Source organism: Parasteatoda tepidariorum, chromosome 12, assembly GCF_982258835.1.
Source record: "Parasteatoda tepidariorum strain Cologne lab strain chromosome 12, Ptep-v5.0, whole genome shotgun sequence".
NCBI lineage: Eukaryota > Metazoa > Arthropoda > Arachnida > Araneae > Theridiidae > Parasteatoda > Parasteatoda tepidariorum.
The window spans coordinates 47991027-48053523 of record NC_141766.1 but is presented as its reverse complement, the minus strand read 5'-3'; the positions used below and the strand labels follow the sequence as shown (position 1 = coordinate 48053523).

Below are 62497 nucleotides of genomic sequence, written 5' to 3'. Positions count from 1 at the left end.
TTCCTGACGAAACTATTGGGATAATATTTCCAGATTGCGGCAACCCCTATATACTGGGGATCAAAAATCCGAATACGCAGGAAATTTTTTTTTCAAAGTAGGCTCGTTTTAGTGTCTGATTTCCGAACTTAAAATATATTGTCTGCTATAATTAAGCGGCATTTTTGAATTCACCCTCTCGATCCATTAAGATTGAGTCCTAGAACGTAAACATACATCTGATCATTAGATCAAAAGTTAGTTTTAGATTTTTGTTTACTGCTCACTGTACACTAAAACGTGATTTTTTTTCTTTTGAAATTTCGATTTTAATGCCATTACTTCAATCTCCTTCGGGTTGTGCTTATTTTATAAATTTAATCTCAACTATATTTTTCTCTTCACTTTTAAACTGTAAAGACTTTTTCTCCATTTGTAAATTATGAAAAAAATTATTAATCTGATTGCGTAAACAGTTAATTCATTAAAATTGGACATTCTCAATGAATTCCTATCAATAGTCACTTATATTATTAATAATAATTATTTACACAAAATTATAATGAAGGAAAGTTTGATTAGAAATTTAAAAGTTTTTGCTGCTATAATTAGGGAATTTCTATCGACAAAATTCAAGTAATTTTTTTACTGACAATACTGGCTTAATATTTATACGATAAAAGACTCTCTAATCGCTAAAACCGATGACAGGAGAAATTTTAAATTTTTCCTTTTCCACAAAAAGTTTAAAACTTAAATTGTTGTTCTTTCATTATAAAGCAATCGTATAATATTCTCGTATCATGTAAAACTTTATAACGAAGTTAGTTATCTACCCTTTTGCAGTTATAAAGTGAAATAATTATTAAATTATGCTTGCATTTTAAAATGTAATACTCAATTGTTCAATGAATTTTACGATTATTATTATAAAATTGCGTATAATAAACATTTCAATTAAAATAATTAGTAGAAAATAGCTGCTAAAAATTCTCTTAAACATTTATAAATATTATACATTTATAAATTTCAGCTTTTCGCATTATTGCAAAATAATCTCTACGTCGAAAAATATTTAAAGAATTTCATAATAACAGAAAATTAAATAAAATTTTAAAAAAATTGTAAATGGTTATCGAGGAGAACCATTAAGTTTAATTAATGAATATAGAATTGGAAACTAAGTCTCTGCTAAACAATAAAAAATAAAATTTTTAATCGTTTAAGTAAGCAAACTTTATTATAATAATCATTTCATTATTAAGGATTAAAGGTTATTGTGAAATTATTAATTCTAATTAGTGGATGAGTAGGAAAAGAATTTCACTACTCGAAATACATTTAATGAAAGTTTATGAAACTATAGAATATGTAATAATGTGTAATCTTTCTATCTTAGTTCTATTACGACATTTTAAAAAACGCTAATAAACACAATTTAGTCAACGGATACAAACCAATTTGTCGGCGCTATAACAAAAAAATACGTTTTATATTTTATTTGATGCAGAAGAATCAAATGAAGACCCGCTTAATTGAAATGTCGCACCCATATTTAACTTGTTGAATGTTATGCGATACCGAAAACAAAACTAAAACATAAGCACACAACTGTTTGGCGATTTGCGAGAACTCTCCTTTTCACGCCAATAGAAATTTTCGCCAACCCTTTGCAATCTACGGTATGTTTTGTCAATTCGCATGCGGTTAAACAAATTATGATGTCACGAGCATTTGCTACGTCATATGATTATGTTTCTTTTAAAAACACAACATAAGCTACAAGCTGAATTTATCTCTAGCTTATAATGATCAATATAACCCCTTCACCTTCGGTTGTCGTCTGTTGGTCTAATTGTCGATAAGAAACCTTGCCAAAGTTAATTATAGTTTGTTTTCCGACTGAAAGGGTTGATAGAGTGCGAATTATAGAAACTGGTCTGATGCAGATAGAGTTTACACTTCGTTTTCTATCAGTTTGTTCGAGGCGAAGGATTCAAACAGCCTGCGGTTCGTAATAAAATTTGTTTACTATAAACATGTGTTATCTTTCTACTCTTTTTCTACAATTTTGTTTTTCTCCAATAGATTATGGCAATGTGATGAACATGTGTTCAGTTATTATCTTTAATATTTATTCTTGAACTTATAAAGCCGCATTTATTACTCGGGTTGTTATACTCTGTTTGTTTTCGCTTATAACTTATTTTTCGTTTTGTATTTTTTGCCATTCAACTCTCATATTTTTGGTAAGAACATATAGACAATATGTATTTAAAATTTGATATTAAAAGTGGTTTTTGAAACTGTGATTACTTTTTAGTTTGGAGGGAATAGTAAAAAATATTTACCCTGTGTTATATGAATGCCTATATAAGTTGTTTATTTATTTATTTTTTCTTTTAATATATTTGTCAGAAAAAAGTTAAATATTTTGTAATAGTTCGCATGAAACACAGTGTTTAAGAGTGATGTCCACATTTTTCCTTTTTGAAACTGGTATTCACAATACTTCCCATAAAAGAGATTAAATTTTTATTTTAATATCTATAAATATTCATTGCATAATAATAATTATATTATCGAATAATTTTATTAGAAATCCATAAAGAATTATATATAAAGAATCATTATATTATCAAATTTATTCTTTATCTGTATTACCTCTAAATTCTTCATTCATCAATTTCATAAAAACTTAATATATTAAAGCATAATAAAATAGTTATCTTAATTGTAAGTGGATCAATTTTAAAAAAACTTATTTTTAAGTATATGGACGCTGATTAATGCGTGTATTCAAGAAATTACATAGTGGAATTAAAAAGTGTTTTTATTATTTCCATCAGCACTTTTATAAAGAAGCAAATATTTTTCCTAAATACACCATTCCCCTTATATTAAGTGTATACATTATCTCTATCAGAAATGGTTAAATCTGAAGATAGTTTTCAATAGATATGATTTTTACAGAAAAAAATCATACTTTTGTTGAAAGATTGTAATTAATCTTGAAAATATAGAAGAATTGTATTTATAGTTTTTAACAAATTTTCCATGTGTACCAAAAACTCAACAATTTACGGGGACAACAACTCAACAATTCTCTAAGTTTAAAAAATTCTCATTTCTAAATTTTTTAATTAAAAATATACAATTTTTTTTAGGTAATTATAAGCACAATGGGAATCACAAATCTCCCAATCATTTTATCTTCAGTAATATAAAAGAATAAAATCTGTTACTTGAAAAGAATTTAAATTTTGAAAGCAGGGAGAAAGGGTTACTTATCTTAGACAAGATTAATGGTAAATCAATTGTGGAAACCACATATCAGGTTTCATGGGGTTGCGTTTACAGAGGTTTTTTTTTTCTTTTTGAACTTTTTAACGAAACAGGTGGTTACGAAAACAACTTTTTCTTGAGAAAATCTAATAAAAAGGCAGTGTTTTTAAGGGATGGTGGCTTATTTTTAGAACAAAATGAGAGAACACATTTATAGGATCAAAAGGTAGACAGGGCGTTTGCTTTCCTATAAATGCTTAAGAAGAACACTATATGCATGTAATATTACCTTTAGGAAGGAGGAATTTTGAGTTTTATAACCTCATTGAAATATTCATCTAAAATATAATACATCTTATTCTCTAATCCTGCAATTTTTATCGTAAAAAATATTTTGTTTGCTTCAAAAATTATGAAGGCAACTTTTTTAATTTAATTTTAATGATAGAATAGAAAGCAAGGTTTTTGAATTTTAAATGCTGAAAGTAATTTTTTAAAAAAATATGAAATTTTTTTAAAAACATTATTGGTACTAAGATACGTGAAGTTCTAGGAATGCAAGGCTACTAGCGAATGCCCTAACTTTTAGATTGCTTTGATCACCAGTACAAAAATAAAATTTTATGAGTGAGGCTGGAAGGGCTCACAGTTGTGTTTTACAAACAATTGTGATGTTAGAAACTTGGCATTTTAAATTTTAATTACAAATTTATACTCCTGATAATAACTTCTGAGAACCAAGGTTCAAATAATAGCAGGTAATGCAATTTTCAGTTCAAAATATGTGCTTAAAAGAAAACTTGCACATACTCGTGATAAAGAATTATATACTTTTTTAAAAAAATTCAAGTTATAAAGTTTTATAGTTATATATATAGTATAGTACTATTATAGTTATTTCATGAAAAATAATGATAAATTTTAATTTTAAGCATTTTTTACATGTGTAGGATATTTTTATAATGCATTTCTTCACATCTTAATCATGAAACAAAATCGACTAGACGAAAAAATGAGATTAAAGGTTACTTGAATTCCCTGCGGCAGAATCACGGCGACATTATCAAAGTACGCTACAGAGTTCTTGCAGATAGAATGTTCTTTTGAAGAGTTTTATTTTTATTTTCTATAGAAATTTACTTGTAATATTTGAATCATGCATTTAGATAATAACTTTTTGAGGCGTTTAATTTTTGCCGATAATATCGTATCGATGTAATTTTTGGCAATTACTGATATTAGTTTTCACATGGTTTTTAAATATCTCGATATATTTCAAACACTATGGAAAATTTGAATCGTGCATTTGAGTATTTACTTTTTAAGGCAATGATTCTATTGAATTTTTGGTAGTTATGGCTTTTGATTTCTCCATAGTTTTTAAATCAAATATTTTTATACAATATTATTTATTACAACAACCTAATCTCAAAGCGAAACAAGCACTAGAGTAATCCCTTTTTGAGGAGTCCAATTCGCGTGATTTCGTTGTTGATTTTTTTTCCGGCAACGGAGTTCACGACTTGTATTTTTTATAGTGATGATTGTTTACGAAATGCAAAGAAGGAAATAAATCAGAGCTCATTCTAGGCAGGGTAAACAGGGGGCAGCACCCTGCTGCCCTTTTAGTCAAAAGTCCACTCTGTTGCCCCTGAAGTAAATTAGTGCCCTGGTGAAATAGACTCCATACCCTTTTTGCCCTTTCTTTCCTCAACCCTTTATTTTCAACTCTTTTTATTTAGTTTGTCATTGCTGTCAATACATAGATTTATATGGGAAAGGAAGAATAGCCATCACATCCCCTTGTTGCACTTGTCTTTGAAAGTTTGCAGTTACTTCACTATCATTAAATCATAATTATTATTAATCATTTTAATTATTAAATCATAACTATCTATACACACTTAAAAACATACATTTATTATTTTATTAATATATGCATGCATTTTAAATAAATTACTAAGCTAATTAGCTCATTTACTCAATATATATATGTTAATTTATTAATAAAAATTAGTAATTAATATGATTGCTTTGGTACTTTTAGTAAAGTAGAGAAAAATATTGACAATGTTTTTTAATAGAATGTGTAAAGCCCATAGAAAGAAATTATTGCCTTTTTAGAATAATAATGCCCTTTTTTTTAAACTTTTGCACCCTTCCCTTTTTTCTGCCTAGAATGAGCTCTGAATAAATAGTGAGTTTTCCCCCCCAACAAAATGCGTGAATATCACCCATAATATAAGAATAAAAAATTATTACATGTTCAATGAAAAAAAAAATATTATAGTTTTTTTTTGTTATAAAAACAGTGTTTTGTTATTTTAAATTAGTAACATTTATGTTTGTTATTATTAAAAGTATCTTGCAGAAAAATATTAGTGCTAGAAAGTTTTGCCGCAGATAGCTTGAAAAAATTCTCCCACATTTCTTAAATTTAATATTTTGCCTTTCTTTTAATTTTTTATTGTGAAAACTAAAGTCAACAGACGTAAATAAAATATATTTTTATAATTTATATTTCAAAAAAAAGAATCCTAAAATATGAGTTTTGCCTAATGAATCGCATGTTTCCTTACATATGTGTTTTTTAATATTATTTGGATATTGCCATTTTTATTTTTATATTTTCCACTGTAATTTGCTGGTTGTGGAGTGCAAATTATAGTTTGTCTACAGTAGGAATTCCCCCCTCTACAAAGTTTGAGGCCATCTACTGCTAACAAAACCAGAATAGCACCTTTCAGGGAGGGTATCTTCTCTTCCCTCTAGGGCTAAAATAATAAGACTGAAGAAAAAGATTCCCTTTGTTTCGCCAACTCCACACCCCTACTTGAAATAGTTATACCTCGTTACCATAGTCACCTCCACGGGTCCAGGTGCTAGGGGAGTTCTTACTGTAGACAAGCTATACTCTCGAAGTACGGAATTTTGAAAAAGGTTTTTTTCTAAGTTATTCCAACCAAATATTACAAAACGACATTTGTATAAAAGTTATGAAAAAAGGTTCTTTAGGCAATAAGTGCTAGAAATATTATTTAAAATATTAATTCGGTTTCAATAATTTTATCCAATGTAATCTATTACATTATGTATTTGAATTTTTAAAAGTAATGGAGATAATTCTTCTGTTACAAATGCAATGAAGACATATTATCTGTTGATACACTATGAAAAATAAATAGCTCAATCTGATTTTGAAGCTATGTATCTCCTATAACCTGTTCTATGAATTAACTCATAATTCATATTTATTTTGCTAAATTATTGTTGAATGTGATCAAAGTCTAGAATAATTTCAAAATTGAATATTGCGCTATATTTAAAGTGTTAAATACAGTAGGGAACCGATTATCCGGAACGATCGGGACCATCGCTATTCCGGATAACTGATTTTTCCGGTTTTCTGAATCACTACAAAAAGCAGTTTTTTTTATTGTTAAACCCAACTAAAAAAAAAAAAATTATGGAAATAATCTTAAAAAGAGAAAAAAACGATGAAGTAATACACTAATGATTATTTCCAAAGTGATGGTAAGGTAAACATCCTTCAAAAAAGAAAGAAAAATCCTAAAATCTTATGAGGAAAAAAAATATCTTTTAAAAAAAATGGCGGGAAAATTTCTCGAATTTCGTTCCGGTTTTTTGGTTTTCCGGTTTTCTGATTTCCGGATAACGGGTTCTGTACTGTATATATTTTTCTCAGAAGTCATGAATAAAGTAAAGTCTTCTACCTATAAGATATCAGTGTTATGCCAGTGATTAATAAAAAGTTAATATTAAACTTTGATTTAAAACATCAATGAAATACTATTATAGTTTATTTAATTAAAATAATGCATTTCAAATCATTTTCACATGATTATTTTACAGAAGTTTTACTGAAGATCTGTTGTTTCATTTCATTTCCTATCTGCTCTTATAAACTAAATATGAAATGAAATTGTTTTAATTTGAATAAATTGCTGATGCTAATTTTTTTTTATCTTGTATTTTTATTAAATATATTGATAGTTTTATGAATTATGAGTTGCCTTTTAAAATGTTTGTAATATTTCAGGAATACATAGACATTTAGTGTTGTTAAGATGCCAGTCACAACATCCAAAGGAGACTTTGGCCCAAGAGAGGTAGAACTATCTAATGGTGTTAAAATACCTACGCTTGGATTAGGTTAGTTTTATTTATAAAGGATAATCAGAAATCCTTTAACTTAGTATTTAAAATTTCAGAGTTTTTTCAAATTTAAACAAATTGACCAGGAATGAAATATTTTTTCTTTTGGCTAGTGGGCCAAAAAGGTCAGAAAATAGGATGTTCCAAACCAACATTAACATAAAACTTTAATTGTTAAAAGACTGGATATTTGAAATTAATGTCATGCATTATTACAGTTTTTATTTGTTCAGATAATAAAATTAAAAATATCTGAACAAGTGAAAACTGTCCAGACCAGCTAAAATGGTCACTAGATAGAGGTGATAGTTTTAAGTCCTTTGAGAATGGCTTGTCAAATACATATTATGTACAACAATGCATATAAACATGGAAAATACAATATACACTATGACTATACTTAAAACTTACTTTATTTCTTCTTAATTTAGTTAAACTTCTGTAGTGATTGATTTTCGTAACATATAACGGCAAGGTACACAGTAATTAATTTGTATATTTATTTTAATTCTAATACTATAATGCGATTACTATACTGCTGCAAAACAGTGACATTTTTGTACATGGCATCAATAAACTATTCATTAAAAAATTATGCATAAATATGATCTTACAAATTAATAAATTTAATTAATAATTAAGATAAATCAGGGACCAAGTTAAACGACTTCCAGAACCTGTTTTGGTCGGAGGCTATAGGTTGTGCATCTCTGAAAGAGATGTTTTAAAAAACTGGTGTATTTTATTTTTTTAGGTATTTAACCATTTGCTATAACAGAGTCGTCACCTGAAAGTACAAATATATCATCACAATTTAAAAATGACTCTGTAACAAAGCCAATATATTTCTGATTTACTTTAGGCTACATACTATCATGACCAAGCATTAGGTGGTCTTTTTATAGCTTTTTCTTCTAATGGTCATCAAATGAATGTCCTATATTTTTAACCTTTTCTGACATCAGCAGGGTCGCAAGGTAGTACTAAAATTGCACATCACTGGTGGGATAACTTCAGCCATGACAAATTTTAAGGTGCTCTTTACCAGTTTATGATGCCACATATTTAGCCTAATTCTAGAATCGATTCTAGTCCTCAACCATTCCTCAGATTTGAGGAATTTAATTTTCTACGGAGCGAAATTATTGAAGTCCTCATTCCTCCCTCTGAAGTTTCTCTAAAAATCATTTCCTTGGGATAAAACTGGTTGGCCTTTATACAGGGATGAGATTTTTTTTGTCTCTCGAATTTCAGCCTTTTCATCAAAAACTCCGATTCTCTAAAAGTTTATTTATTTATTTATTTTTTTAATAAATATCCAGCTTTTTTTTTTAAAAAAAATTCAGTCCTTGAAGTAAAATAATTATATTTATTTACGATTTTCAAAGATAAACAGAAAATTTCAACTACGTCCTAGCTGCTAACCCTTCCGCATTTTTACTTAAATTAGCTATTTTCTCCGATTTCACGCACAGAAAATAAAATGTCCTCATTTTTTAATCCGTCGGCGGGATAGCTCGTATTTTCGTAATTCAGATGTCGCTGCTTCTTGTATTCTGGCGTGAAAACAGACAAAAAAATAGAGGTGGATTTGCGGTGAAAATATTTATTTGCGGTGAAAATTTTTATTTATTATGTCTAAACAAAAACAATACAAACAAGCCTTTTAGAAATCCCAAGTCCAAACTCAGCAAATATCTCGATTTTTATTCACGCAATTTTAATATCAATCATCGATTTTCGCATTTACCTGATTTAAAAGTTGCGCATTGCGATTCTTATTTACGCCATTTAAATACCGTACATTATGATTCTTATTTACGAGATTTAAAAACCCAATATCGTGTTTTGTATTTATGCATTTTTAAAATTGCGATTTTATTATCAAACATCGATTTTCGTATTTGCCTGATTTAACAGGTGAGTGTTGCGATTCTTATACAGGCGATTTAAATATTGTACATTGCGATTCTTATTTACGAGATTTAAAAAACCAACATCGCGATTTTTATTTACGAGCTTTTGAAACGGCATGTAGCAATTCGTATTTACGCGAGCTTAAAATCCAATGTCGTGATTCGTTTTTGCGGTTGTAATATCACGCGATTTAAAAATTATGTATCGTGATCTAAAAGTTACGCATCATGATTTGTATTTTCGCATTTTTTAAATTCGATGTAGAGTTTCATATTTTCATATTTTAAAAGCCTCATATCATGATTTATAATCACATGGCTTACAAGTTTAAAAATCGCACTTTTTTTGTCAAAATTTTGTTTATATATATATATATATATATATATGTATCTTCTTGGATTTCCTCTTTTTTACTTTCTGACTACTCTCATCCCTGAACAAATTATGTAATTTGGATATCTATATAAAGGTTGAGACCCTTGTATGAATTTCTCAGAAATTGCATAAAATTACAAATAAATTTTAAACCTTATCACCATCTGTTGCCAAATCTTTTATTAATTTTGAATTTTTTGTGACTAACAAATTTGTGGTTTTCTAAACCACAAGATGAAAAATTGGTCTTTCTTTAAAGTCATCTTCTTTGAATTGTCTGATTGGATTTACTCTACTTAATTGTATATAATAGTGTATAATTTAAGAATTTCATTGATTGTGTATTAGATTTGTTTAGCTTGATATCATTCAGGTTGATTTGATTAATTACCTAATTTAGTTATAATGATTTCATTTTACATAGCTTGTTTTTTACCTTCATTTGGTAGGTACTTCTCATAGTGGAGGTTATTCACAAGAAGCAGTTGTATATGCACTGAAAGTCTGCAATTATAGATTGATAGACACTGCAAAACGCTATGGTTGTGAAGAGTTTTTGCAAGCTGCAATTCACGTAAGTTCACTTGAATAACTTGAATAAGTTCACTTGTTTTCTGCTTGTTAACACGGAGGAAAAAATAAAATCGATAAGAGAAAAATCAAATCTCTCCATTTTTTTTAAACTTTATTTCCCCGTAAAACGAGATCATGCAATATTTTTTAAACTAAATTCTACAATAATGTTTACGTAGCTGTCATATTTAAATAGTTTTATTATTTTATCTTTATGACCATATATGGAAGTCTTAAAAACATGGTTATGCAAGTTTATTTCTTTGAGAATAAACATATTCCATTACTTTTTAATTCCTTCAATATTTGATTTAATGCCTGCATTCATTCATTTTTATAATATTAAAATTATTTCAATTGATAATGTAACTATCTCATTAACTCAGATTATCTAAAATTCAGGAATATGAGTTATAGCGGCAAAGTTAGAGAGTATTATTATTTTTTTCTATCTATTTAGTAAGCAACATGAACTTAAAGAAATGGAATTGAGATATAGAATTCAGTATTTTCTGCATTCTTAGAAATCTAATTCTTTTATTAAAGTGATTGGCAAAGTTTTTAAAATTTTTTTTTTGCAACTTGTTTATATCTAGGCGTGACTTTCTTTTCTACATTTATCTACAGACACTTCTTTTGGTGGATATTTTTCCAGAGGGAGGAGAATTTAAAACAGAACCGTTAATTACCTTCCATTATCTTTATTGTTCTCAAATAGCATCAGATGTTAACTGCAAAGATTATTTATAAATCAGAAACTCTTGGGTAAGAATAATGCAGAGACTCTACTTCGTTCTTATTCACAAAAAAATTACACCGTCCAGTAGTTTTCTCCTATAAAAATAATGAGTGAAAACCACTTTTGGTTTATGTTAATAATTGAATGGGCATGATTAAAAGGATTAGTAATCTCTTTCAATGAAGGTAAAAGAAAATAGACCATTAAAATTTTTTTTAATGAGATAAAGATTTTAAATCATATATTTGATTGAAATTTTTTTTAATTAATTTACAAAGAAATTAAGCTTATGCTTAAAATATAAAGCATATTTTCTGTTAAAAAATATCTTTGGTATGATGCTAGATAAAATTATTACAATAAGAGGAGTCCAATCAAAGTATGAAAATAGAATTAAACAAAAATTAAGAACAAAATTTAATTTAAAAACAATAAGCTAAAATGGAAGAATGCTAAAAAAGCAGCTAAAGCCAAAATTGTCTTAATTAAGCAATATAAATAAAAATGGGAGAATTTAAATACAAGCAAAACGAAATCTAAAGATACACATGTTAGCAAAAATGGCACTTCATCAGGGGACACACCACCTAGCCAACATGCTGGAGTCTTTCTGTTGTCAGTGGTGAAATCAAAAACTGATAATAAAAAGAAGACAATAATGTCTTATTTTATGACTTTATTGTCTTATTTTTTTCCTTTGTGGAGCCTCAGGGCACTGACTGTTTTTGGTTTTACTTGATATTCACTTACGTTGGAAAAACTCTGTTAATAATCTTATATCTTAACACATAGATGTAAAGTTCCATTATGTTCGTGAATGTTTAAAGAATAATGTATTTGGTGTGAGCAGTGGCGTATCTAGGGTATGGCAAGTATGGCCAATGCCATGGGCGCATTATTTCTGAAAGGTGCAAAATCAATTAGCATCGACGATTATTTTTTTATTAAAAATTTCACTAATTTTTTTTTTCAAGTTATGGCAGAATTAAAAAAAAAAGCATACAACATTTAACCTTTCCTCGTGGTCTCGAAAAGAAGACATCGAGGTCTTTTGAGGAACTCTTTTTTGTAACTGGGGGAGTGAAGTATGACAGGGAACCGCTAATAATAAATACAAAGTAGGTGAAGAGCGTTAAACAATTTTAGTCTCCCCCTGTTTTAATTTTTTGCATAACTTCGTTTGAAAACTCATAGACCACCTCAGTTAGGGATAATAGGAGGGCCAAGGTTTCCAGCTCTTTTGCATAACTCGAAAAGCGCGAGAAATCTCCTTCGGTTGTTATATTATATTCAACATTAAAAAAAATGTGGGAAATAATAAGAAAAAAAAACATTCCACATACCAACTCTTTTTGAACGACTTGACGTCTGTGTGATAACAATTCATACACGTTTCTGCATTCATTCACTAGACACTTTTTCTTTCATTATACTTTCAAGTTAAGCAACAGAGGATTCGCAATAAGTAAAAAATTTTAATGTTCATGAATACATTCATGATAAATACTAAAATAAATCAGTAATAAAAAGTAGCTTTTTCTTTTCTACTATTATATTTACGACGATTTCGGCAAAAGCCAAATTTTAATTATAATATCGTAATTTAAAGAATAATGCAGAGTTTTTAATAATTATAACTCTTACTCTCTTTACTAACTTTTTGATACACTCCAATAAAAATATTTTTAATGTCAGAGAATTTCCCAAGCAATTAACATTTAATGTCCATCAAAATCCTTTGACAAAAAGACTTTTAACCCAGGGGTCTGTCCAGACATTTTGTGAAAGATCTATTTTTCGTGAAATTGTGAAAAAATTACTCACATTTTTACAACCAGGGTCCGCTTTTATGAATTTGTGCAAATAGGATCCGTTATTGCAAAAAAAGGTTTTTCAAGGAGTTTTTAAATTATAAAGACATACAAGATTATGCTCAACACTGTAAAATTATAATTAAAAAAATTAAATTTTAAAAAATAAACAACAATTGCTGCTTCTAAATTAGAGATGCAACATACAAATATTTGATATTTAGCCTATACTGCTGAACGCAGAATATTAATTTCGGACAAATAATGGAAGAATCGTCTGCCGAAGACAAAACTTAATTCGTTTACGTCCATCTTTCTTGTTTTCTGCCCTGGAAAGGGTTTATTCTATTAATTAAATAATAATGAAGATAAACAAATTTGTGAAGGGTCCGATTAAAAGAAAAATCATTTTGTGAAGGGTCCGTTTTTAAGTTAAAATATTTTGTGAAGGGTCCGCTATTATGAAAAGATATTTTGTGAAGGGTCCATTAACGGACCCAAATTTCTTCTAAACAGACCCCTGTAACCCCATAGTTAATTTTATAACCGTCGTTGAACAGCCAACCCAATTCCGCAGCCTTGTGATTTTGAACCCAATCCAGAAGACAAGGGAGCTCCTGTATCGAGTAATGGGAGAAATTTGCATTCGTGGAGGGCTTTTTGGTGGAGCTAACACGCATTTGCGTTACATGGAGAGGAAGACCACGAGAACCTCCCGCGGTTAGCCTAACGGCAAGGGGACTCTAACCCATGATCCGTCTACATTTGATGATATTTCACATCAGCAATGTGGTTGGTGCAAGCCGGATGCGGAATTCGTATCAACTGGGATTCGAACCCGGTTTCCCTCATTGGAAGGCGAACACTCTATCCCCTGAGCCATCGCGGCTCCCATATTTAAATTAAAAGGAATTAAATTTTTTCCCCTCTAAAATGTAGCGTCTCATTGCTTCACAATATGTCATAGCTGTACTATAAAAAATTTAAGCTATCGCTGATAAAATGAAAAGACAAAATGTAAGCTCATTATTCATTATAGTAAAATTACAGGGAATTTAATTTTTTTCTTCTTTTAGCGTATTATGAATTTCATTTTTTCCACTAAAAGCGAAGAATAAACCACAAACTTAATGTAAAATTTATTGAGTAAAACGAAAAGAAAAATATTTTTTCCATGTATAAACGATGATAAAATAAACAGTTTAATAATGTTCATTCAAAAGGCTTATTCATGTGTAAGAGTTATAAATATTTAAGTTCTGAATCTTATAAACAAACAAGACATTATTTATAAGACTTTATTGAAACTGTAACTCTGAGTCAAACTATAATATTGCACAAATGAAAAAAACCCACTAAAATAGCCACAAAAAATCATGGTTATATATAAAAATAAAATAATTAACTAAATAACATAATTTAGATTACAAAAGTATAGATTATGTACTAGCATTAAAAATGTATTTCGTAGAATTGTTTTGAATGTGTATTGTAGTACTATGTATGATGTTATAGCTCTTGAGTAGCAAATATATTGATATAAGTCACTACCTTTTTCCTCGGCAATACATACCGTATTTATTTAAAATCGTGTCCTTTTTTATAATAAGAACAGAAAACAAATCCTAAAAATAATATTTATTGATTTCGTTTATTTAAACTAGTTTACTTAGACATTCATTTAAATTTAAAATAATTTACTTGGAAAAAATGCTTTTCTACTTAGGTTATTTGATATTATTTATGTATTTGAAAATGCTATCTGTAAAATTAAATTATAGTAATATAAGCTGAATCTTCAAATTTAAAGTATTTATCTATATGAAAAAAATTAGTAGTACAACAGACTAAAAAAATGAAAGGCAAACGAAAGAAACTTTGGAAGTTCAAAAGTTGGTGAGAAATGTAAAGAAATTTTTCTCCCCTTATCTTGAGGAAAGTGAGACCTCCAGTTAAAAGAACAATTTTCAGGGGAGGAAATGGATGGAACCCCTTCAGGCAGAAAAACCAGATGGCCAGATGGTGTTGACCAGAGGGATGACTTGAGAGATGTGAAAACCATGGGGTGTCCCAGTCTAGCTTAGACTAATTATTCTGTAGTGAAATGCTTGTAAATCTTCAATTTTATCAGGGGTTAAAATCTCTTTAAAAAGCGTTTTTGGAATCTGCTGAATAGATTTCAAATAGAACCCCTTCTATAAATTAGCGTAAATCCTTCCACAACAGGAGATTTTTGCCACCCATGGTGGGAATCACCTCCACTAAAGTGTGAAATACTGAAAATAGGAGGTTCCTCTGCCTCGCTCAACAAATAATTTAAACCGATGAAACGATTTAATAATGAATACACCCCACTATTTTGAAAAATAAAGGACAGGCGAGAGGCGTTATAAGTAGTTAGGCGCTCATACAAAAAATTCTGCTTGTTTTAGTTAATGTTTCAAAATTTAAGACAAGAAAATCAAATATTTGAAGTCTTTAGATTTTTATAATCTATTTTGATGCAGCTTCTGGGCTTTTATAGTTGATTCATTGATTTAAGTGAACAACGTGTACTACAAGGATTTTCTTTGACTGTAAGTAATCATTTCCTAATTATTTAAACTAATGCATTATACTTTCCCCTATATCTTTTATTTTATTTCAGATTATAATTTTCTACCTTTAAAAAAAAAAGAGATTAAATAATTACTTTTTTTTAAATTTTATAAGTCTTTTACAATACATATCACTTACATTATATTTATATCACTACATATTATATTACTTGAAAAAAATTGTTATACTGTTTTTAAAACAATACAGTATTTTTCCTTGTAAAATTACCTTTTCTACAATATAGTACTTTTCCTTGTTAAATTACCTTTTTTTAAAACGATGTTAAAAATGTATACCTTACAATTTAATTTTTTTACAATTATAAATAAAATAATAAATATTCACGAAAAGTTATTTTTTAACAAACGACCTTTATAATTCTTGGAAATTTTTTAAAATTCTATTGGAAAACTCTCGAGTTACTTCTCATATTGCGGCTACCCCCAATACTTAGGGGTACAGAAATCCAAATCAGTAGAAAAAATGAAAATTCAGAAAAAGTACGTTTTAGTGTCTGATTTCGTAACTTGAAATATTGTCCCCGCATTTATTAATTAGCATATTTTAAGTCACCTCCTTGAACCATTGACATGAGAAGAACGTGAAGATCTGATTATTATATCAAAAGTTATCAGGGTGGTCCGTTTATTTATTTTATTTTTTTGCGCACTGAACGTCTAAAAACTTATAATTCAAATCTGTTTAATTTTTTTTCTGCGTTTTCTCTAATTTGTTCCAAATTATGAAAAATTCTCTTCGCATCAGAATGCGAAGAGAATTTTTCATAATTTGATTTTTTTTGGTCTATTTCTTAACTTTTTGCCTTTTTTTTTTCTCCAATTTTTTCTAGATATTCTTAAACTAAGACGACAACTTCCTCTAATTTATTTCTCATTAAAGAATGTATTATTGTCGCTATTTTGTCTAGAGTTCTGTATTTAATTATATTTATATTTTTTCTTATTATCGGTTATTATATAATGTTTGTACAACTTAATTATATTAAGAGCATCGGTTTTTTTGTAAGTAAAAAACAAACCAAATTATAAAATTTGATTGTAGCTATTTTATTTGTAATTGTCATAGCAAATCGAAATTATTTACACTGTGATCTTTAATGAATTTATTATATCACGATGATTTTATTGTTTTGGTATTAGCCAAGCAATGATTAGGATGTTTAGAAACAATCAATTTCATTCAAATTAAATTTTGGAAATAATGGGTAATAATAGGTAATTATGTTACAGTTCATCTTTAACCCTGAGACATTTGTTGCGTGTGAGTATTTTTGTTACCTAATTATATTTGTTGCTTAATTAAACAAATTGTTAGAATTTTTATTGATAGTTGAAGAAACGCAAGAGAATCTTCTTTAAATATGATAAAGGAGACTTTTTTTATTCCTAACTAATGCTAATTTCGAACACACGTGAATGCATTACAATTAAAAGGAGATAATTTTATTGTTATAGTTAATTTTTATTTATTTATTAATCTATTAAAAAAATGCAATGCAATCTTTTTGGAAAATTTTATAACTGTTGTTGAACAGCCGATCGAATTGTTTGAATTTGCAACTCCTAATGTTCAACTTCGCAGCCTTGTAATTTTGAACCCAATTCAGAAGACAAGGGAACTCCTGTATCGAGCATTTTGGAGAAATTTGCCTTCGCGGAGGAATTTTTTGATTGAACTAACCCGCATTTGCGTTACATGGAGAGGAGGATCACGAAAGCTTCCCGCGCTTAGTCTGTCGGCAAGGGTAACCAATGATCCGTCAAGGAGGATATTTTACGTCAGCATTGTGGTAGGTGCAAGCCGGATACGGAAATTGTGTCGAGCAATCATTGCAGGGAATCGAACCCGGCTCACCTCGTTGGAAGGCGAATGCTCTATTCCCTGAGCCACCACGGCTCTTTTTGCAATATTGCCAAAAGGCTTAAATACATCAAACAATGCTTTTATTTAAGAGGTTATAAATATTTTAGGAAGGGCGCAAGTGCGAGATTTGCCATAGGCGCTTCTTTCCATAGATACGCCTCGATTACCATAGATACGGTGTGAGTTATGTCTCAAGTAAATTGAATTTAGCAGGTGTGTTAGCAAAAGCTTAAGTCTGTAATAAACTTCAAAAGCATAGTAATAAATATTTTTAAGACAGATATCACATCATGAGGGATGAATGTTGACATTGCCAGATAACGGCAAGTACGCAAACATTGTGACATCTTGTCACTAGGATGTGATAAATTTTGGCAACACAAAACTGGATTTCTTGTTGGTTCTTTCGTTGAGTTCTGTTATGTTATGTTTTTGATCACAAACTCGCAATGTTTTTTTTTTTGATTTTAATTTATAATAAAAGGCCTAATGATGTAATAGTCAACGGTTGGCATTTGTTTAATAAAAATAATTTATAATAAATAGATTTTGCTTTACTGAACTTTGTCTTCAATTAAATATGTTCTTACAATACTCTTAACTGCCCTGTGAAAAGAGTGGCATTCCTTCCTAAAGTCTTGTTGCTCGGGCAACAAGCAACCTTAAGGCACCTACTTTAATTACAAGGAGTATAGCAGTATGACTGGATTTTTTTTTTACTTATGAAAGTTCTTGAAAACCTTTTCCTTTCATGCTGGCAAGAAATATGTTTAGTATTATTCTTAGAAAATTGCATCTTTCTTGGGAGAGTTTGAAAAGTTTCGTAGTTAATTAAATAATTGTTCAAAGATAAGCAATGAAGATCATGGTTTGAGACAGGGTTGGGGTTTTGGATGTCCTAAACTGGTTTTGGACAAGACACATGGGTTTTACTGTCTTAAAAACTGACTAAAACTGTCCTAAACTGTCTTAAAGTGTCCAAAACTTTGAACTTTGGTAAAAGGTAAAAATTCCATATGTGTTACCATTGTACACAAAATAATTACATGTATCAATAAATATTTGATATTTTTTATACAATTTACATTAACTTAAAAAAGGAAAATAATGTAGTATAATAGGAAGAGGTTTATAATTTTTGGAGCTCCACAATTCATTAAACAACAAAAGGGAATACCTTATCCTTTAATTATAAATATGCTTTTAATACTGATAAATTATGTTTTTGCATAAGGATGAATAATGCAATATTAAAAATAATAGTAAATTTTTTAAAAAAATACTAAATATGTTTAAAAATTTACCTTTTATTTTTAACAATATTTTTTAAAAAAAAAACATTATAATTTCTGCATTAAATTAAAACGACATTTATTTAAAATTTTTTATTTTTTTTAATATAAGTATATTAGTTTAAATTGGAAATACAAAAATAACTGTAAATGTATTAACAGTTTTGAAGGGCATAACATCAGTTACAGTTACTGACACTGGTGATGTATCACCGCTATGCTAAAAGAATTGCAAGTATTAAAAATTACTCAAGCAGTGCAAGTATTTTATTACTTGGCTTATTTATTAAACCCTAAATATAAAGGAGAAGGCTTGTCTGGTGTGCAAAAAGAAAGTGCTCGGTCATATTTAACTGACAAATTTCCGGAATGCATTTCTCTTTTGATTGCCTATGAAGCTGAAGCAACACCATTTTTGAAAAATCAATATCATTACGACTATTGAAAAATCAATATCATTAGGGGAATATTCCAAAGACATTTTTAAATTCATCATTCTTCTACTCTCATGTCCAGCAAGCTCAGCCTCAATTGAAAGGATGTTTTCAAATTTTGTAGTAATTCACTCAGAACTTAAAAACCGTCTTGGTGTGAATACAGCAGCTAAATTAGTGTGCTATCGAATATTGTATGTATTGTGCTCTTATAATGTGCTGTTGAATGTTAAGAGGACCAATTGAACTTGATTACTGATTAATCTTCCTTTGTTTAATGTTTAAATTGAAGAATCAAACAATATTAATAAAACATTATACTTCTAAAAACAATATTCTCTAGTAGATTTAATTATCAATATGTTATTAGTTCTATGTTTATTCTATCTTTTAAATATTGTTCAGATAAAATTGTGACATAATTTGAGTAAAAGGGTTTTGGACAGTTTAAGACAGTTTTGGACAGGACGGTTTAAACAGTAGATTAATCCATTCTGTCCTAAACCTTGCCAACCCTGGTTTGAGATATTCCTCTACCACACGGTATCATTGTACTTGTTGAGTTAGTTCACCATAGTTAGTGACTGTTCCAACATCTACTGGAAAAGGCCACAATATCTTTAATCCTTGAATAGAATTGACATATTACTGTTCCATAACCTTTTCTAATTTAGCTTAATTTAGTCTGCTTAATAAAGTGATGAAATTTGTTTCAGTTGAGTGGTGTTCCACGTGAAGATATATTTCTAACAACAAAATTATGGTGTACTGATTACGGAGCATCCACAACACGAAAAGCATTTTATGGATCGCTAAAACGACTTGGAGTTGATTATTTAGGTAAACTGAATTCTTCATTGAAACTGTTCTCTCTTATAAATGTTGTGTTGAGTATTCTTTTTAAAGCTTTCATAAGTCATGTTCGTTAAAATTCAGATTTTTTATCATGGCTTAGATGTAAAAAAAGTAATATGAAAATGAATTTCATATTATCTTCTATCGATCAACTTTTTAAACAAAAATGTTTCAAAACTTATATCTTTATCATATCACCCTAATTTGGTTATATTCAAAATTTATAGCATTTATAATTTATTATATTTATTTTTTAAAATTTTTCATGAGTGAAGGTTATAAAATACTGAGGCAGTAACTTAAATTCAAATTAACTTTAATGATTGAGTGAAACTTTTCATTTTTCGTTTATTTAATTATCAACTTTTAAATAATGCAGATAATTTCTTTTTTGATATAGAACTATATTGTAATTTAAAACTAAAATAGTATGGACTGATTTTTGTTTGTTTTGTTTAATGGTATAGTTTAATAGTTCTTAACCTTTCAATCATTCCCCCCCCCCTTTTATGTATCTGCCTGACATTGCGGCCCTCCAAGATTTTGAACATTTCTTCTCTCTTATTTATAAGGTTTTTAAGTTCTGTTGATTTGCAGTATATACTAAGAACTTATATGTTGGATCTGAGAATGTGATTGCTGAGGATGCATGAGATTGCTAAATTTGTAAAAAAATGCTCCCTATAGAAATTCGTCATTAATTAAAGTACTAAATGAAATAATGTAAAGCTTCATATTTTATTTTACTTAATAACATTTATGTATTAACATTTGTTGAAGAGTATCTCAATGTCCCATATTCATATTATCTTTATAATATATTATACTTAAATTTTATATATTTTTACTTTTATTTAAGTTTCAATATTTAAATTATATTTAGTTATGAGAATGTTAATCCTGTTAAATTATTTCATTTTGTTAGTTTGCATTTGCTCTTACAGCTCAAAAGTTTCAATTATTTTTTTTATTTATTTCAATCTCTTTTATATGTATAAAAGTGATAATTATATAATTTTTGCAGTTTATGAAATTAGTGTATTTACTTCATATTTTAAAATGTCAGTGTACAATTTATCTTCATATTTTTAGATTTATATATGATGCATTGGCCATTGTGTGTCTCATCTTGTCCTAATAAGAAACAAACTCTGGAAGAAACCTGGAGGGAATTGGAACTTCTTTATGATGAAGGTCACTTTCTCTAAGAGTGTTTATTTTTCTTATTATTTATTTTAAGAGTCTTTGGAAGTTTTCAATAACATTGACCTTCTTAATTCTTATCAAAATATATCTGGAATGGATAATAAATAATAAGTTAAAAATTTTAATAGTTTGGGAAGCAAAACTATGTTAAAAATTTCAGACCTTCTAATTTATTAGCGGTATAAGAAATTTTTTCCCCTTGCTATAATGTCGGCCCCGTTTAATTGAGTAACAAATAAATGAATACCCTCTTATTAGAATAAAACCTTCGGGAACAGAACATTTCCCTAGCCATGTAATGTTAAAGAGTCACACTTAATCAAACAGTTTCCCCATATAATACAATAAATAGTGGTATGGTTTTAAAAATATATTTATAAAAAAATTCAAATAAATTAAGTAAGAGTAATTTTTAAATTATTCTTAGATATTGCGTCCGCATTAATGATCAAATCTACAATTACTTACAAATATGGAAATTGATTGTTATCCCAGCAGCACTAATTACCTTTGATGATCGTAACTTGTAGGTTATGTTTTGCTGAAGTGCAACTGAAGGGAAATCTTTTGTGGTAGACAACATTCTTTAAAAAAAGATCTTTGGAATGTTATCAATCTCCATGAGCATCAAAAGAGTTTGGTCAGCACTGGAGTTTAGGTTGGGGATGTAGGTGCAATGCAGTTGGTTATCATACTTCACTTTTCCAGGGTGTTATTCCCAGTTAAAACCTGCTTCTTAGGGATGTAACCAGCTTTTCTGAATCTATTCATCTTTTTAGTGGGAATAGCAAAAGAGAAGATGTTTTTCAAACTCAGGTATCAAACATCAAGAAAAATGCTAATACAATAATCGAACAATGGCAAAATAATGAAAAGTTAGACAAAAAAAGAAAATTTATAATTTTCATGAAATCGACCAAGCTATACTGGAATGGTTTCACACTAAAAAGATGAAAAGAGCAACAAGACTAGTTTATTATTTTAGATTTATGCCAAGTGGCACTTTTCCAAAAATAAATAAATAAATAAAAATATATGAGAAAGTCCAAGAATCAAAGAAAAATAAAGAATTATTAACTGTGATCTTCTCCACTAATGCAACAATTGAGGATAAGATTGAGAGGGTTGTCATAAGCAAAAGTAAAGTGCTCAGATATCTCAGAAATGTAAAGAAATACCCAGTTTCATATGCACGTTTAAAAAAAAAAACTCTTGTCTGACCAAAAACATTTTTACAAAGCTACTCTTGAATTTAGACCATGACATGAAAAGCAAAACAGGTAGATAATTTTGTTTCATTGACTTGCTTATTTTTGATAGACCTTGATGATCTTAATAATCTAGGACTGTTATACAGAATCTAGGACTGAATACAGTTATTAGCATAGTAACATTAAGCTTCTTAAATGCTAGTGGAGCAACTGAACCTAAAGAGAAACTTTTTAGCAGAGTGTTTTGTGTTTGTTAAGAGTACAATATTTCAGATATTACAATATAAAAAAATACTTGAGCTCATGTCAAAGAATTTTGCAGTTTTGAAAGTTCCATCCTGATTGAATCCATATGTTAAAAAACAATGCAGTATTATGTGACCAGAGAGCAGAAAATGGATAATTTGCTTGAATTGCTTTTTTCAAAAGGAAAAATTTCAGCTTTACGTCCAGAACGTTCAAAATTTGTTTAAAAGATACTTAGAAAAACTGAAGAGCAAATACAAGAAACAGTTTAATTCATTTCATGATATTTGTTTGGATGATTTTTATTTTTTTGTTTTATAGTCTGGAGAATTTTTAGATATGTGGAAAGTTGTGCAAATAATTCTTATATTACACCATGGCAATGTTGCTGCAGAAATTATGTTTAGTATTCGTAAGGACATGCTTGTTGAAAATGTCAAAGAAGATTCCTTAGTTGGTCTTAAAATTTTCATTGATGCTGTAAAATATTATGAAAGAGTTTCAAAGGTTCCTATATCAAAACATTTGTTTCAATTTGTAAAATTGCATGTGGGAGATATCACAATGCTTCATAAAAGAAGAAAAATATCCAGGAAAAAGAGAAGGAAAATGAGTTTTGCAAACAAAAAGTGGAATTGCAAATTAAACAGTTGCAGAAGAAAAAATGTAACTAATGATTGAAAAAGAAGTAGCTGTAGAAGTTGCTAAAATTGATTTTTAAATATATCAATTGAGAAAAAATTGTTAGTTTTGTTTTGAAACTAATTTTTTAAATTAAATTTTTATTATGATAACAAGATTATTGCTCTTTAGTTTGTTTCACCGGAGTTTTAATTTTTTAGTAGTCTAGTGGTAAGTAGTTTTATTTTCTTAATCTATGTTGTGCATTTTCAGAACTGGACATTCTAGACATGATAATGCATTAATTTTTTTGGTATGTTAATATGAGCAAACAATATTCTGTTACCGTAATATTTTTATTTTGAATAGTGTTGAATTATGAATTGTTACTGTCCCTTGTTTTTTCCAGTGATTAGAACTAAAGGGGTATTGTTATCTTGAAAACAACACATTAACACCGTGGTTGTGTATTACTCCTAATATACAGGAAAATTCTTTACAGTTTTGAGTGGCAACCCTGCTATTGCATGAGGGTTAGACATTTTTAGAAATTTGAAAATTAACTGTCACCTTATAGTAAAAAGGTCCCCATTTTAAATGGCAATGAATGTTTTTCACCATTATTATTTTCAAACACCAAATTATGTAAAATATATTTATTATTTCTTAAAAACATTACTAATGAACAACAAAAAAAAAAGATCTTATTCTTAGATCTATATTATGTAATTTTTTTGCTTAATGTCTTAAATTACCAAAATCTTGTAAGTATAATTGAAAAAATGTATTAAAATTAACTCAGTCTTTGTATCTCTAAGACCACAATAAACCAAATCTTTTAGGGATTAACTTTTTTTACCATCGCATTTAGTTCCCAGTGCACCATACTCTGCAGAAATTACTTAAAACATTTAAAAATATAAACTATTTAATTTTTAAGGGTTTAGCTTATGCAAAAAACCTTCTGAATTTAATAAAATCAAAGTGTCAACATTGATAAATTACAAAACTGTATAATACTACTTAATTGTAATACTGATATTCTCTTCTATTTTATTTAGGTCTTAGTCGCTGTATTGGAGTTAGCAACTATGGTATTGAAGATCTGGAATCTTTATTGGATACAGCAAGCATTGCACCACAAGTAAATCAGGTGGAATTCAATCCATTTCAAAATCCATCAGAATTAAAGGAGTTTTGTGTGGAAAATAAAATACAAGTTGAGGTGATTTTATAGTTTTAATTTTTAGTTCAATATTTATTAACAAAATAGTTCATTATTTTTTAAAAATTTATTTTTGATTAAAAAAACTTCTTTTATCGTTGAAAGTTTTTAATTTCTTCCTGTCTTAAATAAACTTAAAACTAATTTATTTATTTACTTTATTGAACTGGTTAAAATATATTTTTTATTTCATTAAAACTAACTAGTTTTTTCGATTTTATGACTGCACATAATATTGCATTAAGAATAAAACTAATGAAGACTATGAGCGGAAAAATATTTTGGAACACAAAAAAATATAAGATTTCACAAACTTTTTTAAGCAAACAATACTTAGAATGAAAGCTTAATTTTTATTTATAATCAAACTTTTACTATCTAGAATACATAGAATGAGAATGTGCAAATACTTGAGTACTAAAGACCTTGATTTTTAAAAAATGCTGCTTCTTAATAAATTATCTCACTTGACTCTTGTTAAAAAATAGATAATAGGAGAAAAAACTGTAATAGTTAGTTGTAGAAATTATTAAAGATAAATAAAATTAAAAAGTCAAAATTGCTGGAGGAAAAAGAATAGCACAAAAGAAAAATATAAACATTTTTTACATTATTACCATTTCTTTTTATTATTTAACACTAAAATTCTCAGTGTTTCATGCTAATATTTTGCTGTAATAAAACTGGAATTTGAAAAAAACTGAAATTTATTAAAGAAAAAATAGAGAACGGAAATTGTTAATTGAAATAAATACTAGGAACCTTAAAGGTAAATCAAAATTAACTGCTTATGGAAAAATAATGAAGAAGAAAAGATTTACTAACAGCTATGAAAAAAAAAAGCAAAAGAGAAACAATAAGAAATAGATAATTCTTAAAACAAAACAGTAGAGCATAACATTTAATTTTTGGATATCTTGTATGTTAAGAAAAAGTTATAATCGAGGAAAAAACTGTATGATATACATGCTCTTAAAAATTTATTATGTTCTTTGGCTTTGTATAAATGTCAAGTCTCTGGCAGCTTCAGAACCAGAAAGATCAGAATCATGTGGAGATTTGGTGTTACTATTGCCGCTATTTAATTTATTTATTTATTTATCTTAATTAATGTGTAAATAGAAAGCTACTGTATCAAATTAAACCACACATCACAACTATATAATTTTGACTAAAAGGAACAAGAATTTTGAAATAAAATTAAAGTATAATTTTTTGCTTTCAAGAAATATGCAGGAAGGCCAACTGCTTCACTTTATGCAAAACATTTTTTAAAGTGGTAGGAAATTCTTTGCTAAAGTTTGCAAATTATGGTTATTATTAAATGTACTTTAAAGGCCCCATCAGAAGATAACTGGAACAAAGTGAACTTTTACATGCACATTTATGTTGTGGTAGGCTAAATTTATAATTTCAAATCAAATATACTAAACCAAGAGACAAATAATTTTTTTAACCAGTAGCTTTTGATGCAATTGTTTAGTGTGATAACACTCCACACTTGTTAATAGTCAATTTTCAATATTACATGTTACAGGGAAGAAAAAGAAACAATAAACATTAAAGGAGAATCAACAATTAAAATTTATAACAAATACACAAATTAAAATTAAATGTTTTATGATAGACAAGTCTGCAATTTTTCTCTAATCGGTCATTATTTATCATAAAGACTTCCTGTTACTGCTGGACATGTTTTGAAATTAAATATTAAAACCTAAATCGACCGAATCTACCAATACCTAATACTACCGAAAAAGGTTTCACACAAAGCAGAAAATACTGACATTTCAAGCTTGTTCAGCTTTAAATAGTATGTTATGTATATTATAATTCCTGAAAGCTTTTTTTCTATTTAGGGATATTGTCCTCTAGGAAAGGGAAAACTTTTAGGTGAAAAAGCTGTACTTCAAGTAGCTAGAAGGTGCGGACGAACTCCAGCTCAAATTTTAATAAGATGGTCCATTCAGGTTTGTTATTTTTTTTTAATATGTTGTGTTTAACTTTATGCCTTATTGCTTTTTGAGTTTAAATAAACACTCAAAACTTATCCATGTATTTTCATCTCAAAAGTAATACTGAATCTACATCTAATACTGAAACTTGGAATCATAACATTTGTCTTTTTTTTTGACAAAAGAAGTTTAAATATAGAAATATATTTATAGTAAAATAAATTGACAAATATCTTTTGGAGATGTGCGTTTGCGGAGAATGTGTTTAATGGAGAAAAATTTAGAATGTAGAGTTGTATTTAATAGTAGCAAAAATCTTGTCTGAAGGCAATAGCTAGTAGCAAAGACCATGTCATTAGTTTTTTATCAAATAAGGTAATAGACCTTGTCAGACCATTGAAGTAAAGGTCTGGTAAAAAAAGAGAAGAAAAGATTCGGTCAGAATTAAACTCTTTACTATTGAGTCTGCCAAATGGTATTTTACAAGGTTGCAGTTCAGAATCATTTGGTTGTTTCTATTTTGCAGAATACTCTTGCTAATGTAAAATTATATTACTTGCTGTTTCAATATTTCTTGGTTTCAATACATATAATAACTCTTTTTTTAAGATTAATTCATGATTAGGGTTGCAAGTTTTTCATTATGCAAATTTCTCCTCTAATTTCTGTAATTTTTTTCTAAAATTTGCACATATTTTTTAAATGCTGCAATTTGCTCAAAGAGCAGTTTTTAATTCATTGCTTATATTTTAATGATAATTTTTTCTTTTCCAAGCCTTGGAATTGATTATGTCAAGCAAAATTAGTAGAAAATAGATCAAAGATAAGAGCAGTGATAAAGGGAGGTGACCCTGTTTGTCTGAAAGACCGTAGAAATACAAAAGTATAAAAGAAAGGAAGTACAGTAGAGAACCATTTATCCGGTATCCAGATAACCGGGAAAAATTTTGATTGGTTTTCCCGCCATTTTAAACTAGAACGATTATTAAAAAAAGCGGAAATTGTACTCATCCTTGAAGTTGAGTAGAGGAAAATGTAAGGAAGGGGAGAATTTTTTCCCCGCTTACCCAGAGAAACGTCATTTCCTCCGTGACCTTGAAGGTAGGAATGTTTTATTTTCTCCTTTAGGCCGTCAATCAAGCTCAAGGGTGTGGCATACTGATTTCGTTTTCCGTTTGATTTACGAGCGGGGTGGGGGAAATGCATTGCATGCATATCAGTGAACAGAAGATGAAAGAAAAAAATATATTTATCTATTTGACATCGATTAATAAAAATAAAATATGTTTCTTCTGAATAAATTCTCATTCTTTGGAAGTGCTGTATCAATTGCAAGTTTTTCTTGGTGTGGAATCACATCTGCTGTAATTAAATATCGTGTTTTTATCAACAAAAAAAAATATATAAAAGGAGAATTGTTTATTAATTTAAACATAGGATTATTTTATGATGCAGATTGCAGTTTTGTTTTTCTGATTCCACTACGTTTGATATTTTTTTCTTTTCACGATAAATTTCGCACTCAATAAATGAATTCTTTTTATTCATAAATTTTATCATTAGGTTTTTTTTTTTTTAAAATTCCGTTGATCTTGCCTTGTTCCGGGTTTTAATATTTATGCTAGTGCCTTTTTTAACTATTGTTTCGATTTGATAATTTTCAAGTGTTTTTATTTAGATTAATAAGTTTTCCTTTTATTTTATCGTTTCCCCCGTATAATTAGGTATGAAATATATTGCGTTATTTAACCATTGGTTTTGTTTATATTAGTTAATTTAGAAATTGTAATTATTTTTAAAAAATAAATATGAGAGTTTTGTATTTTTTAAACATGTTTTTCTTGTCTAAACTTGCAAATTTTTTTATTCTTTTAAATGTTATTTTTATACCATTTCTTTTTAAAGTTAGGAGTACCTTTCTTTTTTCTTTTACTTTATGCATTACGCTTTTTCCTTGTAATTCGGGTTCGATAAAACATCGATTAACAACACTTTTTGGTCGATCCAGAAAACCGGGAAATTCAGACATCCGGGATAGCGATGGTCCCGAGCATCCCGGATAATTGGTTCTCTACTGTATTAGTCTCTCTTTACCAGAAAGATTACTGAAATTAATTGTTGATCATATGTTACATAGGCTATTGCACTGGGAAATAAAATTCCTAAAGCTTTTGTGTTGAAAAAGCATGTGAAAATGTTGACAAAGGAATATTAAGTTCAAGGAGAAGGAATGATGTCCATCTTCACGACTGTCTGTTGTATTTTGTTGATTGCTAAATTTCTACAAATCAATGATGTGGATAATAAGTTCTCTATGAGAGTTATTAGACATTAAAGATGGGTTGTGTTTCTTGAACGTAAAACGTTCTACCTCTTTGTTCTTCATCTTAGATTGCTGTTTTATTGATTGGATTGATAACAGGAAACATTCTGTAACAACTTTTTAGCAAAAACTTATTTATCATATTTATTTTGAAAGGAGATCCCATTTCATTTTGAAACCATTGAGTTCAAGAGCTTAAAATATGAGCCTTTTTTTGAAAAGCAGGTTTTTTTAATAATGTAAATATATAAAAAAAAGTTTTTTTTAAAATTTTTTTATTCTTATTTTTTTATTCAAAATCTTTCATTTTGCAGCATTTGCAATGCTCCCGTGCACCAGCTTCAAGCTTTTTTAAAGGATGCTGAATTTTTTTTAAAACCCAGTCAATATAAATATTTAGATGTTTGCCATGGAGAAAACAATTCTTCATCTATAATAATATCCCGATGTTTAAGGATGAAGAATTGATCAACGAATTTAATGCTTACATAGCACCAGTCAATCCATAACACATTATATCTTTCAGTGCAAATATTGTATCTATTTGTGTTTTCAAGTTCCTGCAAAATTTTAAAAAATTCTCACAAATTTCATTTTTTTTTTGATTAACTTGCAACCCTAATTTTTGTTGAATAAAGTAATTTTTAATTTAATTGTTTTTAAGAATTCATTTTTGTTTGATTATTTTTTGCTTAAACTAATACGCCTTCTGATAAATTCAAATTAAGTTTTATTTATGTTTTTAACTATGCTTATTAATGTTTCTTTCAATATTTTTAGAATGAAGTTATAGCTATTCCAAAATCTACCCAAATTGAAAGAGTGAAAGAAAATTGTAAGGTATTGTTCATTTCTTTCTTACTAAATGTTTATTTCACAATAAAATGAAATATTTTGTGAAAACATATGAACTTGTCTGTTTTTCACAAAAGGAAAAAGATATTAACCTTCTGAACGTTTGTCCAAGCTTTTTCTGAACTTTTGGATGCAGGCTTGCCTGAACTAAAAAACTAGCTTCTCCATTTTATTGAAAAGAAGAAAGTGAATAGCAGTAAACTATCTGTACAATTTTTCCCATAGGTTCTACGATTGGAAGGTTAATGAGATTTATGCTTGCAAACTAAAGTTTTTTTAGTGATAAAAACCAAAGATTTTGTTTATTTAAATAATAAATTTTTTTAATACATTTAAGCTTTTTTAAGATGTAATAAATTTTTTAATTATGTTTAATTATTTGTTCTTTGACTAAACTGTTGTTGGGGCAATAGATTTTAAGAAAACTAAATGAAGACGGAATCTTAAATCACATTGACATATCAAAATATCAAAGGGCTTTTCAAAGTAGTTGATGGAAAAATTTTAAAATTTAAAGACGTAATGTTTTGTTAGAATACTTAAAAAAATTTAAGCATCCATACTTATTATTTTATGCATTAGTTCTTAAAAACAATATAATTCTTGTTTTAATTGCAGATTTTTGATTTTCATCTACAAGAAAATGAAATGAGTATTCTGAATGATTTGCATGATGGTAGACGAAGTGTAGATATTTGTAATATTCAAAAGAGTATTGATAGTCTGTTGCCTGATGGTTATAAATTGACATTAAAAAAATGAATTCACGATATTTCTCTATTTATCTGTATATTAGTGAGAGAGTAATGTGAAGATTATCTGGAAGCATACACTGTAGTTGTTGTTGTACTCAAGAAGGGTGAGGTGATTCGAAACCTATTTGCATGGTGTTTTTGTTGTTCGAAAAATGCTGGAACGTGTCCAGATGACCAAACTATCTTAATTCTAAAGTATTCATTGAATATAACTGATGTTCTCATGAAAGATTTGGTTGTTAACAACAGTCATGCCAAAACAATTATAGAATCTAAGTCATTGGTTTGTTTTCTAAGTTTTTTCTATCCTGTTTCCCTCTCCAAAATAAAGCACTGCTGAAATTTTTGTTTAACTATAGGCTTTATTGTTATTTTTATTCCTACTCTTATGATAATGCAAAAATATCCTGCTTTATAGTTTACTATTATTATTCTGTGTACCAATAAAAGATCAAGCAATTTTTCAATCTATTTTTAAATTAATAGTTAAAAATTTGTGAGTTTTCCTTTTATGGTGTTTCAAGTAAAACTATAATTGATTCAATATACCTTGGATAACTAAAAGTGACTAAATCTCTTTTCTCAGGCATAGGGTGATTAAAAACAGATTTCCTGGCAATTTTGCATTAAAATCTGTATACTATTCTATCTTAATTAGATCTTAAGATAAAAATTTTAACTATTAATTTTTAAAAAAAAGTAGGGTACATTCATTAAAATTTTGAATTTTTTTAAATGCACAATAAAAGCAAGGTATATATTTTTTAATAGTCTGTTAAAAATTAATGAAAACTATATGCTAGACTGCCTCATTATTTGTAGAAACTTGTCTCTCATTCTTGCTTATTTGAACTTTAAATACAATAGTTAGTAGCAATACTAACAACTTTAAATGCAGTAGTTTAAATGAGAAATAATTTAAAATATTGATTTTCATAATTGTATAGTTTATTTTTTTTACAAAAAAAATAGGGTGTTAAAAACTTTTGACACATCAGTTTACTACTTTAACTATCTAGTAAGAGAGATAAGTGATGTTTGTGTGTGATAATTCGTAAGAATTTCAAATGTATAAGAATTTCATTTCATTCATTTATAGTTTAAGAAGCATTATTATATTTTTAATAAAATACAGCACTACCTATCATTTTTTCCATATATGTAAGGAAATATAGTATACCAATTTGATTGAAATAAAAAAGTTACTTAGTTTCCCTTAATTTATTAAAAGTAGATTAGGTTTTATATGCCGTTTTAATGTAAAGACTTATTCCTCTACTGATCCTGCATTTTCTCTTATTTCTCTATTTTTCCTAATAATTGATATAGAAAAATCTAGAATATTCATGTTTTATATGTAAGATATATTGATATATATCTTACGTCATTATATGTTATTATTACATATATTATATGTAAGATATATGTTAGCAAGCTGTTAAAATGTATTAAGTAATTTTTGTTATATGCATAAATTATTATTGTTATAATTATAAATCATGTATAAAAATATTTGATTCTCTAATTTTAAAGTAATATCCATATAAATTTGTTGTCCACTCTACGGATGAATTGTGAACTGTTACAGATATTCATGTTATATACTTTTAGTTAAAAATGTGTGTATCTATATTGAGTTTTCTATATTAGTAATCAGTAGTATTAGGAATATTTATTTTAACCAAATACTCATGTGAATTTATTGAGGTCTGTGATTACAATACCAAATATTTAAAGTATTTTTGTTATATCATTTTGGTTTAAAGGTATTAGAATCCATTAAAGTACTATTAGAAATATCAATCATGTAAGAAAAGAAATTAATTTTAATTTGATATTATTTTGGTTTAAGATATATATGTATCTAATCACCTATATCAATGATTGTTTTTATATTTGTAAGTGTATCGAAAAATTAATTTTAAGCAATATTAGAAATACTGATGATTTTGAGCAAATACTTTAAATTGCAAATACTCGTTGAATTTATAGTTAAATATATATCTGGTGCAGATATTTTAAATATTTTGTGATATTATTTAGTTTAAATATATATTTACATATTTAAATCAATTATTGTATTTAATATTATAAATATATTTTAAAAAACCAATAAGTTTAAAAAGCATATATGCATTTATTATTTCTTATATTATCATTCAACGAGTATTCAATGACTAAAATCAATTATCATTTTTAAAATGATTTAACTTTATTTTAAGCATAAATAAGATTCCTACCATTTTAAACAATTCTCGCTTAGAGAGGCGTGAATTTTCTTTACAAAATATTGGTAATGTTTCAGTTAAGTCTTTTTAGTTAATTTCCGTTATCTTATTAGTTATTATTTTTATAACTATGAACTAATTATATAGAGCATTAAAAACATCAATCATTCTAAATTACTATCACTTTAATAAGTGGGCGGATTTAACAAAATACTGTAATTGCACAATTTGGTTATGTATTACCCAGTCATTTATATCATTCAGTTTTATAATTTTAAAGAGTATTCGAAACAATAATATTTTAAATAATACTCATAAAAATAAAAAATACTCATGGATTTATTTTAAAGAATACTCATAGACTTATTGTTCAGTGTGTGAATGGCGTGTTAAAGTATGCAAAATACTTAAGTTATATTTTTTTAATTTTACGAAAATACATTTGTCATGAAGTAGCACTTTTTGATGAGAATCTTAATGCATTCTACGAGGAAGTTAAAATTTTTCACTGATTTGTATGATATAGTAAGTAAAATAAAATAAAACAGACTTTTTTTTTTACTATGTCTTGACTTTTTTCTTTCCATTTCTGTGTTTAATGACTCAATTATGGAAGTTTACAAAACATATTTCACATATATTAAAGCCTGCTTACGCAATTCCTGTTCTTGGATTGAAATAGATTGAAATTGCTGGTTACTTGTTTTACTTGGAGTTTTGATTGTGTAAAGGATCACCTAAAGAAGATAGAAAGGCATATTCTATTTGGCATGTAATGTTTTTCTTGCTTAACCAATTATTTTCTAAAGTTTAATCACTTCAAGTGGCGGGCATATTCTTATTATATGATCACTTCATTCTGTTGTCCATTTGAATTGAATAGTGTTAATTTGATTGTATTTCATTTTGAAGAAATATTTTTAATTCCACATTCATTGAATTATTGATAATGTTTTTTTAAATTTTTTTTTTTAGTAGAGCAACTGCAGCATTCTTAAACTAATTAATGAATATAAAAAGAGGTCCGACTCGTGAGATACCACTATCCCGGCATACTTGGACAGAAATTTGAGCTATAGCCTTAAAGAAATTGCAGAGATTTTTTATATGGACTTTGAAAATATAAAGGAAAAAAATTAATATTCTTAGAACCCAGTTTCTGGAAAATAAAAAAAGTTATTTACTATAAAACAAATAAGAGCTGAGAGCTATATATTGTTACATTTTTTCTGCAATTGTTAAAAATTCAAAAGAAAGCATACATAGGATTGCTATACTGTGTCATATTAAACTAAATAGCTATATATCAGATAACTGTTTTATTCCAATTCACTGCAGTTGAAATAAAACTGGTTTTAAGACTCCCTTTACTGGTCTTAAGACTCCCTCTAGACTAATATCAATAGATTCCCTCTTGTCACCAATTTTTATCTGTTACAAATAAAAATTCTTTTAGTATTTGTGATCTTTACACAAAAATTTCTGCATTTTACTAAATAATTATTTTTAATTTTTTATTTATGTCATATGTATTTCTATCTTAGTTACAGTTAATATTATTAAAATTTTATTTTATTATTAATATTGTATCCCTATAAATTTTGTCACTAAGGTTTCCTTTTATAATTCATTGTCTGAATATTTTTTAAACTAGGAAAAAATCTAATTACAAAGCAAATAATTATTACTCACACATATCTACCTTAGTTTCTATTAATTTTATGAAATTAAAATAAATATATTTAAATTTTGAGCTGATAAAAGTAAATAAATTTTGAATAACTGCTTCCCTAATGCATTAGAACAATCAATGTATCTTGTTCTTTATTTGCTAGAGTTATAATTACGAAGCAAGACACATTGCAAATAATTATCAGTCCCAAAAGAGCTAAGCATTTAACAGTATTGGAAATTTTGTCTTTAAATGAGAGCATTTTTAAAATTTTCAGTTGCTATCTCTGCAATTCTAAGGGAATCACTTTATAAAATTTCCATCGATACTCATTGGCAAGCTTATTTAAAAAACATCATATAGTTTTATGTCCGAAGTTTTATGTTCTTTCAGCAAAAGCAGAAGGAAATTGAATAGAGACTGGATGAGGATGGTTAAATGTATGAGGATCCTTGCCTAGAAACCAATTTAAATTCAGTAAGGGAATCATATTAAGGGAAGCTGAGGTCCTTTACAAATTACTGATTTTTGAGGCCTTACATTTTCTATGATTATATTTGTATTACTTTTATTTTATTTAAAATTTTGTAAGTCTATCTCAGTGTATACAGTATGGATTTTACTATACACATTGTGTGGCTTAATGCTGCCCGAATCAGATACTAAATTAGTCTGGTAAGCCCTTAAAGATAGAGCATCTGATTGGTGCTTTGCATCTGTTAACATGATTTTGCACAGTGATATGAATGCAGCCTTAAATTTTTAATTGAGATAGAAATAAATTGTAGCTATTTTCCCTGAGTAACAAACGTAAGCTTTGACACATATATTTGATTGAACGTTTTAGATAAATACTTTTCGGACTATGATAAAATTTAAACGAATCATTAAGACACAACCTTGAATAAAGTGTACAATTTGAATCTCAAAAACCTTCAGTTGGTAAATTTAAAATTATATTTTGGCCATTAGACAAGTTTACTCTCTTCCCGCGTAATATTCAGGCCTTAATCAAACTAACTAATGTTTGATAAGGGAAAGCTCTCTTAACTGTAACAACAGCAACTGTTAGTAACAGAAGGGATGAAACAAGCAATTTTTCTGAATATGTTCCAGTCAAGTTTAGAACTGTCACAAAGGAGCTAAACTATTGCAAAAAGAACTGTTTTTCATCCGTGAACTATTGTAAAAGAAGATAATGGGATTTGAAAAAAATCAGATTAATTAATTCATTTCAGTACAGTATATTTATCACAATGAAAAATTGTAAGTACTCCACCAAAAGTTCTGATTACACTGTTTTTTTATTTCAGTTAACTGATAGAGTGATATTAATATTAGGCTTGAGAAAAAATTTCTTTCAGATTGGTAATATGCTAAAAGAAATGCATAAGAACATCAGTGTGGCCACCCTCCTTGAATTATCAGGGAATTTTTTTATTCTGGAAAAATCAGGGAAATTTGGATAAAAACCTGCAAAAATCAGGGAATTTTAAAGAAGAGCTGGAAATTTTTACTTCACTAATTTAAATTATTTACTAATTTTCTTAATTTAAATTATTTCATCCATTATACCCACATTTTTCAGACGGAAATGTATCTCCAAACAGTTAAAATGTCATCAACTTAGCTATACTTTGTTTGCATCCAAATTTGCTCCATTATAACCCTGTTAAACTAGAATGCTGCATAAAATTCTTCCAGGGTTGCTAAACAAATGTAGAAACCTTTGATCTCTATGGAGACTATGAGACTGTGCAATTTAGGAAAAGCGAAGACCGTGCTGGACGTGGAAGAAGGGGTTAGGATATTTGCATCTGTTTTTAAATTCTGTCCGTGGACTGAATCCATTTATGGCTCAAGTTTGTTCCGATGCTTTGGTGGTAATTTTTTTCTATTTTGACTAAATGAGTCAAAATATTTTTGTATTTTTAACTTAATAAAATTCTCCAAAAATTAGATGGTTATAATTTAATAATAATAGATTTTATATTGCACTCTTTTTCTGAAAGCTTTCGTACTCCCATTCAAAGAAATCTATAAATTATTTTTTCTCAGCAAACCATCCAATCACATTTTTTTACAATCGTTAACAGCAATGTTTGTCGACAAATTGTTGCATTAATGCTAATTTTTTCTATTTCATTTTAACCTTTTATAACATATTTAAAAAAAAAGGTTTTCTTTTGGAACTAACTATATATTAATATTTAATTTTACTGTTTTGTTGGTAAATATTTGATTTTTGATTCAAAATTCGAATTGTATAGTTATCACAATATCGAAAGTTCGTAAATGTTGCTTGTATTCCAGAGATGATATTTCCAAAACTGTCCCTCCTTTTACCCTAAAAAGCTGATAAAGACTAAGGAATATATAGGAAACATATTAAATGATGTATAAACATGTAATTTTTTTATTATTCATTTGTGTTTAGTCGGAAAAAGGGAAACGAAATTTTGTGTTTTAATTGTGCGCTGTACAAGATTCTAGTTATTAAAACACAAAAACAATTAACTATGCTAAACTAAAAAGCTGTGTGTTTAGATTGAAATTCTTTAAATGTTTTAATTTCAAATAAGAAAAAAAAATCAAAAAAGTATAAAATTAAGGAATTTTTTTTTCCTATAGTGAATAGAACAAAAAATTGGACAATTTCACATTTGTGACATTTATTTTCGTATACTGAATTTCTTAAAATAATAATGCTAATTCAAAACAATATTATTTAAAAATTTGACTTGAAATATTGGCTTCAATGAATTTTATAAAAAGCACTGGTAAGATAAAATACAATATAATGCAGTATACAGTACAGCTTTATATTGAAATGTAATTACAGTGACTCACAAAAGTGTTGGTACACTTATGACTTTCAATGAAATAAGACTATCCATTAATTAAAATGAATACTTCAGAATGGATATATAATAATAAAAAATGTATTCTAGTCTTAACAAAACTGTATGGAATATTTTAAAGACGAAGAAAAAGTTTATTTTTAAGAAATCCATCAAAAAGTGACAAAAACTTTATCCTACTTAAAAAAAAAAAAACTCTGTCAGTAAATATTATAATTTTTCGTTAAATTAACATTTAGTAGAGTTTCTTTTCGTATCTACAATAGCTTTTATAAGTTTGTAAATACAAAATACATGTAACTAGTTTTTTTTTGTCAGGTGAAATTCGTGCAGAATATTTTTTTAAAAATTTTATAGAAACTTTTACAACCCTCAATTGCGAATTTATGAATTTTTTCACAAATTTTATAATTTTAATCTCTGATATGAAGTCCTTCTTTTATGCATTTTAACACATATTGCACTGTGCAATAGGACACAATAAACTAATTTAACATATTCATTACTGATTTACCTCTTATGATGACAAATAATCAAATTTGGTCTCTTGATTTATTACGATCACAAGCTGTTTTTAAATGATAAAATAAATTATTATGGAGTTAGCAAGCAAAAATTGAAATATAATTTTGCTATCATAAGTTTGATACTAAATTGCAAATAAATAAATAAAAAATTAAGTGAAAAATAATTAAATAAATAAATTAAAGCAATTGACGATAATTTTAATTCTGAAATCCGAAAACATTTAACTGTACGATGACTTGGTAAATTTTAAAATGATGGGGTAAAATTTTTGTTACTATTTGATTATTGATATCTTAAAAATTAACTTTTGCTTTGTTTTTAAAATATTCCATGCAGTTTTGCTAAAAATAAATTATATATCTTATTATCAAATTCCCATTGTGAAATATTTGTTTTAATTAATGAATTTTTATTTCCTATTTCAATAAAAGTTATAAGTGAAGAACACTTTTGGGAGCCACTCTAATTATAAAAATTTATTGATATATGATCACCTGAAACGGTTTTCCTTTGCTTAATGAAAATATATTAAACAATACTTATCCAAGGTTTTATTGGTCTTTCTCTTTTTGCCATTTTGTAGGTACACTTTGAGCAAATACTACTTGAAGTAACACATTAAAAAATTTTTATTCAATAAAAACAATATATTCTACAAGCTAAACATATTATTTCCACCACATTTCTTAATTTTTTGAGGATTAATGTTGCACCAAAACATTAAAAAATAAAAAAACAAAATCTTGTCAAGATAATTTTTTTTTCAAGATGATATGATAAAAAAAATGACATTTTGAATAAAATATTTTATAATATAGACACTTTTCTTGTACACATCCTACACTTTATAATAAAAGAAAAAAAAACACGGACCTGGAAATTTTAAGATTTTTACCAGGAAAACCTGGAAAAATCAGGGAAATTTGAAATCGGATTTGAGTGGCCACCCTGAACATACTACATGATCACATTTATATAAAAATTCGATTATATCTGAAAATGTTACTGGGCCATTTAACTATCACAAAAACATATTAAAATTTTTTCTATTAAGTGCTGAAAAGTAGATTTACATTTCATTCCGATTAATTTAACTATTAAGATGATTGAATTATATATTTATAATTAAATTCTTATAGTGTGCATTTTAAAAGAAAATCTTAGACAAGCTTCACCAGCTTTTAAAATATTTACCGAGTTATTTATATCTATCTCATTGTTTAAAATGCATTAATATTTCACGACCCGATATTTAAGTTGACCCCCTGATTTTCGTAAAATTTGCGGGTTTATTAAATCTTCAAAACGAATAATAGCAATCGTGAGTGAGAAATTTTTCATAATGTTTAAATATCGAATTTAAACGATTTAAATTACAAACAAAATCCACATTTTGGATAAATTTAAACAAGTTTTTTATTTGAAGCACTTCATGTGATGGTGTAGTTTGCTGAAAAAGCAACAGAATAAAAATACGTACTTTCTGCAACAGGGAAAACTAAAATTGACAGAAACAAAAGCTAAAAATTAATTGTCAAGTGTCTCCCAAGCTAAGCAAGAATAGTAAAAGCAAGACCTATAAACCGAAGTTCAGCATTAATTTACATGAACACTGTTATTGAACCATACGCATGCTGTTTCAACTAGTATTTTATTGTTTCATTTAAAAATCGAAATAATTTTTAAAATTATTTTAGCATAAACTATATGAAACTTTTTTAAAACTTGTGAATGGGGCTAGTATAGATATATGACGGTGACAGTGTAGGCAAGTTAGATCTACGCCTCCTAGAAGAGAGAAGGCCTCAGCACGGATCAATATAGTTGTCCGACTTAACGAACGTAAACTGCGCAGTGGAGGAAAATAAGAAAGATGACACTACGTTCGGGCAAAGGAGAAGTCCAAAGAATAGACTACGTAACTAACGCAGTGAACTGCTCAGTTCGGTATGTTGTACCAGAAAAACAACTTACAGGGTGAGCATACTCAGATTTAGCAGAGCATCATATATGTGCATATGCATAAGATTCAGCGCATACGAAGTAAGGTGACTATCAGGAGGTACGTCACCTGTGAACCGGTTGTTGGGCACCCTTTAATGTATGGTTGGATACGCTGCCTCCCACCAACCACCGTTTTATTCTTTCTTTCTATGTCAAAATGTGTTAGCAGATAAACATGTGTTGTTAATATGCAAATAAAATCTCATTTTTCCTCTCCTTCTCAAATAAGTTGCGCGAGTTGCGTGATGTAATACAACGACTTCCCGATAGGGGAAATAGATATATATTTGTTGAAGAAGCTGGCTAGTTGTTGGTTGATTCAGATGTGTAGCACTGTGTGGGCGAACTATTGTTTCCTCATATTATGTTTTAATAAATACTTTATTTGCCGGCATTAGCCTCTGTGTTATTCAACCAAACAACAACATGAATGATATAATTGGTTTCTCAAAGGAATATCTTTATTAATAGTACAGTACCGTTTATCAATAGTGTAAAAATATAGAGGAGATCAATAATAAATAAAGAGAAAACTCCTCTTTTCCCCAACCCTAGAGTGGCAGAGGGGAGGATGGAACAAAGAATATATAATGTGAGAAGTCTAGCTTCTCCGATACGAAGCAGGGGCCAGCAAGGTCCTTCTGTATGACAAGAAAAGCGCCCAAGTTTTTTGAGCCGACGCATGCGCACATCTTTCATCCATCGTAGCGTCTCTAAACTTGTTTAACAACAAATTTTTCGCCATCTTTAAAGTGACTGTTTAAAGTGACATCTTTAAGTGACGGATATCTATTTAAATTATACACCTATGTTAAAATAATAAATTATATTTATCTTTTAATGAATTCGTCACAAGTAAATATTTTCCTTTATTAATAAGTAAACCTTTTTCAAAACCATATAAGTCTGTTAAGAACAAAAGCAGATGGAGTTTAAGTCACTTTTCATTAGCTGTTTACATGAGTGGGGGGAGACAAGGAGAAAGGTGTTTGTTGGGAGCGGAGAGGAATGGGGTTGCTTACGGGGTAGGGACGGAGGGACCCTCTGTAAGGAGGCAGGTTGTTTTCCTAGCAATACTTCCCCACCTTGATGGAGGTAACCATTGCCTCCGGAACAGGTTTACATGGGGGCCTATGAGAGCTGGTTTACATATTCTTTGGATGGAAAACGGTTTCAAGAACTGCAGCTACTGTGCTTCTTAATATTGTTTTTTCCTTTATACATAGGAACCGCAACAAACTTTGGGGAACTGGTTTGTATTATGCCTACGGCAGCTAGCCTTCTTTCCCTATGTATATCCTTTGACTAAGCTGCGCTGTTGGAGAAAATACGAAAGATGTCATTACGTTTGGACTACTAAAGGATCAAATTTCTTGTTTATGGTAACGCATGTTGATGCAATCTTTCTTCTAGGAGGTATTGGTTAGATACCTATTGCTACCATTGTATTTAACCTATTGCTACTTTTAAAAAAACATAAAAACGGAACTAATTTTAGATTTGTTGTACAGTCTTCTAGTGTGACAAGTCAAAAATTTAATTATTTAATCTATAGCAACTTTAAAAAAAGCTGTCCTGGCAACGTAAACTTGGAACTAATTTTATTGTAACAAAATTGTCCTAAGTAAATAGTCCTTACAATGTTTATTCTATTTAATGTTCAATAAATATCTAAATGACAGCTCCCGAGGTGAGAGTGACAGAGTGATTTTTTTTAAAAAGTGGTAAAAAATGTTAGACATTACTATTTGAGATGTTTGCTTCACTTAATTTGATTCACTATAATTTTAACTGACACGACGTACCAGCAATTTAAATACATAATACCTAATATTTACTCATACGAATTTTTTTGCACTGATTCAACTAAACTATTCATAGTGGTGAATTAGAATAATACTGTACTTGACCGTTTAATTGAACAAAAAACATCATTCGATTCAGAAAATCGAGACGATTGGCATGTCTGAGTCTTACAGAAGGAATGAATGATAAAATGGATCCGAGAAAAATATAAAATTGGAAGCCAATGAACTTAAAACCCAAAGGAAGACCTTAAAAAGATGGTTTGATGATGTAACATAAGATCTAACCATAATGAAATTTGCCATCTGAAAATCCAAATTCAAGAACAGGAGAGTTTGGAACAACATTTGCCAGTAAGCCAAGGCCTATATTGGGCTGTAGAGCCATAAAAGAAGAAGAGACATGCCTAATAATTGTGCTGTGAAGTTTTTTATTGTTCCCAAAATGAAAAAAAGCTTTGCTTGGCATTATCGGTGTTGCACCACCTCCTTAAACATTCTAGGAATCTCTTAACTTTTGGGATGATAACTAATTAAGCATTAATTTATAGTTAATAATTAAGCTATTTTGATAGGGGCCGTGGTAGCCTAGTCAGGATTTGGACTCCTATCCAGAGGGTCCGAGGTCCGATCTTCGACTCCGCCACCGAGTGCATGCGATAATAAGTACTCGTAAAGTCTGAGGACTTAGAATTGCTGTAGTCGATCGCTGAGCAGTACCATGGGTACAGGGATCTGGAAAAAATTTCCTTCCCCTTCAGATGTATCTAAAAATTGAGGATGTGGTCTCACTAATGTATGGTGCTGCGATCTATCCGAGGGGCTCTGTTCTAAGACGTACTTTTTTTCTTGCAGTGCTCTCTGGTCAAGCGAAAGGGGCACCCTCCTCAATTAATTCACAAAGGCCAGTGACTGGTGAGATTGACTTGTCAAAGTGTCATTAGATACAAGAACACTATTTCCTTGTTATAAAAAATATCAAATATAGACAAGTAACTGCCATTGAAGTGCATTTTTTATATCAGCGTAGCAGAAAAATATTTTATTAATTAAGTCGAATTTCATTTTCATTTTATAAAGTAGTTTGATAAATTAATACTAACTAAACTAAAAACTAAACTCGCTCTTTAGTAATCCTCAGGATATTTTGTAACAATCGCAGTAATTAGTGATAATTAATCTAATTGACACAAATGTACAATAACGGATTTCTATTAAGTCCCAGATTTGAATTATTTTCTCCGTATCAAACATAAAAAAAATTCAGGTAAGTTTCAATCTTGATTTGTAATTATCGGGGTAAAATTAGGACTAATTTATCTATGATAGACAGTAATGTTAAATAACACGTTTTTATCGACATAGAAGTCGCATATGTTGAACATTTGTTCTTTATTGTAGGATGAATAGAAAAACTTAAAAAAGTTTCATTTCAATATTTGTAATTATCGGAGTAATTAGCCTATTAGGCAGTAATGTTAAATAAACATTTTTACGAATAAGTCTCAAATTTTTGCCCCGTATTCTTAATCAGATAAAAAGGTAAAATAAGAAAATCTGTTTGATTTTACAATTTAAATAACAGTCGTTGAACAGCCGACCCAATTTTGGGTTTACGACTACTAATGTTCAACTCCGTCGCCTTGTAATTTTGAACCAATCCAGAAGACAAGGAAACTCCTGGATCCGTACCCTCAGAGGTTTGATTTGCTATGGGAACATGGAGGACTTTGAGACTCGACAGATTTAATGTGCATTAGTCACCATTTACTACACGGGGAATCTTCGGACTGCGGGGATCGAACCCACGATCTTTTGGACATGGTGAGGTATTTAGCCTAATTGCCACTTATGCTATAACATGTTCAGACGAATTAACCAACATACGCTCAGCGGCACAACTGGACATCGCAGACAATTTTGGGACATATTTGTAATTTTCTGATTTACACTTAAAATTCTAAGAATGACCTATGCAGTTGAAGTCAGCAGGAACTATTGTAGAGAAGTAATGAGGTAAATTAATGTAAGTCAAGGACAAAATGGCCCAGTGAAGTGGTAGGCAGACCAGCTGGTCGCAGCAAACTGCTAGTATTTTTTATAAAAATCTAAATCCATGTATTAAATTTATTTTTCAGGTAAATGAATATGGGAATTATTTAGTAGTCGGAAATTAGTCATTTCCAGCAAAAATTTCTTTCTTTTCTATTCTTAAATGCAAAGAAATTTTATATTTTTTGGTGAAATTTCTTTTTAGTATTCTTCCGCCCTAAATTTTCCTTAGTCAATTTATTTGGATATTAAATTACTTTCAACAGAAAAAAAAATCTTTAGCCTTAATTTTTTTCTGTTTAAATAATTCCATTTCATAGCAAATTATATATATATATATATATATATATATATATATATATATATATATATATATATATATATATATATATATATATATATATATATATATATATATATATATATATATATATATATATATATAAAAGTACATTTTATTTTATGATGAACCGATGAAGAACCGTTTACCAAGTTTTGGGTTTACGGCAATCAATGCTCAACTCCATTTTCTCGTATTTTTGAACACAACCCAGAAGACCCGAGAACACTTGAATAAAGCACTGGAACAAATTAGCTTGTGTGTAGGACTTTTTAATTGAACTAACCCGGATACAAGAAGAAAAGCACGAAAACCGTTCATGGTTCGCCCGACGACAAGAGAATTCTAATTCATGATCTGTCTACCAATGAGGATATTTTACTCCAGCACTGTGGTCGGGAGCAAAATATGAATCGACCAGCTGTCGCTGGGATCCAGCCTGCGCCACCTTGTTAAGAAGCGAGCGCTCTGTCTTCTGAGCCACCGTGACTCCATGGTAATAAATTTTAAGTTTTAGGGTCCTTTTATCGATTGGATGCCTAGGGGGGGGTATCTCTTTTCTTCACTGAGCTTCTCTTCTCTAACCCTTCTCTGAGCTACTCTTCTCTAACCCTTCTCTGAGCACCACCCACATGGAATAATGAAATTTTTTTTGTTTTTTAAACAATGGTCTTAGATAGAAGTTGTGCACTGCATAGAAGATTCGAGTCAAAAAAATTGAAAAATTGCGAAATTGTATAATGTTTTTAAAACATAGCCTGCCATTTTATTTCTTCTTTTATTTATTTTGCTTACGCTACTGTTTTTATCTTTTGAATTATTTACAGTATTTTTGTTATTAATTCAGTTATTTATTACAGTATTTTTGTTATTATCTTAAACACAGCATGCAAAAGATTGCGGAAAATTCAGTTATTAAGTTAATTTTGCTGTTAGAATTAAAACTGTAACAAAATTTTTGGTTTTTTAATTTAACTCTCGGGGTTTTTTTAAATTTTAGTTAAAATTATTTTTTATAACCAGTATAAATAAATTAATTAAGTTTGTATATAAATGCATGGAAACCACAGTTTTCAGAGACGAATGAATATTTCAGGAACGCAAACTTTCTCTGCTTTGTAAGAAAATAGTTATTTTTAGTTTAACATTTTTGATTTGAAGTAATTTTTCCAACAATACATATCAAAAATTCAAAGTATGATATGAAATGTAATTTTACATATATCTCATGTTGTCTCTTTTAAAAATTGGGCGCGATTATTCTTATTCTACAAAGTTTTACTATTTATTCGCTACCAATTTATTTAAACATTTGCAGAAAGCGGAACAGTTGGCATCTCTGAATATTTCTACCATAATTGAGATTGGATTACCACTGCCACTTGGGAAAATCATTCTCGCAACGATTAAAAGTTGACTGGTATGGAGTAATGCATGATTTATTTTCAAGAATGTTTTGGATCTTTTCGAAAGCATTTACTCTCAACTTGACTTCTTTCAATCTCTTGAGTCCTTAAAAGAGCCTCAATTATGCTTCTCCCCCTCACCCTTCTCATGCCATTTCAGCATATATCCATATTCTCTTCAATATCTCTGCGCCTAGTTATCCTTTTTTCCCCACTTATCTTGAGGAGTATAATCCAAAGCCTGACTAACATCAAGTGTTTTTGGACTTCTAAATACATGACTAATCCATCTCACTTTCTTCTTTTTAATATCGTAAGCAACTGGTTTTAATTTGCACGTTTTTAATTTAAAAAAAAAAAAAGAAAAAAGACATTGGGAATATATTTTTAAAATACATATTTTGCAGAAAGTGATAAAAAAATATTTATAAAAAAATTAACGTCAATATTCCATAATTTAAGTTCATCTTTTTATGTAGCTGTATGCGAAAATTATTATATAGTAAAAAAAAAAAAAATGTCTTCAACGACCTAATTTTTCAGTACAAAAAAAAAAAAAAAAAGAAAAAAAACATTACAACTTGATTAGTAGTCTCGAAATAAAATGATTAATTTAATTTATATGAAAACCTCACTTTGTAATTTAAGTTAATTTTTTATGTAAATGTACGCAGAAGTCCTTTTATGGCAAAAATATTTTTTTTATTTTCAGTGTCCTATTTTTTGATGAAAAGAAAAAGAAAAGAAATAAAAACCTCATAATTTTATTGGTAATTTTTAAATAAAATAATTATTTTAAATTAAAAATGGCAGCGTCAATATATTTATAAGATACATATTTATAAAATTATATATTTTTGAAATGTATAAAAAAAATATATTTAAGAAATCTATAAATAAATTTATTTATAAAAAAATTAACTTATATATTCCATGATTTAAGTTAATTTTTTTATGTAGTTGTATGCGAAAATTATAATATGGTAAAAAAAAAAAAGTAATATTTTCAACAATTTTATTTTTTAATGAAAAAAAAAGACATTGCATTTAATTGTTAATCTATAAATAAAATCAATAATTTAGTATTTAGAAGAAAATATCGGAAAGATATGAAAATCTCATTTTATAATTTAAGCTCATTTTTTATGTAGTTTTATGCTAAAATCCTTATGTGGTAAAAAAAAAAAAAAATTATTCTCAATGTCCTATTTTTTGATGAAAAAAAAAACTTATGATTTTATTGGTAATCTATAAATAAAATCATTATTTTAATTTAAAACCAACATCGGAATTATATTTATAACATATATATTTATAAAATTATATATTTTTGAAATTTATGAAAAAAAATATATTTATGAAATCTGTAAATAAATTTATTTATAAAAAAATTAACTTATATAGTCCGTAATTTAAGTTAATTTTCTTATGTAGTTGTATGCGAAAATTATTATATGGTAAAAGAAAAAAAAAATAATTATAATTTCAACGATCTAATTTTTTAATGAAAAAAAGAGCATTAAATTTGATTGGTAGGTAATCTGTAAATAAAATCAATAATTTAATTTTTAGAAAAAGATATCGGAAAGATATGAAAATCTCACTCTATAATTTAAGTTCATTTTTATGTAGTTGTAAGCGGAAATTATTACATGGCTAAAACTTTTATTATTTTCAATGACCTATATTTTAATGAAAAAAACCTTATGATTTTATTGGTTATCTATAAATAAAATCATTATTTTAATTTAGAAAAACGACATCAGAAATATATTTATAAAAATCTCGCTCCATAATCCAAGTTCATTTTTATGTAGTTGTATGCAGAAATTATTGCATGGTAAAAAAAAAAAAATATTATTTTCAACGACCTATTTTTTTCATTTAAAAAACATTATAATTTTATTGGTAATTTATGAATAAAATCACCCTAATAAAATAGTCATCATAATAAATATTTTAAAAAATCGTCCATAAATTGTGTCCTATTTTTGACTCCTCCTCGCCATTGTCACAAAGTGTCACCAGTGGCGTGATGGCAGGGAGCAACGGCGCAACAGCCGCAGGCAACCAGTCCAGTCAAAGGGGGAGGGGCCTGCAATAAATGACCAATAACATTAACACTTTAAATCCGTTATCTTTATTTTGTTAAGTAACTAAATTTTTTAATAGATAAATATTTGGCTTTTGAAAAATGTTTTATGAAGATCAATAATATGGATTTCAGACGAATTTATTAAGGGAGTTTCGAGCATTAGAATACTAAAAAGAATATTGCTAGGAATAGGCTGTGGAAAATAATAAATTTTTTATCATGAAGGACTTGCGATTTTTCAAGTAAATTATTCATTAAATATTAATTCAAGCAATATTATTACAGTTAGTATTAATTCAATTTTCAAGTTAATATTAATATAAATTGCAAATGAATTTTTTGCACTTACTTATTAAAAATTTACATTTCAAGAAGAAAACTGATAGGAGCTATTAGAAGCTGAAGTATGTAATAATTAACAATTCAAAGAAAACATAAAAACAGTTAAATGCTTAAACAAAATAATAAAGCCGCCAAAAGTAAATTTCGTTTTTAAATTAAAACATGTTCTTTACTACACAGAGAATTTATTAACGAATTGAATTTTATCAGGCACAAAAGTAAATTTCGACACATAAGTTTATTAATAAATAAATATGAAAAGTAAATGTGAAAAATACTAATCACAATAAAATAAATAATAAGTCTTTATAACTTTATATATAAGTCTTTATAATGATTTTTATGCACTTATTTATTAAAAATTTACATTTCAAGAAGAAAACTGATAGGAGCTATAAGAAACTGAACTAAGTAATAATTAACAATTCAAAGAAAACATAAAAACTGTTAAATGCTTTAAACAAAATAATAAAACCGACAAAAGTAAATTTTGTTTTTAAATTAAAACATGTTCCTTACCACACAGAGAATTTATTAACGAATTGAATTTTATCCGACGCAAAAATGAATTTCGACGCATAAGTTTATTAATAAATAAATATGAAAAATAATAATAAAGATAAAATAAATAATAAATCTTTATAAATAACTGAAAAAATGGAAAAAGTATTTCAAACTTAGACTAAATACTTAAAAGTCTAAAGCATTTAGTTTCAATAAAATTATTTTTAATTTTTTCGATTCATTTGAAAAATTTTTACTCGCTAAATAAAAACTTTTGAGTTTGACAAGTAAATGATCCGGATTTTAAAAATAAATCAGAGTTGTGGAAGTTAGAGAAGAAAAATTAATCTTAAGAAAAAAAATCATCTCAAGAATTGAGAGGTTTAAAGGAGTCCCAATCATCTTGATTAATGCGAACTAAGTAATAAATCTAAATCTTAAGTGGGTGCAATGATTTCTATGACTGCATGTTTATAAAGACCGAATAATATTTTCGGGAATCTTATAAAAAGATTTTGGATCAGTTTTTTTTTCTAGTGGAAAGTTTCTTCTCGTATAATGTCTTCTTAATTTCTAAATATTTAATCGGTAATTTTATAACATAAATTAAAGCCCATTTCAATTAAAATGTTTATTTATTATTTGAACAAAATAATAATTGAATGAATATTAATGAAAGTTATTTATATCATTTGTTCTAATAAAATTAACATTTATAAATCAATATGTTAACAGCATTAATTTTAAATTGATTAATTTATAAAATGACTTAACTTTAAAAATTAAGCTTTTAATCAGAAAATTAAATGCGTTATAATGTAAAATGCAATTAAAGCTAATTAAGCTCCAAATTTAATTAACTTTTAAGGTTATTCATTCATAAATTTACAATTAAGTTTTAAAATAAACTTTAAAATTAAATAATATGCAATATTAATTAAATTATTTTAAAATTAATTATATTTTAGTGTAAATGTAATTTCGAAGGAAATGCATTTCATTCTAATCTTGCATAAAAAAATGGAAAATATAAAATAAAATTAATGACATGAATTCTTTTTCAGGATTTGGTAAAAATTTTACACGAGCATGAGACGGAGTTAAGTTCTCTAAGGAGTTTGCCATCAGATATTGTGTATTATTTGAATTAATTGAATAATAAAGATAATAACATGATTTATTATATTTATTTACTTAATCATCTAACAAAATTCATTAACATATAACGAAATTTCTCATATTTGAGTATAAGGTATAATTTTAAATAAATGATATATCATTATTTTTTATCGTAAATAGGCAAAAATAGGCGAGTACCTTAATAACTTCTGATTTAGTGATCTGATCTTTATGTACTAGAAATTAATCATGATGATTCGAGTGCTTAATTCTAAATGTACTAATTAATTATCACATTTAATTACGTAATTATTTAAGTTACGAATTAAAGCACAAAAACGTACTTGATCTGAATACATTTTTTTCGATGATTTCGGCATATTGATTCTCCGAAATATGGGGGTCGCCGCAATCTGGAGATGTGGTCCCAATAATTTAGTCAGAAATGCAGGCGCAAGTTTGGGTTCTTAACATTTAATTCACTATTTGCGTATTTCGCCATATTTCCAAAACTAATGTAGTGATTAAAAAATTTTTTTGCACCCAATTATAAAATTTGTTTATCCAAAGACAAATTCAGCGGAAAAATATATATACATAACTTTTTATTTTTTCTGCTAATTGCAGTTATGCGCATCAATCCAATCAAATGCGGAGGCAAAATAAGTTATGATAGTCTGCTTGGTTTCTGAGTTACGTTGAAGTTTTAGGATTTAATGCGAAATGAAAAATATTGTTGAATTTGGAATTTGCTTGATAACTGTACTAGTTGTTAAGCTGCTAAAATTTTTTTTCAATGTATGGGCTAACCACAAAAAATTACGACATTTGTGTAATTTGCCTTGATTTAATTTACTTTTCTGAAAAAATTTTTCTTCATCTTTTTTTTTTAAAAAAAAATAATAATTCAACTATACTTTTTAAAGCCATTAAATTTATTATAGCATCAAAAATATGAAAAACAGCAACTCTTCTTGTTACAATATAACAATACAATATAACACAATATAACAACTCTTCTTGTTACTATAAATTTTTTATATAATTACGAAGCATGTGAATCTAATGTAAAATGTGAAAAAAAAATTGGAACATCCTGAATAAATTTAGATTTAATGAGCGGATCTTCCCGTTTTAGAGCTCAATCTTAATGGTTTGAAGGTGTGAACTCAATTATGCTAATTAATTATGGCAGACGATATTTTAAGTTATAAAATCAGGCACAAAAACGTATTATCTCTGAATAAACATATTTTTTTTTTCCGAAGGATTTGCATTTTCGACCCCCAAAATACAGGGGAAAACCGCAATCTGGAAAAATTGGTCTCCATGGTTTGGTCAGGAGAATGATTCAAAGTTGTGACTTCCTTAATATTAATTTTACTTTTTGCAGATTTAGCCATATCTCAAGAATTTATTAGCGAATCAAGAAATTCTTGCACACAGTTATAAAATTCCATGCAAAAATAAATTTCAGTATATATTTATTATTTTTTTTATTATTTTATTAAATAATAGTCGAAAATTTTGAATATTAAGGTATACAATTTTTGCATCATCTTATAGTACGTGATTTCACATGGCAAAATACAAAATTTGAGCGAAATCTGCTCATAAAATCGTATATTTAATATCTCCTAATACTTGATCCAGGTGTTCCCTTGGCTTCTCAATATAGTACAAAATTACTACGGAATTACTACATTGGTAGTCGTTAATTCAAAAAACCTAAACCGCATTTGCGTTATGAGGAAAGGAAAACCACGAAAACTTCCCACGGTTAACTTGACGGCAAGTGCACTCTAGCCCATGATCCGTCTACCACTGAGGATATTTTACGGCAGCAGAGTGGTCGGTGCTAGCCGGATGCGGAATTCCTATCGAGCAGCAATCGCTGGGAGAAAGTAATTGCAGTTTAATTTGAAGGCAAGTTTAAATAACATTAAATTTATTGAATGAATTAAAGCTTTCTAAAATATAAACAATTAACTTTCGCCTTCAATCAGAGGGGCCGCGGAAAAATTATCAAAGGTTGACTGGTCAGAGTCAATAAAAAGATTGGGGGGGGGGGCACTGCTGTAAAGTATGGAGTTTGCTACAGCTAAAGGGGGGGGGGAAATCGACGGTAGTACAATTATGCATTTGTGACCACCATCAAAATTTCATTATATTCTTAAGCTGTGCTCCACCAGGGATCTAAACGTTAAAGGTGTACCTTAAAAAAATTATTGATATTTATTATAACTATGTGGAGTTTTTCTTAATATTCATCTGTCCACATTGAGAAATGATTCATAACTTATCAACAAACATTTTCTTTAGCCCCTATTTAAGACGCAGAACTCCACCTACCTACAACTCAGCCCCTCCCCAACATGTCCATATTTGCTTCCGATTTAACTCGGGATTGGTTAATTCAAAAAAGGCAAATCGAAAGTGACTATAGGTAAATATGTAACAAGCATATTTATTCAAAACACAATATCTTAAATTATTAAAAACGATGAATTAAAGTTGTTTTTTGACTATATTTATTTATAGATTTGTCAATCAAAAAACATTATGAATACACTCTTTCAAATCAGTAATTTAGAAAATATCAGAAAGTCTTCCATTTGTCTGCTTTATGATCATACTAGTTTCCTCTCCTTTATTTATTTATACCAGGGGTTTCCAACTTACATGAGGCAGGGGGCCACAATTAAAAACACAAATCAAATGGCGGGCCGCAACTTTATCAAATATTTTATGTAGAACTCTTTTATGTTAAATATTACTGTCAGATATTTACCAAGTTGTACAAAACAAAAGTATTGAATTACAAATTAAAATAAGAAGTAGATTTCTAAAAATATTTAATTGCATATTAAAAAATTCGGACTACAATAACTTTAATGCGCACCCACGTATTATTTATCCACTTTAATTGCAGGAGAGCAATTAAAGTGGAATAACTTTTCAAATGCTAAATTTACCCCTTAACAACTAATTGTATAGACAATATTCATATATATTATTTAAAATAAACTAATCAAACAGTAATCTGACATTCAAATACTCTATTGATTCAAAATAGCTAGTTCTACTGTGAAACGGAAAACTGCAATCGTCGTTTCACAGCAGAAACCGCCCAGCCAAGGCCCGGGATCGAACCGGGAACGTGCAGAAGTTGGTTTCCACACTTTTTAACGCACCACGCTGCCTTGGCAGTGCGGAGAGGGAAAAGTTCACCACTTTATTGAGGGAACAACATCCATCTTATCCTCCTTTTAATAATTGCAAGACGTGCGTGCCAACTTGAACTGTCGTTGGAAACGGTTTAACAAAATGGTAGTATACTGACCAGTATTTCAAAATTTTTCAAAATTTAAGCCCAGTCACAGCCTAACTGATATGACTTATCTGTTTAAATTAGTGATATACATAGGTATATATCAAGATAAGCATTTTACTTTTAAAATGTTACCATTCAGAACAATCCTTCAATTTACCTCTTCGAATTTCAGGCAGAATATTCCAGAAAACCGCAATGGTGTCTCACGATCAATTTTTCTTTTCAATATAAAACGTTTTTTCAATTAAGTAATCAAGTACTAAATCTTCTGCAAAAAATGTTTCATTTCAGCTATTGAATAATTAAAACACACAATAGCAAATTTTAGCTACATGCATCAAATAGTAATCATTTAGGATTGCAAGTAGCTATAATTACGACTATTCTTGATAATCTTTTTAATTTTATAAAAGTACATAAGAAGAGTAAAAAATTGTAGGCATTTTCTATATATAGATATAATGGGTTAAAGAGGATTACGCCATTCTCCGATTTTGTGCACTTTTTGTATTCTGCTTATCGTTCTGGGCAAATCATGAGGTCTGTGGCAGCTGACAGGCTAAGTTATGGTACTAAACACAAAGAAGATAACGAAAAAAAAAAAAATAAGCCGAAAAATAGTCACGTGCTGTCATTGATGAAATTAAAATGAAAGTAAAACTTAAAAATAGTTTTCAAGACAAATTTATGCCACTGAAAGTTACAATGACGTGGAATACATTTTATTACCGTTCATTTAAAAAGGTAGTCTCTAATTTATCAAACAAAAATACAAGTTAATAAAAAAAAATCACGAACTGATAAATATTGATGCTGTTCTTTTAAATATTATTATTGACAACACGTAAAAGCGCGCAATAGTGTAGACTATTTTTCATTTTCTAGTCCAACTCCAGCTATGTTTTCCAAAATATCAAGAAGAAGAAAGTATTAATTTGTTTAATTATTATGCATTAAAATATCCAAAACATTATTTAAAACAGTTAACCATGGCAAAAACTGATTGCTTTACAACTATGAAATTGAAAGAGTTTCTAAGTTATCTTATAATTGTCTTATATTATATTATATCTTATATTATATTGGTAATTTCTTACTATCAAATAAAGTAATGCCTTAATTTTTATTTCTAACCTTTTTTTTAAAAAAATGTTCTTTTGAATGATACTCTGTCCCCAAAAATTGGTGAAGAAGATATATCAACGAAAAAATCTTACTTAAAATTTCAACTTTAATGGCTATAAAAAGGAAGCATTTTACAAGTTAAACCTTCCCCCTGGGAAATAAGAAAAATAAATTCGCTCCCAAATAAAAGAAATAAGTAAATTAATTAAAAGTTCGCAAAATATGATACTGAATGAAATTCTATTATCAAAAGTTTGTTTAGAACAGAATGCAACAAGGAAATTTTCATCAAAAATTTAACGTTAAACACAAGAGAGTCTTTAAAATGGAATAACTGTTCAAAGGAAAAAAAAGAAAAAAAGAAAAAAAAAAGAATAAATAAATAAAATTTATTCTTTAAAACCCATAAATCAAACCGTAACCTGACATAAACCGTAACCGTAACCAATGCTCTAGATTTTGATTAAAAATGTCAAATTCTGCTGTGATACGGACGACAGCGACCGCCGTCTCACAGCAGAAACCGACCAGCCAAGGCCCGGATTCGAACCGGGGACCTGCAGAAGTTGGTTTCCACAGTTTTTAACGCACCACGCTTCCTCGGCAGTGGTGAAGGGGAGAAGTTCACCCTTTTATAGGGGGAACAACGTCCATCTTATCCCCCCATTTATTACCACATGAAGTGCGTGCTAATTTGTACGGTCTATGGGAAATGGTTTTACAAAATATTAGTATAATGACCTGTATACTAAAATCTTTCTTCGGGCCTTTTTAAGAACTCTCAATTAACACCTTCAAAGAAGTTCGATAAGAAGTTAGCGCAACGAGAAAATCTTACCTAAAATTTTAATTTTAATTGTTATAAACAGGAAACATTTCACAAGTTAAAATCCTTCTCCCGAAAAAAAGGTAAATATATAAGTCCCTCCCAGAGAGAGCAAATAAGTAAGTTAATTAAAAATATGCTGCTAAATGAAACAATATCATCAAAAGTTTGTTTAAAACCGAAATCAACAGGTGAAATTGCATCAAAATCTAACTTTAAATACAAGCGAACCTTTAAAATGGAATAACTTTCAAAAAACTAAAATTTAAAATTATATATATATCTATATATCTATATATATATATATATATATATATATATATATATATATATATATATATATATATATGCCCACAAATCAAACTATAGTCTGAGGATCGGATACTATATTGATTCAAAATGTCTAGCACTATTGTGATACGAATAACTGCGCCACCCGTATCACAGCAGATACTGACCAGCCAAGGCCCGGGATCGAACCGGGGACCTACAGAAGAAGGTTTCTGCACTTTTTAACGCACCACGCTACCTTGGCAGTGAGTAGGGGAAGAAGTTCATCAATTTATTGAGGGAACAACATCCATCTTATTCTCCTAGTTTTAACTGAATAAAGAGCGCGCCAACTCGTACGGTCGTTTTATACGGCTTTACGAAATGGTAGTATGATGATATTCAAGGTATTAAAATTTTTCTAAAATTTAAACTGTGTCACTTATAAACACAATTGCCTAACTGATATAAATTATTTATATATTAGGGTAGATATATCTATCTATATATATATATATCATATATATAGCAAGATAGGCTTTAAAATGTTACCATTAAGAACAATCTTTCAATTAACTCCTTCAAAATTCGAGCTTAATATTCCAGAAAACCGTAATCTTGTTATGATCCATTCTATTTTTTTTTTTTACATTTGAATGATACTCTGTCACCAAAAGTTTGTTAAGAAGATAATGACACGAAAAATCTCACTTAAAATTTTAACTTTAATAGCTATAAAAGGAAACATTTTAGAAGATAAAATCCCACTCCCGAAAAAAAAAAAGAAAAATAAAGTCCCTCCCAGAGAAAGCAGATAAGTAAATTAATTAAAAATATACAAAATATGGTACTGAATGGTACTCTATCATTAAAAATTTGTTTTGAACAGAAATGAACAATGAGATTTTTATCAAAAAATTAACTTTAAATACAAAAGACTTTAAAAGGAATAACTTTTCAAAAACTAAAATTTACCCCAAAGCAACTAATTGTACAGACAGAAATAAATAAATAAATAGAATAAAATAAATAAATAAGACATATTTTTCAAAACCAACAAACCAAACTGTAATTTGACATTCAAATATTCTACTGTTTCAAAACGTCATGATCTGCTATGATACGGACAACTGCGACTGTCGTTTCACAGCAGAAACTGACTGGCCAAGGCCCGTGATCGAACCGGGAATCTGTAGAAGTTGGTTTCCACACTTTTTAACGCACCACGCTACCTTGGCAGAGCGGAGGGGCAGATGTTTACCACTTTATTGAGGAAACAACGTTCATCTTATCCTTGTATTTATAACCATATAAAGTGCGAACTAAATTGTTCAGTGGTTGGAGACGGTTTCACAAAATGGTAGTATAATGAGCTGTATATAAAATTTTTTCTAAAATTTAAGAACTGTCAAAAAACTACATTTAATTCAGCATTAGAAAGTTAAAGGTTTGAGTTTTTCATATTTTACTATTTCAAATACATGTAAATATATTGAGAAAAGATAAGTTAAGTACCGTGTACCAGTGGCGCATGGTGAATGTTTCGGATTATTGTGTATCGTTGGGGTACATGGTACCACGCTGGAAAGATATCTGCCTTTGTTCTCCCTTGTCTTTATATTCAAAAATTTTTACGGGTTACTTTTTAATATCTTTCCTTTTTCTTCTATTTTTTTTAAAAATTATGATTTTTTTTATTTACAATGATTTTTCTCATTGCTTATTTATTTATTTATTTTTGACCCATAATTTTGATTGAAATGTAAAAGTTCTGCTTAGAATGAGCAAAAAGAAACAAAAATAATAACTCTTATTTTAATGACTGGAATTTCAGGTATTAAAAACCTATCTTTATCGTCAAAAAGTTAACTTCAATAATGCTGATTAATTAGTTCTGACTTTGAAGTTACGTTCTAGTCTAGTTCTGACTTTGAAGTTTGAAGTTACGAGATCAGACCCATAAAAGTACTTTCTGTGAATAAACATACTTTATATTTTTCCCGTCAGATTTGGATTTTTAACCATACAAATATGGAGAGTGGCCGCAGTCTGGAAACTATGGTCCATATTGTTTAGTCAGGATAGCTGACGAAGGTGAGGCCCCTAAATGTTAACTTCATTTTTTGCGTATTTTACCATATTTCGGTAATTTCGAATTATGATAAGGTATGTCAAATTTTAAGGTACGTTCAAATTATAAGATATGTTTTATGTTGTTGAGGTACGAATTATTTCTCTGTTACATGACTCTGTTGAATAAAACATTCTTTGCCTTTTCTTGTTAAATAAATGTCGCATAAAACAATCTTTGCCTGCGAAATGAAACCTTTTACCCGGCCGGTTAAGGATAGCCGGCAAAAATTTAATTTGTTCCCTCGTTTTTTTTGGTCGGGCATTAAAATATTTATGCAGAATATTATAAAAATCACATAATTTGTTATAGAACTATTATTTTATAAGATATAGTTCGAAGGAAATTAATCTTGTAGTTATATAAATAAAAACATTTTCTTTTTATTTAGAATTTCTTAAGCATGGCATAGATGATAGTTGACTTTATAATTTAAGATCAAGAGGTAACACTGTTTATGTCCATTGTTATGTCCTTGTCTCGGCTTTAACATGTGCTTTTATTTACTAAGAAATCAAACTTCAATGGTGCTTAAATTAGTAATAACATTAAAACAATCATGTCCCTTGTCAGAAAATATTTATGTTCTGTTTGTAACTATTGCCGACTATTCTTCTATAAAATTCAAAGCTCATAAGCCCAAAAAATAAAAGCATATTATTTGTATTTACTCATTTGAAAGCAAATTTAGCATGAGAGTAGTACACATATATCGCATTTTTTCTACGGTTAACTTCGAATTTTATTCATTGCGGTTTTATTAACTTTAAATACCAATGCCTCTGTTTCTAATTTCGCATTTATTTAAGTATCAGATTTTTTAAATTAGAACAGTTTTCAGCATTGATTTCTGAATTTGTATGTCTTTCTACTAAGAACGCACTTTTTTTCAGTGAACATATTTCTCTGTCTCGAAGGTGTTCATTTTACGAAGATTTCCAAGAATTAAAATTCAACACAAAAGTTAAATATATCGTATCTAAACAGTTATTTCTGATTGATCATTAAGAAGCTGGTGGAATTTTTAAAACTACATACACAGCAATAAATTTTAGATAACTATAATTCTTAACAGTGGACAGAAGTAGTGTGCTACAAGTAGTGAAACTACTGTAGTCGCTCACATTTTTGCGTAGTTTGTAGTGCAGTGTGCTAATTTTTTGAAAAAGTAGTGGAGTGAGTAATGTGATACAAAAAAAACCCCAGTAGTTTGTAGTGATTCCTGACAACTACTTTTAATGCTAGTTTAGTAAAGAAACACGGCCCTAACGCAACTAATTTTTCGCATTTGGTGATGAAAATCTTCGCGGCTCCTTCAATGGATGGAATGAAATGATCATGTGGCTGCAGCGTTAACAGGAATTGCTTACTTAGAATCAAGTATAACTATTATTTTAATTAGTCATTACGAAAAAATAGATAAGTAATCACTAAGGCCCGGATTTTGATGACATTTGCATTTTTTGTCCTTTAGAGCATTTTTTGAGATTTATAGGGCATTTTCTTTAAATTTTGGGGCGTATTTTGCATTTTAAAGCATTTTTTGAATTTTTTGTTAATTTTTTTCTAATTTTTATTATTTTTTATAATTTTTTATTATTACACTGGCTTTCAAACAATGAAGAAAATCTCTAGGATATTAAAAGGTGAAGCAACATCTTTTCAAATTGAAGAAGAATTGTCAGTAAGTGTGACCGTCCTTTTCAAGTACGCACCAATAACATCAGTAGACGTTGAAAGAAGCTTCTCCTGGAATTAAAATTTGCTTTCAGACAAGAGACGCTCGTTTACATTTCAAAATATTAAAAAAAAAATTAATAATCCACTGCAGTTCTGATATTTAGTAATATTATGAGATGGAAGTTGTTATATTCATTTAAGTTTCTATACAAAATGAAAATGTTTTGGAGTCAATATATTTTCCTTTTTTTTTGCTATTTTAGGATATAAAACATATTTTTCAAACTTTAATGAACGTAGAACAAGTATTGCATTCCTTTATATTTTTGAAACGACTCATAATAATTTTAAAGAGTAAAACATTGTTTTAGTTCAATATTTTTACTTCTATTTAAGTCATGTCATAAGGCATTTTTAGCGCAATTTTCGCATTTTAAGGGCATTTTTTGCAGTTTGTAAGGGCATTTTTTGCACTTTTTAAGGGCATTAATTGAGATTTTTTAGGTCATCAAAATCCGGGGTCTAGTAATCACTTTGGTCACACTTTCATACGCAAATGTACACTCGCGAAACTTTGATGATATTTTAATTCAAGGGAATGTAGTTTCGATGAGCTTAATTATTTATCGGAAATAAAAAGGCATTGAGCAATTAAAAAATTGTAAGTATTTGATAATTTTATATTTCCTATATTAAATATTCACTGTCGAGGAAGGCATAAGAACTTGAAGGTTAAATGAACAAATTCGGAAAAAATGTTTTAGAATAACAAACTGGCTCAAATAAATATGAATAAATATTTTTCAATTATTCCCTTGCATTTAATATAAGCAAATTCCATATTCAAATCCATTTTGAACATAGGTGTAAATTAAGTTCACCAACGTGGTTTGCCTCCTTAAAGTAGTAACTAAATTCCTAAGTAGTTTGTAGTTGCTACATTTTGAAAAAAAGAAGTTGCAGTTGTAGTTAACTACAACTACATTTGCAGTTGTAGTAAACTACAAAAATAATGTAGTTTTTCAGACCACTGGTTCTAAATATGATAGCGTCAAGCAAAAGTGAGCGTTACCCTGCAATAGATACCCGTAACATATGATCATGTTTTACAATGATGTTTTTTAGATTTTTTCAGAGGAAATGTGATCACTTCTTCTCAGTCTAATTTTATTTTCTTACCTTAAGGAATTTTACATAGATCAAGTTCATTATAGATAAGAAAAGGGCTGCAAGAGGCTTCATGTGCCCAATTATTATTCAGTTCAGTTCATATGATCAGGTTATTAAGTTTTGATAAAAGTTCAAATTAAAAAAAATTAATTAATGAAAGTATGAATTAAATTAAACTAACATAAGATAGGTCAAGAGAGGTAATTTATAGATCAATAAAGTCACACAGGTCAGATTTAATTAGTCAAGTGTAAATCCCTAGTTAATAAAATCACATAGATCAAAATCATAATGAATAAGAAAAAGGCTGCAAGTGGCAGCATGTGCCCAATTGCTATTCAGTTCAGTTCATATGATCATGTTATTAAGTTTTGATAAAAGTACAAATTTAAAAAAATTTATTAATGTAAGTGTAAATTATTTTAAATTAATATAATATGGGTCAAGAGAGGAAAATAGTTATAGATCAATAAAGTCACACATGCCAAGTTTAATTAGTTAAGTCTTATCACAAGTCAATAAAAGTGTAATCATATAGTCAAGTGTCACTTGTCAATAAAATCATAGAGATCAAGTTCATGATGAATAAGAAAAGAGCTGCAAGGTGCTGCATGTGCCCAATTATTACTCAGTTTAGTTTATATGATCATGTTATTAAGTTTTAATTAAATATCAAATTAAAGAAATTAATTAATAAAAGTATAAATTAGCTTAAACTAATATAAGATAGGTCAGGAGATGTAAGTAGTTATAGATCAGTAAAATAACACAGGTCAAGTTTAACTAGTCAAGTGTAATCATAAGTTATTAAAAGTGTAATCACATAGTCAAATGTAAATCACTGGTTATTAAAATCACATAGATCGAGTTCATGATGAATAAGAAAAGAGCTCCAAGGGGCTGCATGCGCCATATTATTACTCAGTTCAGTTCATATGATCATGCTATTAAGTTTTGATAAAAGTTCAAATTAAAAAAAAATTGATTAATCAAAGTGTAAATTTGTTTAAACTCATATAAGATAGATCAGGAGAAGTAAATAGTTATAGATCAACAAAATCACACAAGTCAAGTTTAATTAGTCACTTGTAATCACAAGTCAACAAAAGTGTAATCACATGGTCACTTAATCACTAATCATTTAGTGTAATCACATACAGCTGCAAGGGGCTTTAGTGTAAACAGCTGCAAGGGGCTGCATGTGCCCTATTATTATTCAGTTCAATTCACATGATCATGTTATTAGGATTTGATAAAAGCTCAAATTAAAAAATATGAATTAATAAAAGTGTAAATTAAATTAAACTCATATAAGATAGATCAAGACAGGTAAGTAGCTATAGATCAACAAAATCTCTCAGGTCAAGTTTAATTAGTCAAGTGTAATCACAAGTCAATAAAAGTGTAATCACATAGTTAAGTGTAAATCACTAGTCAATAAAATCACATAGATCAAGTTCATGATAAATAAGAAAACAGCTGCAAGGGGCTGCATGTGCCCTATTATTATTCAGTTCAGTTCACATGATCATGTTATTAGGATTTGATAAAAGCTCAAATTAAAAAATATAAATTAATAAAAGTGTAAATTAAATTGAACTCATATAAGATAGATCAAGAGAAGTAAGTAGCTATAGATCAACAAAATCTCTCCGGTCAAGTTTAATTAGTCAAGTGTAATCACAAGTCAATAAAAGTGTAATCACATAGTCAAGTGTAAACCCCTAGTCAATAAATTACATATATCAAGTTCATTATGAAAAAGAAAAGAGCTGCAAGGGGCTGCATGTGCCCAATTATTACTCACTTCAGTTCACATGATCATGTTATTAAGTTTTGAAAAATGTTAAAAATAATAAAAGTGTAAATTAGCTTAAACTAATATAATTTAGGTCAAGAGAAGTAAGTAGTTATAGATCAATAAAATCACACAGGTCAAGTTTAGTTAGTCAAGTGTAATCACGTAGTCAAATGTAAATCACTTTTCAATAAAATCATATAGATCAAGTTCATGATGAATAAGAAAAGTGGTGCAAGGGGCTCCTTGTGCCAAATTATTACTCAGTTCAGTTCATATGATCATGTAATTAAGTTTTTATGAAAGTTCTAACTTTCATAAAAACTTAAGAAATTAATGAATGAAAGTGTAAAACAGTTTAAACCTATAGAAGATAGGTCAAGAGAAGTAAGTAGTTATAGATCAATAAAATCACACAGGTCAAGTTCATCTAGTCAAGGGTAATCATAAGTCAATAAAAGTGTAAACCCATTGTCAAGTGTAAATCACTTTTCAATAAAATCACATAGATCAGGTTTATGATGAATAAGAAAAGAGCTCCCAGGGGCTGCATGCGCCATATTATTACGCAGTTCAGTTCATAAGATCATGCTATTAAGTTTTGATAAAAGTTCAAATTAAAAAAAATTGATTAATAAAAGTGTAAATTTGTTTAAACTCATATAAGATAGCTGAGGAGAAGTAAATAGTTATAGATCAACAAAATCACACAAGTCAAGTTTAATTAGTCACATGTAATCACAAGTCAATAAAAGTGTAATCACATAGTCACTTAATCACTAATCATTTAGTGTAATCACATAGTCATTAAATCACTAGTCAATAAAATCACATAGATCAAATTCATTATGAATAACACAAGAGCTGCAAGGGGCTGCATGTGCCCAATTAT

General features: G+C 28.3%; 1 protein-coding gene across 2 annotated transcripts; it reads left to right on the top strand.

Annotated features, from left to right (window-relative positions):
* The first annotated feature begins 1780 nt into the window (after positions 1-1780).
* On the top strand, positions 1781-31051 carry LOC107448598 (putative oxidoreductase ZK1290.5). 2 transcript variants are annotated; one of them, XM_016063859.4, is made up of 9 exons: positions 1781-1989; positions 7325-7437; positions 10182-10306; positions 19780-19903; positions 21011-21112; positions 24264-24427; positions 26287-26397; positions 29486-29545; positions 30179-31051. In XM_016063859.4, the coding sequence occupies exons 2-9, from the start codon at positions 7353-7355 to the stop codon at positions 30320-30322; spliced, it is 915 nt and encodes a 304-aa protein (XP_015919345.1). In that variant the 5' UTR covers positions 1781-1989; positions 7325-7352; the 3' UTR covers positions 30323-31051. The 2 variants fall into 2 exon arrangements, with proteins under 2 accessions (XP_015919345.1, XP_015919348.1); XM_016063862.3 differs by lacking the exon at positions 1781-1989 and adding an exon at positions 2094-2228 and having other exon boundaries at positions 30179-30510.
* Positions 31052-62497: the final 31446 nt, after the last annotated feature.

Excerpts from the sequence above, each read along its gene's own strand:
- LOC107448598 (XM_016063859.4), top strand. The coding sequence starts at position 7,353 with ATGCCAGTCACAACATCCAAAGGAGACTTTGGCCCAAGAGAGGTAGAA. Across the intron at positions 10,307-19,779 it reads TTTTGCAAGCTGCAATTCAC|TTGAGTGGTGTTCCACGTGA; the intron begins GTAAGTTCACTT and ends AATTTGTTTCAG. Across the intron at positions 29,546-30,178 it reads GAGTGAAAGAAAATTGTAAG|ATTTTTGATTTTCATCTACA; the intron begins GTATTGTTCATT and ends TTTTAATTGCAG.